Raw genomic sequence first — 72,089 nt, 5'->3', positions numbered from 1 at the left:
TTGTGGCCTCTGAATTACCGGAAGGTTACAGGAAAGTTGACTGGGAGGTTATCTTAATAGTGGTAATGAAGGGGGGCCACCTGGTTGGCTCAGTCGGTTGAGTGTCCCTCCGACTTTGGCTGAGATCATGATCTCACAGTTGGTGAGTTCGAGCCCTGCGTTGGGCTCTGTGCTGACAGCTCGGAGCCTGGAGCCTGCTTCGGATTCTGTGTCTCCTCCTCTCTCTGCCCCTCCCCCACCTGTGCTCTGTCTCTCTCTTTTAAATAAATGTAAAAAAAAAAATAATGGTAATGAAGGGGAGAGCAAGTAACAGGGGGTGTCTTATAAACCCTCTCATTACTAGCAGCTTTTTCTTCTCCTTAGGTCCTTCCTGACATCCTTCTGCCTGGAAAGTTTCTGAGTAACTCAGAGTGGACTTTAAACAAAGCTACCATACCCAGCTCTGTAATGGAGAACTTCTGCCGAACGTCTGGGAACATTCCTAAGACGATTACAAGGATGAGGGCAAGTCCTGGAGAGTTTGTATCATCCAGTTTGAGGGATGATGAAAGGCAGATCAAGGAGGGTTCCTGAGGCCCAGTTCCCTTCCTCAGGGAAGCTCTGAGTTCCCCCGGGAGAACATCTAAAAGTCCTCTGAGCATGTCTAATTCGCTGCTGTGCACAAGATATCACATCGTGGAGGAGACCCTGAAGAGTAGTTTCAATGATGGAAGAAAAGTGGGCACAGGTGACAAGTAGAGGAAATCACACAATGCCTAGGAGGAGAACATGGGGTAAGAATTCAAATCCTGTTTCCATCCTTGGATATTGTCACTCTAGTATCCTAGCATCTGCTAAATTAACTGATCAAATAAGGGCTGTGGTTCCCTCTCGTTATTAGAAATTGTGATATTCTTTGCAGAGATGCAGAGAAATTAATAGAAGGTGGTATTTGTTCCACACTTTCTTTTTTCTTAAAGTTTATTTATTTTGAGAGAGAGGGAGAGAGAGACACAGAGAGAACATGAGTGGGGAGGGGCAGAGACAGAGAGAGGGAGAATCTCAAGCAGGCTCCGCGCAGAACCTGGTGTGGGGCTGGAACTCACGAACTGTGAGATCATGAACGGAGCCAAGATCAAGAGTCGGATGTTCAACCGACTGAGACACCCAGGTGCCCCTGTTCCACACTTTCATAAGTATTTGAATTAAAATTTTTGAAAAACGAGAGAGTTCTTGAACAGACATATGAGACTGCTCAAGGACTAAAGGGATAGATCTGATACTAACAGGAATTTAGTCACACAGAGCAGGTGGAAGTGGAAACAGAGAGCAACAATGGAGCCTCCCGCCAGGTGCTGTGAAGTAAGGAATCCAGTGAAAAGACAACTGGCTACTTAAATTATTTTGGAAACAACTTTCCAGCTGCCAAACACACATTGGGACTTCTTCTTTTCTGCCATTAGGATCCTTAATCATTTGAGATCAATATCTCCAAAGAAACCAAAAAACATTCGTTGACTTTTTGGGCTCGGTGACTCTCTGACCACTAGTGGAATTGTCACCGGAGACTAAGGTGTGACCTTTGGCTATTTGTCAAAGCTTTGACGTCTTCCTGTGCTTCAGGTGTCAAACTGCAAACCTTAATGCTCTGAGGGTGTCGGAATGGTAAGGGATGCAATTTTGGCAATAAAAGTGTTTCCATCTCCTGGAGTTCCACCCCCCCCCCCGCCCCCACCCCGCCGCCGGAATTGTGTATTTCAGGAGAACTCTTTCATGGCTTGAACGTTGGGAGTAAAATCTTCTTGGGGTCTGCAGTGTTTTCCCCAGTGATCTCCGTCCTACGCCTGGATCCTTCTGCTTTTTCATTCCTTCTGCCTCTCCTTTATCTTCGGGCTTGAGATGACATGGAATTATAACTGTAGGAATTCTGAGCCTGTCTGAACTGGGGTTGATGGGGGGAAGGGGGCATGCAAAGTGTCAGGGCTCACAGGGGCAAAGGTAAGTGCTGATGGATAGCCTGTCTACTGCCTGAGCCGGGACTTGGCCCTGTGACCTGGCCCTGTGACAGCCACACTTTAACAAAAACTGTTTGAAGAGGCTGCTGTGCTCAATTCCAGATTGCTTTTTAGGCCCAGCTATGGTTCTTCAAAGTCCGAATGCCAGGGCACATTCTGCCTCTTTAACCTGGCAGAAATGCACCAGGGATGTTTCAGTTTCCTCCCAGCTTCTGTGTTTTGTCTCTGGCACTACAGAAGTCCCTATGGCTCCCCATTCAACCAGAGACCTAGTTTTCCTCCCTCCTTCCCTCCTTTCCTCTCCTCTTCCCTTCCTTCCTATAGTCACCACGTTTCACATTAGAGTTTCAACCTTATTCATCTTACAGCTGAAAGTTTGTGCCCTTTTACCAACCTCTCCCTACTCCCTCCTAGATAAGAGTCTAGTTTCTTGGAGCATCTGTGTGGCTCAGTCGGTTAAGTATCTTAACTCTTGGTTTTGGCTCAGGTCATGATCTCACAGACTGAGCCCCGAGTCGGGCTCTGTGCTGACAGCACAGAGCTTGCTTGGGATTCTCTCTCTCTCTCTCTCTCTCTCTCTCTCAAAATAAATAAATAAACTTGAAAAAAAGAATGTAGTCTCTTGTCCCATTTTTAGTTGTGAAGTGGGTAAGTTTCAAACTGGGTTAATATTCCATACAGCCTCTGATTTTAACCAGGTTGTCAAGCTGAAACCTGGCACTGATTCTGTGACACAGGTACCTGAGAGGCAATGATTAGGGGTAGGAAGCAGCTTCGGTGACAGAAATTCAGGGGCTGAGATGATTAATAATGAACGCCTCTAACGTAAGCAAGGAGCCTATATTTCTTGGAACTAAACTACTGTAGCTCTGCCAGAAGCAGAGGGATGATCCACTTTGTTTCTGCTGGGAATCAATAGCATTTTTTTTAAAGAATTGATTCAGTTTTCAAAACAATGGAAAGATTTCTTTTTGTTTGTTTCCTTTCTCCTTCCTCCCTTTCTCCCCTCTCTCTTCCCTCTTTCTCCTTCTCTCCCTTCTTTCTTTCTTTTTTTTTCTCTCTTGCCAATATTTCCTAATATAAAGAATCCAAAGAAAGTCATTTCTTTCTTGAAAAATAGAGGATGTGCACAAATGAACCATTACACTTTACGAGACCCTGGTGCTCTGTTCATACCACATTGCTGTTTTATGATGCCTATCGAGGATTATGGGCATAGGGATTAAGAAAAATTGCCTTTTATGTGTATTCATTTCATACTTATGCCATGTACTGCCTTGGCTTCCACATTAATAGACAAGAAAGAAAACTTGGAAAGGAGGTGGTGTACCAGGCATTTAAAACTCAATTTAAAACCACACGAGGGGACTCTTAATTCCGTCCTTCCAGGAGAGGCCTTGCTTCATGCACAGTCATGTCCCGTCGCGTGTAGCCTAGTGTCTCCCACAGTGGGGATGCCCACTCACCTCTGACTGTGGAGATGGAAACTGCCTGGCTGCCTCACTCTATTGGGACATCCTGGAAGGAAAGAACCAACCATGTCCTAAAAAAAAGTTAAAGGGCTCCTGGGTGTCTCGGTTGGTTGAGCGTCCGACTTCAGCTCAGATCACGATCATGGTTAGTGAGTTCGAGCCCTGCATCGGGCTCTCTGCTGTCAGTGCAGAGCCCGCTTCAGATCCTCTGTCCAGCCCCCCTCTCTGCCTTCCCCCGCTCACTCTCTCTCTCAGAAATAAATATTTTAAAAAACAGTCCAAACTTTAGGTCCCATACAAATATTATAAAGCACAATAATTAAACTACAATACAGGATCTGTGCTCAACAATTGATGAGAGTGTTTATTTTTGAGGTGTATACACAGCTCCTGGATTGCCTTTGAGAATGTGTATGTAGATAAAGGGGCACAGAGTATTGGGCAGTCTGTTTATTTTGTTACAATTTTAAAAAAAAGAATGACAGGGAACACCTGGGTGGCCTGAAGTGTCTGACTTCAGCTCAGGTCATGATCTCATGGTTGTGAGTTCAAGCCCCACATCGGGCTCCACACTGACAAAGTAGAGCCTGCTTGGGATTCTCTCTCTTTCTCCCTCTCTCTCTCTGCCCCTCCCTCACTCATGCCCACTCTCTCTCTCTTACAATAAATAAATAAACTATAAGAAATACTTTTTTAAAAAAAGAATGACAGGACACCAAGATAGTGTAGCTTGGGCTATAACTTATCCAAACAGATGCTACTAGCTGGGGTAACAGTTTAATTACAATCCCCTGTTTTACAACTCAACTGCCGTTGCTTTGATGTCTCCCTGTGGAATTCTCCAGAAATCTTTCTGCTGTGTGAATAACCAGCGTACGAACACCAGCCTTGCATGAGTCTCTGTGTGCAGACCCCTGAATTAGACATCATATTCGAGGAGTGAGCAGGGCAGGAAGAAGAGCATACAGCAAAAAGACAATCGCAAGACAGGTTCTTTTGACTTCAGGAACTTACCATCTTGCTCAGCGAATAGAAGATGCTTGCAAACCCCCCATCTCTCACCACCTGACCGCATGTTCACTCCTTAGCTCGTCAATGACTCCAAAGAAGCTGGTTTGAGGCTGTTAGAAAGTGTTTTCCTGAAGCAATGGAAGATAAACTAAATATCTCTAAATGGAACTGGGACCTACAGGTTCCTGTCTGCATGGCCGTATTTTATACACGGACACACACTTGTGGTTTCTTTGGTTATGATGGGTCCCCTTTGGCCTTGCCTGAGGTTTGTCACATCCTTTCGCACACATAGTGACTACTAAAGATATCAGGTCTTTCCTAACAGCTCCTGGCAGCCCAGCAGCGTTCAGCAGGTGTGGTTTCAATTTGTATTTAGTCTCTTAGACACTCTTCACAAGCTTATTCTCACCATGAGGTGAGTGATGGTGGAATGGCCGCACCGTAAATCATCTTCCTGAACATGTTCTTAAAGAGCTACTTCTCAGGGACCAAGGTCATAGCCGCCTGTGTAGTACTTTCCACCAGCAAGTTCAAAGCTATTGTAGACAAAGATGTTGAGATTTATCTCAGCACACTTTTCTTTGGAAGAAGGTAGGGTATCCTATTTAAAGGGAGGGAAACTGAGACACATGGGTGATGTTATTTTCTTAAGGTCATGGGGAGCTTGCGACAGATAGGAACGGAAACTTCTAGCAGGCTGCCTTCTTGGTTACAGCTTCCTGCCTTCAGCTTGGGTACAGAAAGGCTGATTTTGATTCAGAGTGGGTTCCTCTGATCGATTCTTTATCTGGCAATAAGAATGACTCTTATGCCAGCCTGCTTTCCTTGGGGTCCAGAAAGAACCTTTGTACTTTGGGGCTTTTGCTGACGAAAATATAGGGATTAGTTCTAGGAATGCTGATTGCCAGGCTAGTGGGGCCTTGTAGTGGCTGTGTGGTACTGGGAAAGCCACTCTACTATCAGACTCAGTTTCCTTATGTGTAGAATGGGAATGCAATATGATGACAGGACAGTTTCTGTGAGGGCCAAGTGGGATAATGCACCAGAGACAGAGACAGAGAGAGAGAGAGAGAGAGAGAGTGTGTGTGTGTTTTAAAGTTTATTTATTTATTTTCAGAGAGAGAGAGAGTGAGCAAGCATGAGCAGGGAAGGGGCAGAGAGAGAGGGAGAGAGAGAGAATTCCAAGCATGCTCTGCATTGCCAGCACGGAGTCCTACGCAGGTTCCGGGCTTGCACTCATGAACTGTGAGATCACGACCTGAGCCGAAATCAAGAGCCGGACGCTCACCCAGCTGAGCCACCCAGGCACCCTCACCAGAAAGTGTTTTAATTAAAAAAAAAAATTGCATGTGTTTATTTTTATAAACGAAAAACCCTATGCAAACTGGAACATATACGTGTTCAATATGAACATTCTTTAAGAATCTGTTTATCTACCACTCACTTCCTTTGGCATTTCTTAAAAACAGGATTCTTTCAGCTGCCTGCCCCATCCCCTGACCCTCACTTTCCTAAATTGTTTTCCTGAAGAACGCTGTTCTCCTTAGTGTCATCTCTAGTGGTTTTGTCTTCATGGTCATTTCTAGAAGAATGTGACTTCTGATACTTTTCAAGTTTTCTTGTTGTAATCATTTATTTGGATTTAAAAGAAATCACAACATATACAGACAGAGTAACAGATCAGGTAATATCCAGAAGTGTGTGAAGTGAAGGTGAATCGATTTCCCTTCCCTCCAACCCCAGATTTAACCTTTAATGTGTATGCTACCTCTTTCTCTGTGCTTATGTGAACACACCTGATGTGAATATGGGTTCATTTCTATATTCTATAATAATTTTATCTTCTATAAAAAGAGGGTCATACAATAACTATTACTTTGAAACTTGCATTTTGCTTTAAAATGTAACATATTCCTTCAGGTTAAAACACACATATTCTTTTTAATGGATACACCATATTTCATATGGCATTTGCCACACGGATATGCCATAATTTCTTCAATTATTGTCTTATTTATCTTGTTTCAATTTTTCATGTTTTTCTCCCCCCACTCTCACAGAATGCTGCAATACTCAAATACAAGTATCTTAAAATATATTGGTGCTTTTATTGCTATGTGTTAGATTTTCAAAAGAGGTGTCATCAGGTCAAAGGGGAAAGTGCATTTTAAAGTGTATTAAATGTTGTCAGATCGTTGTCAAAAAGATTATGGCAATTCATGCTTCCACCTGTAATATATGGAAAAGCCTGACTCCCCACATGCTGGCCTCCATGGATGCCATCAACATTTCTGACAGGTTTTAATTTGCGTTTCCTTGATTATTGATGAATATGAGTATTTTTTCATGCATAAACTGGTGATTTTTGGTTCTATTTCTGTGAAATTCCTATTCATCTCTTCACCTTTTTTCCTACAGCAAATCCTTTTCATATTAATATTAACTCATTTGCCACATGTAGTTCAGATGGTTTCTCCCAGTCTATTGTTTGCTCTCTGCTCTTAGGACATCTCTTGTCACATGGATTTTTTTAAGTCATTCACTCTCTTTTTAGAATCTTTCCCTTGTTTTCTGCGGTGCTGCAGTATCCCTGGTTTTTCCCTTCTTCTCTGAATGATTTTTTCCTTTTATCTCCTTGTTTCCTCTTCTTTTTCTTCATTTTTCCCTATAGATATGAGTTCTGACCACTTAGTCTTTTTTTTTTTCCTTTTTAAAATCTTGGAACATTTATCAATTCTTTTTCATTTCTCACCTTTATGCTGATGATGCCCTGATCTATATCTCTGGCACCAACCTATATATAGCTTTAGGTTTCCAGTTGGCCATCAGACATCTGCACTTGGATCTGTCTTCCTCACCTTACAGACAACTTGGGTAAGAACACTTACTCTAACTCCCCAAACCAGTTTCTTCCACCAACTTTCCTGACTTTCTCAATACATTCATTCTCTGTTACCTGGACTTGAAACTTCGGGATTGCCTTCAACCCTGATGGCAAGGAACTCATCCAAGTTTTTTCCAGTCCAATCCTTTCTTCCCTATGCCTGCTGGCCCCTCCCTGGCCTAACACCTGCCAACTTGTAAGGAAATACTCCCATTTTTACGGATGTGTAGTTCCTCCCACGTGGACACAATGGTGTGGTGTATTAGGAAATGCTCTTGTGCTAGGGGAGACTGGACACACACTTCAGGGTGAAGGTTGTAGACATGGGGGTGATGGACAGGAAATCTCACTGGTAGAATGAAGTCACGTGTGATATTGATCACTTGAGGAACAGGTCTTGCAGGTAAGTCTATGGAAATGGGGCAAGAGTTCCACTAACAAAGATCTTTAAATCAGATGTCTAGATAGTTGCTCCATACCACATGTTTGGAAGATGGTTTAGCCATATGGAACAGGCTGGAAGGAGTGCAGGGATATCAGCCTTTGGGGTGGTGTGGTGTGCAGAGGAGATCATGAAAAACAGGGCTAGTTAGCTGTAAAAGGATTAGAGACTTGTGTTTCATAAGTCAGGCTGGTTTTCTGAATATTCTTCCTGTGTTTCCACTCTACTCTCGTTTATTATTTAGTGAAAACTTTGACAAGCTTTGGCTTGTGTCAGTGCTGCAAGGGAACAGAGCAGACCCTTCCTGGAATTAGCATGGTGGTGGTGGTGGGTGGGCTCAAAGGGGAGGAACTGAGTCAGAGCAGTTCCTCTGGGAAGCAACGTAGTGAAACAATTGAAGGTATGGCTGCACAGCCAGACTCCTGTCCACCACTTACTAGTTGTATGACCTTTGTCAAGTTACCAGACACTTCTGTGTCTCAGTTCCCTCAGCCATAAAATTAAAGTGACAATAATAATGATATACACTCAATATGGTTGCTGGGAAGATTAAATATATTAATATATGTGAAGTGCTTAAAACAGTGCCTGGCATATAATACATATTATATCAACCTTTGCTTTTCACCAGGAAACTCTAGGAACTAAAATTTGGAGGTTCTGTACTTTACTCTCTGAAAGGAAAGGGCATCATTACCTTATATTCGTCACACCCTGAAAAATCACTCACCCCCATTTGCCACCCTGGTCCAGATTTTCTAGTCTGTAAACCATAGACTGCATCTCACTCCCAGAATACTCTTTCTCAGAGCTCGCTTCCACCATGATATTGGACTCATTATGTCTGTGAAACATTGCCTTTTTTCTTATGCTTTGCTTTGTTCAGGTGGGTCTCATAATTATCCTTGTTCCTCCCTCTTTGACTTCATTAAGAATATTCCCTTACCTGGAAGATCCTTCATTCCCAACTCTTTCTCTCATTTCCACCTCCACTCCACAAATACTATCTATTCTTCTAGATCTAAATTAATGCAAATGTTTCCAGGACATATTCTATGACTACCTTAGCTTCCAACTACTTATGGGTCATCTCTGGGGTGCTTATGTGACTCAGTCAGCTGAACATCCAACTCTTGGTTTCAGCTCAGGTCACGATCTCACATTTTTGAGCCGTGCATTGGGCTTTGCACTGGCAGCTGGGAGCTTGCTTGGGATTCTCTCTTTCCTTCTCTCTCTGCTCCTCCCTTACTCATGCTGTCTGTCTCTCTCGAATAAATAAATAAAAACTTAAAAAAAAATATGGGATGTTTTATGGGATGTATATTAGATGTTTCACATGTACCTTTCTTTGACTCAACATATTTAGCTTTGAGCTGTTTGTCCCTCATTCCTCCCATTTGGTTTCCTATTGCTGCCTGCCAGCATGTGAGTTGAGAACACCCAATCATGGCCCAATAGAAATTAAGAACACCCAATAGAAATACATCATCACTGACACTTCTCATTCCTTATTCCAAATATCGATTGGCTACCATGTTATCTTGGTTCTACATCCTAAATCATTCTGTATTTCCTCCCTCTCATTAGTTTTTGTCTTGATTACTGAAATAGACCCCTAACTATTTCCTTGCTTCTAATCTTATTCTATTCTAAACCATTCTCCACACAGCAATTATAATAATTTTTCTAATACACAAATGAAATTGTCTCAGTCTTCTCTTTTGATATTCTAAAGGTTTTCTACTGTGGAAAGATAAAATCCCTTCCCCTTTTGCCATCTGGTCTTCTACTATTCTCCCTTCATTTCTCAACTTTCACTATGAGCTTCAGCCATTGCTGAATCATGCCATTTCCTGACTCTGTGCCCTTGCACACTTAGTTCCTTCTAGCTGGAAGGAACTCTTCCAGAGTCTATCTGGAAGACTCTTCACTCATGAGTCTGCTTGGAAAACACCTTCAAGACTCCCCTTAAGTGTCACTTTTTCGTGATTTTTTTTTCTAGCTCTCATGCTCATCTGAAGCATTATCTATCTCTATCATCTATCTATAAATAATTCAATCTTTATATATTATAAAAATAAATTATATAAATGCACAAATATATGTATACTCAATAAATATAAATGATAAAATATAATATAATATAATCCAATCTTTATGTATATACTTTATATATATTATATATGTATATAATTACACATATACACTATATTGAAAGTAAATTATTTGTTTGTTTACAGGTCTGCCTCCCTTAGCAGACTGAGTTCCTTGCGGGTGGGATTGTGGGTTATTCATATCCCTCTTGTTTAGCATTATGCTTCATATGTTGTAGGTGGTTCATTAATATTTATTGAATAGATTAATAAACAGAATAACCCATCTCTTTACAACTAGAGAGTAAAGTCTGCAAAGGCAAGCAGAGTACCTTTTATATATACTCTTGCATCTCAGTCATGTTTGGAACTTAGTAGGCAATCAACAAATATCTATTAACAACGTCTGATGAGCTCTGCCACGTAGGTCTGTTTTATATTATTATTAACAAATATTTTCATGCATCTATGCGATGCTCTCATAATTAGATTTAAGTTCCTTTAGGGTAAGGACAATTTTCATGCATTGCTAACTGCACAGTGACTTTTGCAATACTGTTTGATGAATGCCCATTCATCGAATAATCAGGTAGCAAAGTCTGGATTATTTCCTTCCAACTTTTGTGGCTGTTTTATTTCCTGGAGCAGTATCTGGCCTCTCCCATCAAAGGTTCCTAGTGAAGATGTTGCCGAGGCCTCTGGGAACAACCTACTTTGGGCCAAGCAAGGGCTCTAAGCTCTTTATACACGTCCTGATGTGCTGTGACAGGAATAACATCTCTAGGTGTCTCAAATAACACACTCTTGAAACCACCTGGTCGTTGACTTTTGCCAGGAAATGGCAGTGCTCCAGGGCTTGTTCATTCTGGCTGGTGGTGAGCTGAGTGGGTTCTGGGCAGCCTGTCAAACTTGGGTGGCCATTTTCTATTCTGCCCCAACCAGCCGAGAACTCCTCTGTGTCTACTTATGTGCCAAGCAAAAATGATAATTGCCTCTCATCTATCTCAATGAGTTATGATGAGGCTAAACAAGACTATTCAATATGAAGGAAGCAGCGGTTGGAAGTGCTTGAACAGCATAAATGCAGAGTAGAAACCGGAAAACTCCTTTCACCCAATATTAATACCTGCTGTGACCTGTAGTTGAGTGATGAAAATTATAAATGATTAGGAAGTGGAGATTTGTTCCGTTAGATAAGGATAATTATAGAATTATGAATATGAAACGCCTCTTTTTTTCCATTTTAATACATTTTAATCTAATTACAGTATTTATTATCTTCGAGGAATGTGTATTTCATTAGTAATGTAAAAAAATAAATAGCAGTTATGTTCAAGTCCTTTATTTTTTAACAGATGGAGCAGGAGGGAGTGTCTCCAGAACACAAAGATTGCCTGAGGCAAGAGTTGCCCTTACGTGTGATCAGACATTGCCCCCTGGTGGTCCAAAGTGATCTGGTATTTCCTCCAGAAATGGAAAATCTGAATGCAACACATTCTAGTCTGAGATACCTGAGCACCTCTCTCCCTCCCTCTCTCTCTCTCTCTCTCTCTCTCTCTCTCTCTCTCCCTCTGCCCCACTCTCCGTGCCCCTCTCACACAGACACACACACCTTCTTTCTTACTGTCCTTCCTTTTCTACCATGTTATTTAAACCACCATAACTGTCACGTGCACTTTTATAATTCTACTGAAGTCTTACTTGCTCAGTTTGATAGTCAAGGAAACATTTGTTGAGTACCTACTATGTGCCAGGATTCGCTACCAACAGAAATCTTTGGACAACTTTATCTTATCTATCCCTTTATTCTCACAGAGCATGAATCTTATCATTTTCATGGTCATTTTCCCAAACATGCGTGTGTGTGTTTGTTTATATTTAATTGTCGATTTCTTCTCACAATCATCTAAGCTCTGTGAAAGCAGGCATCATTTCTGGTTTGCTCACTGTTGTCTATTTAGGACCTAGCCATGCATTTGGCATTGTCAATAATGTTTGAATGAACAGATAAGTTAAATCATTTAACTGGTAATGTGATAATTGTTGATAGAAGCAAACACACAAGCTTATAGAAACAGAGAGGAAAGCCAGCCAATTTAGGGAGAAGGGAGAGGATGGAGGTATGTTCGGGAAATGGAACATTGGATGCCTGAGCTGCACAGGGTGGTAGGCAAGCAAGCAGAGCGAATAGCATGAGCAAGACCACGGGCCTTGGAAGGCGCATGGAGAGTTTGGGCTGCAACGATCAGTAATGTCGGAAGGCGCCATGGCTGAGACTCTCCAGTGGGTGACCGGCAGCCACTACAAGAACACGAGATAGCTACATTTGTCTCTTAAGCAGATCACCATAAGCTGGCCTCTGAGCCGAGGATCAGGTTCTCTTCCATGCTGGGCCTGGTGTGCAAGAAGCACTCCATAAAAGTCAAACGCAAACATGAATCAGTAAGAACAGAAGTGAAATGAGAGCAGTCGTGAGGGTGATTGGAGCAAGTGGAAGATAAGTGAAAAGAATGGCCGTATGTTCGTGTGTAGAAGAGAGAGCAAAGGACTGAGAAAGAAGGTGACATTTTTGCTCAGGCTGCGTGAACTGCATGGTAGATCCCCAGTGACTCTTTGCTGAATGAATCAATGAACCTTAGGACTAGTCGCCAGAGAAAAAAGTGAGCTGGAGTTGTTGCAGTGAAATCCTACAGATCCTGCCATTTCTTCAGTGTTCCTTCGTTGCATTAATCAAGTCCTATTTTTGTTCTGTCTGGTGTTGCACTGCTCACCCTGTAGTGTCTTGATTGTGGGCGCCACGCAAAGACTTACACCACTGATATACTTGGATTTGACCTACATTTCATAAGGTTTCATCTGTAAAATGATTGCGGGCCAAAAAAAAAAAAAACAAAAAAACAAAAAACCTGACCTCTGAGTATCACTCCTAAAATTTGATTCCTACTTCAAAGTGCGTAAGCTTTGTTCCTGATGTGGAGCTGTGAAAATTATCTTCCTGCTTATCATGCAGTAGGAATTTAGCCTAAATTGATAAATATGGCAAAATCCATTTTGCAATAATTTTCCTTACACGTTTTTCTCTTTGCAGAGACCAATTGAGATTCCTGGGTCTCTTAACCGATATATTACTCAAAGTAAAACTCGAAGTGAGTTTCACTGCATGGCAAAAACTTTCTAGAATTTACTGCAGTTTCTGGAGGACATGAAAATTTAAGAATCTAGCACCACACTTTGTAAGTATTCTAGATTTTGTAAAATTTTAAGAAACAATCTATTTTTTTTACTAAGGCTTCCTGTATTCTTAAATTTACTAAATTCTTAAGTGATGCGACTGCATGGGAAGAGCCTGATAAGAGGTTTGAAAAGAAATTTAATTTGAACTTGAAATCCAGACAGTTTCTCTTTATGAATAATACTTTTTGGATAACATTTTTTAAAAATTCCTAATTATTATTACTTTATTACTTGTTTACTTACTTCCTAATTGTTATTACTTTCAATACCGGCCATTATTGGCCAAAATTCAGTCAGAAACCACTCTAGTTATGTCAAAAGGAAAGAGATTTAAGGCAATTCGGTGTCTACCAGAACTTTGCAAGTCCTGCAAGAATGAAAGTCGAAAGGCCTTTAGCTGTGTTTTCCAGAAAATCACAAACTGGCTGTTGCCACCCAGGAGCCAGGAGATGGCAGGAAAGGTCAATGTCCATGGTCACAGTTGTGTTGAAGTGAGGCACTGTCACGGGTATGTGACTGCTACAAAAGATCATGTTTACAGAAGCTCACACATTCACTGTTACTTCCAGAGGGGAACAAATTCCTTGTCCTCCTCTTCCACCTTCCAGATCTGATGTAAGCACATGTCAGGATCTATAGAGTATCAAGAACACTGCTGGCAAAGGAAATGTCTCTAGTCTCCGGGACTAGTTTCTAGTCTCTGGGAATAGTACAGAGGGAACAAGAATGATGCTGAATGACATTTGATGATATTTAGTATATTCTTTGACAATAATTAGAATACTTATAAATATTTTTTTTAATTTTTAAATGTTTTATTTATTTTTGAAAGAGGGAGAGAGATGGAGTATAAGGCAGTGGGGCAGGGGATGGGCAGGGAAAGAAGGAGACACAGAATCCGAAGCAGGCTCCAGTCTCTGAGCTGTCAGCACAGAGCCCAACACTGGCTTTGAACAAACCGTGAGATCACGACCTGAACTAAAGTCAGATGTTTAACCAACTGAGCCTCCCAGGTGCCCCAGAATATCCATAAATCTTACTGGCTTCTTATATCAACAGAGTATATCCTTGAGTAATTTTTTTTTTCAGAAATGAACAAAGATTCTTATGGGTTTTTATATGTCCGAAAATATCTTTACTTTGCCTTCACATTTGATTGATTACTTGATGAATATAGAATCCTATATTATTTCCTCAAGACTTTAAAAGTATCATTCCATTAGCTTTTAGCGTTCAGGGTTGCCAACAGGAGGTCAGAGGCAATTTGATTTTTATTCCTTTGTAGGTACATTGTTTTTACCTCCCTTGATAATATAAATGATAGGATGTTTCAAAATTTCAGCATTTGTATGGGTATAGTCTTTTGTCATTCACTCTGCTTAGCACTTAGTCGGTTCTGACAAGAATAGTGTAGGTACAGTAGAATGAGGTAAAGCCTTTTTGGAGAGGGATCATGAGAGAAGAAAGGGAGAGAAATGATAGTGAGGGGAATTTTGCTGCAAAATGAAGCAGAGAAATATGTTAGTAGCTGTTGGAAAATTTTTTTTTAATGTTTATTTATTTTTGAGAGAGAGCACATGTGTGAGTGGACCGCAGGGCAGAGAGAGGGAGACAGAGAGAGTCCTAAGCAGGCGCTGCACTGTCAGCACAGAGCCTGACATGGGGCTTGAGCCCACAAACTGTGAGATCATGACCCGAGCTGAACTGAACAGTTGGATGCTTAACCGATTGAGCCACCCAGGTGTCCCAGAATAGAAAAAATTTTAAGATTTTTTAAAGATATTAGCATGTTTGTATGCTGACATTGTAGAAAAAAAAATGATGAAATAAGAGGGAGAGGAGAGACTTCCTGAAACAATATATCTGAGCTGGTTAGAGGAGATGTGCTCTAGGGCACAAATGGAAGGCCTGGCTTTGGACAGCTCATCTGTGGTAATGGCCAGGAAAGCAGAACATAAGTGTGGTAGGCAGATAAATGTGTTGTTGGGAGTGGATGGATATTATATTGTGATTACTTCATTTGCTCAGTGAAGTAGGCAGGAGAATCATCAGCTAAGTGTGAACACAGGGGAAGCCATGTTGGAAGTTTGAGGAGGTTTGAGAGAACATAAAGATAAAACCAGAGAAATAAAGTGTGATTGCTGGGGAAAATTAAGGGCCCAACTGAAGTTCATGTTCATGAATTTAAAGAAAGACAAGTCAGAATAGTTGTGTGGTTTCTGCAGCTCTGTTCATCTGGATGGGTACAAGCATGGACCATAGGAGAGTTAATTTACCTGGGGTTATGGGTTCGGCCAACTAAGCACGACACATCAGAGGAGGGGGTTGTAGGGATATATAAGAGAGAGGTGGCAATGATTGCCCTTGGAAAATAGGCTGGTAAGGGGGAAGTGATGACTGAGGAGGGAAAGGCACGTGAAAAGTTATGATCAAGGGACTGGAGTCCCAGTGTGGTTGAGGAGAGGAGTCAAGGTATTAAAGAGCTTCAACTGGAAAGACGGGAGGTGGTGGTCAAAGAGCGAGATGCAAGGAGTAGAGATAATGGAGGGATTGGGATTATTGATAATGATAAGGCCTAGGGAATAACCATGAGGCTGAGTGACTCAGGAAAAGTGGAGGAGCATGATCACTCAAGAAGGGGAGGCCAAGCAACCCAAAGCAGACCGTGGAAACTTCAACTGTGTGAATATTAAAATTGCCAATCATTGGGACAGAAGTAGAGTTGAAGAGAGTTACAGTGATCCAGGAACTAAAAATCGTAGAGAAACGAAGGAGTATGACCTGGAGGTTGGCAGTGAATGCCAACAATGAAGAGAAGAGGTTGAACAGTAGGGTGACATGAGCTTCAAGACTGGGTGTTTTAGAGAGGAAGTAGAATGATCTAGAAGTGGCAAACAAGAGCAAGGTAGATACTTACCATGTTTCCTTGAGACACCTGCAGAGAAGAAGTGTACTCAGGGGAGAGAGGTCTCTATTGGGAAAGACGTTCACAGAGGGAATTTGTGGTTTGAAGGAGACAAAGCACATCCGGTATTCAGGACATAAATGTGAGGGATTTATCTGTTGCCAAACCCTAAGAACTATGCTGATGTTATACCTTCCCATTTCTGAAGAGAGTTTAGATCAGCTAGACTCCCTTTCCTCAGGAACAAATGGGAGCTTCTGGCTTCAGGGACCTGTACTAGGAGCTGCCTGAAATGGCATAACTTGTGAGCAGAATCAGCAGCCCCGGTGGTGTGGTCTGTTGGGACCAGCGTTGGTTTGATGGTGTGTGGCTGAAAGTTTTGGTGTTAAAGTTATGGTCAAAGGGTTGCCCCCAAGTGATTTTTTTTTTCTGATTTTCCTTGTGGTTAGATGTAAGGAAGTTTTTTCATTCATCACAGAAGTTTGTTTTTCTGATCATCTAAAATGGTCCTTTGTATGATATAAAGCTTAATTTCAAGCTCAAATAAAAACCAAGCAGACACTATCAGACTATAATAGGAGGAAAGAGGTGGGAACTAATATTTATTAAAATGTCTCTATACACCAGGCACTGCATAAATATTTTTGTCATTTGGATTCATAAATTCATTTTGTTCATTGACTTACTAACTCACCAGAAATGTGTGTGTGTGTGTGTGTGTGTGTACGTGTGTGTGTGTGTGTGTGTGTGTGTGTGTGTGTAACACTTGCTAAATACTAGGGATTCAACAATAAATTAGAAACTCCGTCTTAGAGGAGCTTATGGTTAAAGGAGCTAAGCAAACAAATTATAATGCAGTGTGATATAGGTTACTAATGACTAATTATTTAATATTTACTATGTACTATGTGCTGTGTGGAGATCTTTTATATTAGCTCATTTACTCTTCTCAGCAATGTTCTCAGACATTGTGTTAATCATCTCATAATAATGTGTTATAAGCCATTTCAAACCTCAGTGGCTCATGACAACAAATACTTCTCTTGTATATATATGTGTGTGTGTGTGTGTGTGTGTGTGTGTGTATTTTAGGCTGTCAGTCAGCTGGCCATGACTCTTTGATTGGACTTAGGTCTGCTCATGTGTCTCCACTGTTGTTATAGCAGTTCCTCTGTGACATGTTTTCATGACAGATTAATAGGAATGTAAGGTAGCAAGCCTCTGCACATTTAGAGAATTTACTCATGTCAAATTTATTATTATTCCATTGGCCAAAGTATGACACATAGTCAAACCAAACATCAGTGGGGTGGGAAAATATACTCTGCCTCCTCTAGTTGGAGGTCCTGCAAGTCACATGGCAAATGGCAAGGACACATGGAGAGAGTGACAAATTGAGAACAGTCATTCAATCAGCCATAGGCATTTAGTATTATACTATCCCGAACTTACATGTGAGGAAATTTAAAGGAGATAAGCAACTTGCCCAAGATCAGAGGGCTAGGAACCTTAAACCCCAGAGACCATGCCCTTGACCACCACAATATTTTTGCGCTGGTGCTTTGGGAACACATAAGAGGTGTCTTGCCAGCCTAGTGGGGTGTGAAGGGTATAAGGAAAGCTCGTAGGGAAGGTAAGATGTGGGGCTGACCCTAGCAGTATTTGGCCAGCCTAAGAGTATCTATTTGGTTTAGCACCAAAGAGACCATAGATAGAGTAGTAGAGTGTAGTTTTCCTGGACAGGTGAGAACAGAAGGCAGATGGTGGTAGGCTAAAGGGTGCATGGGAAGTGAAGGAAGAGAAACAGCTTCTGGAAGCTTGACTGAGATGGATAAGAAAAACTATGACACTAGGATTGGAAAAGGGTAAAAGATAGCATTTTTTTTTCTTCAAAGACCTGAGTGCTTAATGCTAGCCTGAAAGTTAGAGAGGCCCTGTTGGATTTGGATTTGGCCTCTAAAATATCCACCACATCCTTGCCCCTTGGTACAAGATGGATTATTAGGGGGTAAGGAAGAAAGAAGAGTCGGATTTGACTCAAAAACGAGAGAGAGGGGATAATATTCATGATTGTGTACGTCACTGTGTACTAACATGTGGTCTAGCTTAGTATCTGTCGTATAGCTTACAGAACTGAACTGACACATTTATCTAACTGGTATTCAGGGTATGAGGTAACATATTTATCACAAGGAGAAAGGATTTTCCCAAAGTACCCACGGATTTACATGAAATGTTAATACACCTTGCGTCTCCCTTTAATACACAAAAGGCTCTACTGAACCTCAGTCACGGGAATTGGTGTGTTAGGAAATGATAATGCTTAGAGGTAGTTGACAGAAGTACACATGTGAACACTTTGTATGCTTGAGTTTTCTTTTGTTACTTCTTTGCTCTTTTACCCTTTAAAGCGATGTGGGTGACAATAGTTGCCATCATAACAAACCAATGAAAAAAATTAATTTGCCTTTTAGTATCTGAGATAAAGAGTTCATGAGTTTAGATCAGGCCTCCCTCCCGATATCCTGGCTTTAACTGGATTCCTTGGCACTTAGCATTTAGATGAATTGAAGATATGGAAGCCACTCAGAAGCTATTGGAACATTCAATTTTGGACTGAGGATGATAAGAGACCTGTGTGATGGTGAAGAGTTTCAATCCATGAATACTTATTGATGAATGACAAACAACTCCAAAATTCAGAAGCTTAAAACGAAAAGGGTTGATCTCACTCATGCTATGTGTCTCTAACAGATGGGAACTGTGCTGTACTTCATCTTTATTCCAGGTCACAGAGGTGGAGGGGAAACAGGAAGGTGAGTCATGAATGTGCTCTTAAAGCTTCCACTCTCAGGGACACGCATTACTTCTGCTCACATCTCACTGACCAAAGTAAGTCACAAAACCTTACCTGATTCCAGGTGTGAGGAGAGAGCTATCTCAAAAGGAAAGACGCAGAAATATTTAGTGAACAGTGATAATGACAAATAAGTGACAAGGCACCATAACTGTCATTAGTGCTGTTCACTAAACCAGTCTGTGGCCTGTACTGCAGGTGGCCACATTCTCTGTTTGCCCCTCCAGGGTCTCTCTCTACCTTTCCTCTTCTTGCTCAGCCCCGGAGGCTGACTTCTATGCAGGCATCGCCTGGGCTCTTTTGCCCTCTGGTTTATGGTGGCATTTGGCCAATGAGGGGTCTTGGCTAGAGATTGAAAGGTGAGAGTGGAGACACTTACCGTTGAGACACTTATTCCCCAATCCCTCCTTGCCAGATTGCATTTGTTAGAGGCTGAATTCATCTCCAGAAGGTCATAGCCCCCAGATTAGGCAGCCTTTTTCTACAGGTACAGCTGTCTCCTGGGTCTTCAGGTCATAGGAGGAAATTATTTCTCTCTGTTGGTACACCTTCAGTGCTTTACCATCTTTTAAAATTTTTTTTAAGTGTTTATTTATTTTTGAGAGAGAGACAGAGTGTGAATGGGGGAGGGGCAGAGAGAGGGGGAGACATAGAATCGGAAGCAGGCTCCAGGCTCTGAGCTGTCAGCACCAGAGCCCGACGCGGGGCTTGAACCCACGAACCATGAGATCATGACCTAAGCAGAGGTCGGACACTTAACTGACTGAGCCACCCAGGTGCCCCAAGGGCTTTACCATCTTCAGCTGGTTTCTTTTAATCTGTCCATACCATTCTATTCTGTCTGATGGAATCTTCATTAATTTCTCTTCATCTACCCATTTATAATAATGTATCATCCATTTCTTGCCAAGATATGGACCAATTTTAGATCAGTAAAGACTTAGCATCTCTTGGAACCACATGATGGGCAGCAAGTTAGTCGAGAGAGTTCCTCGGATTCCAAGGAAGGCATATTCTCTATACCCTGTAAGATGTGGCCAAGGAGAATGAAGGAACAGGCACATCTACTTAGAAGACAGAGCCTAGAGCCACAGATGGGAGAATTCCTCTCTGGCAATCAGAATAGAGACAGAAGCAAGAAATGTTTCATCATTGTGTATTGATTATGTTGGGGAAAATAACTTGTCACCTTCATTAACTTGTCTCTGGTCAAGAGGACTCATGTCCACATCTGTCAGAGAGAGTACTGTGCATTACCCAGAGACCCTGGATGTTGAGCTTGCTGCTGTGATCAAATGGACCTGGAGATTTTATCTTAGGGACAGTGTGAGCGTACTTTACATGTGGGAAGGAGGGTGACTGAATGTTTTGTGACCAGTAGGGTGGCAGTCACTGGTGCTGTTTATTAAATATTTATGGCTTTCCTTCTTTAGAGCTTATGTTGAGATTGTATTTTTCTGCCCATTTGGAGTTAAATGTGGTCATATCACTTGCTTTTTCCAAAGAAATGTGATGTCTGCTGCTTCTGGGCCAGTGCACAATTGGCCGGCTTCCCACTTTCCCTTTTCCACAGTGGCCAGCAGTATCTCAGATAAAGGCAGTTCCTTGGCCTTTAGCGCAGAGTGAGGAAGGACAGAGTCCACAGTGACCCATGCTGGACATGTATCAGGAGCAGAAAATAAGCCTCTGTGATTTAATAGCCCCACTTAGATTTTGTAGGTTTCATCACAGTCTGGTCTAGCATCTCCTAACTAATTTGTAGTGACCATAATTCTAAACAGAGAGTACAGCATGTGCATAGAGACCAGAAGGTTCTTGTTAGAGTGAATAGTTTGGTGTCCAAGGGGAGCAATGTTCTTGAGAAATGAGGGGGCTAGTGAGGCACTTTACCGCCATGCAGAGGAGTGTAGATTTTAGTCTGCTGCTAAGGGGGACGAGGTGGTAGAGGACTGGAGAGATGTGGTCAGAGTGGAGAGGGGCCTGCAGATTAGAGTGAAGGAGATACGTTGGTTGTTGTAAGAGTCTAATGAAACCCAAAGTAGGGGAGTGATTATGGAAATAGAAAAGAAGCAAGAAATGAGGGACAATTTGGGGGTCAAACTGATGATACTTGATGATTAACCGGAAGTGGGTGGTGGGGGCAGTGAGGGATCCAAGATGACTCTACGGTAATTTGGGGGAAGAGTTTGGGAATCTCAGTTTTGTTTGGGGCTGTGTGTTTGCCTTAGGAATTTTCAGCAAATGGCCTGATTAGAAGTCAAGGCTAATTGTCTCATTCAGGGCTGAGAACGCAAGATGATCGATTATTTGGTTTGTAAAATCACGGGTGCCATATCTCCTCCTTCTTCTCTCCCTCAGTGGGATGGGGGTGGATGTGGCAGAGTATGACTGTCAGTACACTCTTACATATGTTATCTCCTGAGAAATGTTATAAAGGCTGGTGCTTGCCTCCAGAGAAAACAGAATTTGTCACCATCAGTTGTTCCATATATTTTGGGTATAGAAGAAATAGGAGAGGAGGGTAAATCTGTAAACCGATGAGCTTCTGTGAATTTTCTTCAGAGTGCATTTTAAAGTCATATATTCAATTTAAACATAGTCCTGAGGATACCGGACTCTCTGTAAAAAAAATTATAAGTGAAACAAGACTACCAAACTGTGGATAACTTGCAAAATGACATCATCTCTGCAAAGATCTCTTAGTTCAACTCTTAAAGGGTCAGGAGCATCTGAGGCGTTTTAAGCCTTACTGAAATAAGATGTTGTGAGAGAGACAACGCTTTTGGTTCCTTGACCTCATCTGTCTCTTAGACGCTTTCTATTCTTTTATGAACTTGCAAGGTCTAGTTCATTTTTTCCTTCTTCTTGGATTCCTTCGGGTTCCACTTTTTTGAATAATATTGAATGAATGAGTTTCTTTTCACGCCCCACTCCCATGGAATATGCCCTGAATGAAACAATACCACCTCCGTGGCCATCACCAAGAATCCACACATCTGTACCGATTTCATTTTGCAGCGGGGCCTCTCAAGTGAGGTTGCAGGCAAGCAATGCCAGTGCCACTTGAGAACGTGATGGAAATGCACATTCTCAGGCTTCCACAGACCTCAGAAATCAGAAATTCTGGGGTTGCAGCTCAGCAATCTGTTTTTAGCAAGTCCTCCAAATGACTATGAAGCATGCCAATATTGCAAAACATTAGTCTAGGGGAACTTTATAGACATAACACATCCTTGCTGGTGTGGTAAGATTTGAGGGTGGTCTGCTGATGAGCTACCAATAAGGAGAGAAATCACGCTAAGTGGGAACCGTGACCTGGAGCAAAGTCACTTATCTTCTGTCTCTCTGGGCCTTAGTTTCTCCACCTTTGGGGTTTTCAGTTGGATTGGTCAACAGTTCCAATGTAGGGACCCACAAAGTAGTGTGAGATGTTTGTCAACTATTTCTAGTTATTTCAGAAAGCTTCACAGAAATTTTATGCTTCCCCTCAGTATGCTGCAGGGACACACCAAAATATCCCCATTGGCTCACAAGTAGATTGTGAGCTTCTTGTGGTCATTCATTTTCGTGTTTCCGGGGCTCAGTCACAGGGTCTGGTCCCATGGAAACCCTTCAAATAATGTTTTACGAAAACATTACAAACTAAGTTGTATAGAAATCAGTACGAAAATGAAGATTGGTTTATGCTAATCAGAAGCTCCAACTGACTTCCCAAAGGAAGATCGTGGCGTTCAGGCTTGCAAACATGTGTATTGATCGTTGCAGTGTTAGATTCCCACAAAGATAGGGACCAGGTGGCCTCGTCCTCAAACCTGGCTCACTAGTGCTCCTATGGACTACAGCCCAGTTTACTTATTCGTGAATCTGCGTGGTTTCAATTATTTGTGATTTTCTGCTAAAGCTGGATGGGGTTCCTTTGGTCCTGTAAGATCCATCTGGGTCATCGACAGGACCCTGCTGTGTCCATGTGTGCAGTATGCTTACTGGTGGTGCAAAATTCAGCACTATGGCAGGGAGATCTCATTTTAACAGGCTGGTGAAGGTGTTCTGTGGCCACATGGGAGAGCACGAGGTGGTGCCAGGAACCTTCCAAGTGCTTTGAAAGGGGGTCTCGTTCTCAGAATCGTCAGTCTGAACCTGTGGTATCTCCTGCAGTCCTGAATGTTTTCAAGGGGAACAGATTGAAGACCTCTCCTGCTGCGTTGGCCTGTCAGAAGCAGAGAGAAAAGAGATGCTGCCTGCTGCCCCAGAAGGGAAGTGAATCAGCAGGGCACTGGTTTCCTTCAAACTCTAATCATTGTCTCTTTGCTTATGAGATTGTCTAATCCATTGGCCACCCTTTTAAAATCTGAACTCCAGGTCAGATACATGAAGGGGCAAGAGAACAGACTGAACCTTTATTAGTTCACAGAACTCCAATTCTTTATTAATCACAGCTTGCTCACAATGACATACAGGAAAATAGCACTAATGAAGAGTAAATATGCAGGCAGCAACCTTCAGGAGTTGGGATTTGGGGGAGAAACGACTTCAAAACTGCGATAGGTACTTATGGTGGGTGTCTGGTGATTCTTAGTTGGCACAAATGCCCTGCCTAGCCCCCTTAGCTGTATCAGCCCTCACAGATGGAGTAATTTTTTTTTTTTTAATAGGCAGGATTGCCTCACACTGGGGAAGAAAGACCAGCTTGAGTGAAAGTCCGCAGTGTTTTTGATCTCGTTTGTATGTGTGTTTCAATGCAACAACCAGCTCACAGTTTCCAAGTGGAAAAGTATTCAGTAGCATCATGTACTTGTACTATAGGTAAGAGCTTAAAATGAACATCATCAATCATGGCATCCACAAATAAGCCACCTGACACATTAATTAATTCATTCCATCAAAAGAACTTAAACTAGAGAATTAAGCCCACTTCATGAAGAGCGATTTCATGGCTGCTTGAACCATTTGGATTCGAATCTGCGTTCAGCGCTTTTAAAGGGTTTAACTTTCTGCTTCTACCCAGGTTGATCTCAGCTCTGTCTTCTCATCCATCCCTTTCTAAAGCCAAAGCACATTTGTAGCACATAATCCAGGAGAAGCAGAAGTAAATGCTATGATTGGTGTTTTTGTTTTTTTTTTTCTTAGCCTGGTTTTGTAGTTTCTAGGCAGTTAGTAGATTATGAGTGAACAAATGTGGAGGTTCGTGTGGAGTCATAAAACCTGTAACCTAGGTGTGGTCTTAGTCAAGTTCAGAGATTACAAAGCCATCTAGGTCATTAGGCAATGGTGGGTTTCTAGCACCATAGACTGTCTACTGACCTCATTTTTCTGTTGGAATGAAAAGGGCAGGGAATGGAGTTCGACATGAGGGCTTCAAAAAGAACAGACCTAGCAAATTCATTTGAGTGGAAAGACACAACATCAAAAGCCTGTTACAGGACATGTAAGATTATGAAATAACTTGCATAATGCAATACTTGTATTTTTTAACAAAAATGTAAGTATTTACAAAATAAGATCCAAGGTATTTTTTAAACATCAAGCAAAACATTCTGCAAAGAGACCGCATTGATTTTTTTTTTTAATTTTTGATTCTGTTTTTTTGTTTTTGTTTTTTATAATGAGTTCTTTTTAAACCATGTCATACATTTCCCATACTGATATCGCATGATCCATTATAATATAGGCAGGGGGATTTACTAATGGTGGGGCGTGCCATACCCTCCATCGTTTCAGCCAGACAGTTCAACCTGGAGTTCCTTGTTCCTGCGCACCTCCGCGGCATGCCTCTCCTGGAAGACACCAAAGGGAGAAGTAATGTCACAGAGCCTGGTTGTCTGCTCCACAGAGAACCGGAAAGGCTTGCCTACTTCTTTACACAATACATGCCTCGTTGGAAGTCACCCAGTTGTTTGATGTCTATCATTAGGAATTCTCTTCACTTCACGAGAAAGGACAACAAGGGACCCAGTAAGTATAACATAACAGAAGATCTTGTAAGACTTACAGCACCTAAAAAAACCCTTAATACTGTATTTGAGTAAAACTATTAAAAAGGTCATATGATCAAGGGAATCCAGAATATTATGATCGCTATATAAATCCAGAAAATGGCAATAGAACATCCTACTGTTGTTTACACTATTTAGTGGTGTTTTTCCTCTTCCTGAATATTTTAAGGGCTTTACAATTATCAGTGGACGCTTTGAGAGGATTAGACGCAGGAAGAAGACTTTTTTATATGCTTCTTAAATGCTTAACCTATTAGTCAGAGCCTTTCAAAACTTGAGTCCCAGTGACCTTTCCAGTCTTACCTTCCTTCCTCCCATCAATATAAGGGAAGTGTAATAGATCATATTTTAGCATTGTATGTAACTACTCCCTTGGTATGCAAAAATGTATGAAAGATGGTTTTAGGAAACATTCCGTTTCCCTAAGAAGATGTGATTAGAGAGATTTCTGTACTGGAAGCCAAGAAATATGAGGTCTTTCTTTTTCTTCTTTCCTTTTTTTTTTTAAATTTAATTATATGTATACTTTTTACCTTTTAAGGTCTCCTTTACCTCACTAGGTATCAAATACAAACAAGGGATCTGAACTAGATGACCTAGAGTATCAGCTCCATCTGTGAAATTCTGTTGCATGAGTCGATTTAAATGCAAGATGAGGATTGCGGTCAATATCATCAGAAATTCTTTTTACAAATGGCTACGCACTTGCAATACAAAAGAGGGGTCAGGAGTGAGCTGTGAGTGCCAGGAAAGAACGTTTTCATATATCGAGATGATAGTGGTCATTGGAGCGTAAACTTCCAATGGTACTGCTAAGCCTGCTTACTGTGTGGTGTTTGATGATCGTCAACGAATTGCAGCTTCAGCTTAGTATAAAGGTTAGTATAAGGGGTGGAATGAAAAAGACAGGGGTTCAGAGCTAAACTCTGTCGTCTACTTAGCTTTGTGATCTTGACTAAATCTCTCTAAGGACAAATTCCTTAGATATGAAATAAAGACAATAACAGTATCTCCTTTCAGGGTTGTTGTTTGGATTAAATGCAGTAGTACATGCAAAATGGCTGGCCTACACGGAGCAATCAAGAACAGCTAGTTTTACGTCCTCTTTTCCTTTCATTATTCATTCCTCAGACAGGTTCAATAGTAAATAGTTACATAAATTGCATTCATGAACAAGAATGACCCCTCCCCCCAAATAAAAGTCAGAGGAGAAGAAAAGTTTATGACAGATGAAAATTAATAATGGTTGAAATCTGTATCTAAGGAGTTATATAACATCAAAATCACCTCTTCAGAAAAGAACCACAGAATCTTATTCCCTCAAAATATTTTTATTATTTTAAGCTGTATCATATTATGGGATGCTATTGTCACTGAAATAATGATACAATGTTTTTGCACCAACTTTTCTATATTGTTAGAGGTGAGATGATCAATATACTAAAACATCTCTTACTGACTAAGTACCGTCCTTTGTGGTTGGCTAGGTAAAGTAGCTGTCAAGGTTGTCTGTGTTTTTTTGCTTCTCTTACTCCTGAACACCACGGGAAGCTCCTTTGGTATTTGTTACAATATTATGATCTGGGCGGTCTTGGCCTTGGCTAGTGAATCGTGGGGTAGAGCTATAAAGGCAGGAAGATGTGACACAATTTGAATTAAGTGGAGAATTCAACGAGGTTCACTAGAAGTCCTCTTAACTGATCTGGTAGGTTAACCAACACTCTCCATTCCCGCCATCATCCTGGTATCACCTAAATGTTGGGTTGCTTATGAGGCTAGTAGGCTCTTCCCTATTATTTCCACATACTTTTCCTCTCACTGGCTGAGTTACATGCTTACTTGTAGTCAATGATATTTCCACCCTGTTCGGCTAGCTAGTTGAGAATTTAATTACATAATTTAATTAAAGATACAGTAATAGAAGCTAGTGTGGGTGGAGGAAAAGCTTTGGAAATACCTGAGAAAGGGCAGTATGATCAGATATTGGATCAAGTATAAAAGCTAGGGGAAATTTGTAAAAAAGAAAAGTTGTTAAGGTCCTATATTCATATTATTTTGCAGATATCTTTAGCCCTTACCCAATTTTAAAGAAATTGAAACTGTAAATCATAGCTAATATGATATCGGTGGATAATGGGGAAAAGGGGGACATGGTACCCCAATTAACTGATCCATCTCTCAAAATGGTCTTGGCCTACATGAAAAGATTGGTAATTGGCTGTACCTTTAAATGCTTGATGTTAAAGTTAGATGTATTATGAATGTATGCAATATTGTGAAAATGATTATACCTGCTTTAACTGGTTTTTAAAAAATACCCACTACAGATCCTGGTTGGGTCTGATGACAGAGCTGCTGTTACTCAGGGTTCCTGATGGGCCAGGCAGTGAATTTTCTGCTAGATACTGTTGAATGTGTTAGAGGAGAAAGGACATGTTGGGGGAAGAAGAAAGTGTCTCTTTAATCCTTTCGCATGGCAGGAAAAGGTGTTTTTCTATCTCTGTCTCTGTCTCTCTTTCTGTCTCTGTCTCCATCTCAGTCTCTGTCTCAGTGTGTCTCTTTCTATTATATTATTCCATGAACAAGAACATTTTAAACTTCACCAGAGTGTCAATCATTGTCCACAGACTATACTTTTGAGTCCTGGGTATGACTATTTATGTCACTCAATTTGAAGACTGTTGGGTAGTTGTAATTTCGATGTGAGTGACATAAACAGATCAGCCTAGTGTAATTCTCGGTGGCAGATGCATTCCTTCTTTCACACCTTTCTCCACATTTGATTCTTTCCTTTATAATAAGCTGGGGTGTTGAGACGAGGTGCTATGAAAACAGACATTGAAAAAAAAAGCGTAACATTCTTTTCTGAAGGAAAAAAGAACACTTCTATGGAACGAAGATAAAAATACTTTAATATAATTTACGACAATATAACAAAGTGTATTTAAGAAGTCTTTAGCTCAGTGGTTCTCAACTCCTGCTATTAGCATCTACTGGTAAACTTTAGAAATAATACTGATCTCTGGGTGCCACCCCAGACAATTAAATCAAAATCTCTTAGTTTAAAGAGCACTTCAGTGGATTCTAAAGTGCAACTGAGATTGTTTTTGCTTTAGGCTTTCAGTTTTAGCTAAAGACTTTGAGCTAACATGGCTGGATCTCCAAGAAGTTTGTGGGAATTTGTCAGTGAATGACACTGAGGAAACCGCGGACACCATGGCTCTGTGGAACTGTATCACGTCGTCTGGCTAATTGACAGGCTCAGTGAAGTGAGGCCTGTCACAGTGGTGAGAATTTAGTGTGCTAGCCTTGACATGGATTTCATTTTTACTAACATTTTTCAGTGCTTTTGTATTAACTATCTATATTGGTCCATATTATGTGTTGTCTTATTCTCTAATTTTTGGTGCTATGCTATTTGTTGCTAGTTTTATATTATCTGCATAGGGAAAGAGACGGTTGGTAAATGCTCTTTGATATTATTCCAGGTGTCTAAGCACATAGTAGGTGCTCCACGAATATGCACTGAATTATTAACTGATTAATCGGTGTCATTTTCAGTAGTAATCATCTTTTGATGCATCGGATTCCAGAACAGCTTATATATGTTAGCAGTTTCATGCATTTTCAGCATTAGTATTATTATTGATTCTCTTTTTAATTTAATCTTACTGCAGTAATTTCATTCAAACAAAAAGCTAGATATTGGTCATGATAAAAACCCTACTCTGTCTTATTTAGGAAAAAGAAAACATATTTAAAATACGTCAAAAGGAAGTAAATTTGGTACTCCCCAAGGAGAACCTCCACTTTATGGAGATGATAATGAATCTTGGAGGACACCGGCCAAAGGTCCCATTAGATTTGAAAAGCATCTCTGTGGCTGTGAAATTCCAAGGGGAATGTGGTCCTAAAAATGATCTGGGCTGCGTTATCCAGCGTGGGATAGAATACTGTCAGTTGGGATTTAAATCGGAATAGGCTATAAACCCCTAGTTCTCAAACCTGGCCAAATATTGGAATCATCTGGAGGGTTTTAAAAAATATAGACACCTGCGTCTCACTGGGAGAGTTTGCAGCTTGATGTCAGGATGTTAAGCCGTTCACAGGTTGATTATTTCTAGGACAAGTTGCATGTCTGTATGCAAGTGTGTCTGAATGGAGGTGGAGACTAAATCTGGGTGAGAATGGGAAAGAGTGCTAAAAGGTGCTGGGCTGGGGAGTGGGCGAAGAGAAATACACAGAGAAAAAGAAACTACCTATTAAAATCCAACACCTCTGGAAATACTAGTTAAAACATGCAAATTTTATGTACCACTTTATAGTTGAAATCAAGAGGGATATGCTATATATTTGCATGTGTGTAATTTCAAAAACAATAATGCTCCTGGTTGTCAGTGATATAAATCTTGCACTAGATATTACGGTCTAATTGAAAAGCCTGGAATGTGATCAGCATGCCCCATTTCTAGCAACTTCATTAATTTTTTTTTTTTTTTTAGGGCCTAGGATATGAGATGGTTGAGTCATAATTATCCCAGACAACACACGGTGGTCTTCTGCTATCCACGGTATAAGCACCAGTCAGCAGGAATCTCCTTGGTTGTACAGAAATGTGTGAACTGAGGGCAAATGGAGGAAGACTGAATGGTTCAAGGTGGGCACATAAATTTTGCCCAACGGAACTTTGCTCTCCTGCATCTCAGCAAAGCACTTGCTATGGTACCACCATGTGTAACATGCAGAGAGCTGAACTGCCTCCTTGAAATCCTGACCTGATGCACTTGGGTGAAACACAATGACATTGTTCTGAGAGTATGGAAGCACCAGCTTATATGCATAAATTAAAGTTTAACTTTAAGGTTCTGACCAAGGCATTCAGTGGTTCTCTGCTCCTGACCAGGTCATGTAGTACTTTCTCCACATACCTCTGAGAGCCTCAGTGTCCTACTGCTGTGTCAGAGCCCATAGGCCCTTCCCTAGGCAATGCTTTAAAAAATCCCTCAAAAGCACAGATGCCCATGAAAATCTCCATGAAAAAAAAAAATATATATATATATACACACATATTTATGTTTTGTGCCTGATTTCCTTTGGTTCTGGATTGATATTTGTCATCAGAGAATGAGAGTAAAAACAGAGTCATCAGAACTTCAGAACAGAGTTGCCTGATCCCTGGGTCTTCCTAAGAAATACTCAGAAAACAGGAGGCTGATCTTGTCTAAACTCTTAGTGCTCTGATGACAGGGACAGTCCTACTTCCGTCTGTATCTCCAGTGCCAACATGTAATAGTACTCAGTGCTGGTGCAGAGGGCAACGGCTCAGAAAAGGACTGAGGCACTGTTTCTCAAAGATCATATTTCTCAATGCTTAATCCACCTTCTGGAGATGGAAAAAGCTACACTATTCATATCTATACTACACATTTTCAAAGGAAACTTTTCTGGGTGGTGGTGGTGGTGATGGATAGATAGCATAGCGTCAACAACAGGGAAAGAGAGAATACTTTTCAGAGGATCTCCTGCTCTGCTCATCCTGATTGATGGGAATGGGTATATTTCAAGGTTGGTGAGGAGAAAGACACCAGGATATCAGAACGTGAGGAAATAAACATCCCTTACTAGCTTCCTTTCCCTTTGGTTCCATGAATGTTACTATACCCTGGTTTCCCATGTAGATTCTCCTACATAGACAGAATGGGCTTTCCATTTTTCCTAGGTAGTCTGTCATTTCTTGAATATATTTTTCCAAGTTATTGTTTATTTTTATTTATCTATTTATTTTTTTCAAAAAAAATTTTTTTTAACGTTTATTTATTTTTGAGACAGAGAGAGACAGAGCATGAACGGGGGAGGAGCAGAAAGAGAGGGAGACACAGAATCGGAAGCAGGCTCCAGGCTCTGGGCCATCAGCCCAGAGCCCAATGCGGGGCTCGAACTCACAGACCGTGAGATCGTGACCTGAGCTGAAGTCGGACACTCAACCGACTGAGCCACCCAGGCACCCCCCCAAGTTATTATTTATATATTCAATATTACACTCAATGAAGTAGTAAAGTAAATATTGAATGTATTATTTTGTTATATATTATTGTTACTTATTAATATATATTTTTATGGCGTGTTTCATATTTCCAATTTAATATTTTTCTAATGGATTGGTTCTTAAAGTTTGTGCAAGTCTTTTATATATTTGAAAAGCATGAATCAGCTTCCCTGAATCCATTCACTACTAAAACATTTCACCAAATTCTAGCTTTAACATTGGATTCCCATTCCTCTCCCATGTCGCAGTGCCCACAGAGTCAGTGCTACAATGGAAGAACCTGTCCAAGGCGTTAGCTGTCTCTGTACTTGAAACAAGTTTTGACTAAGTCCCTGGTGCCCGGGCATTTGGAACTTCACCCAGCTGTGTTGCGTATGAATGCATGCTTATGCCCAGAACTTTGTCGGGATTACCTTTTCCTGCAGACGTTCAATAATAGCAGCTAGATTAGCCTCACGGTTTTCTTTAATTTGTTCCATTTTCAGGATCAGCTTTTCCTCCGCCATTTTGCTGAAGTTGTTGTTCTCCTCCAAAGCCTTCTGAAGCACTTCTCGCTCATGTTCCCTCTTCTCTGCCAATTGTTTCAGCACCTGGGCCTCCTGAGACTGGGGAAGAAAAACATATCCATTTTATAATCACCCAAAAGCAAACCTGGCAGAATAATGGTCCACTGATTTGAGAGAGCGGGTCCACCGATTTGAGGGTTCCAATGAACACTTGTTCTAGCCTTAAGCACTATTGTCAATTCAGTACTCATCTACATGGCTTTGAGTTTTCTACTGAATGTGGCTAGCTGAATTTTCAGCTGGGGATTTTTTGGACACACCGTCTTAGAAGAAGCATTTAACCCTCATTGAGGAGTTTTTGTTTTGTTTTGTTTTTTAGAATAAAACAAGCTAAGCATTGATGCTAAGCATTTATGCAACCGGGAATGCTATAATTAATCATTGGATAGCAGCGTCCATTGAAGCCTAAGGAAAATATGGGAGGATTGGGACAAGTTCACCTCTTTCCCCTGCTCCATTTTTCATCAGCTGTAGGCTAAGTCCTGAGCTTTTCAACTTTAGCCAATCAAATCTCCAAATGTACTTTCTCGTTTTATTCCACACGCACCTCTCCTCACTTGCCTGTTTTACTTTCATTACCCAAATTTTCTTTGGAGACGTGTGAACGGTGTAAAGGTAATGTCCACTTGGCCACAGAAAACAGAAAGTCCTTGTTCTGGCCCCCTCTTGAACATGCCAAGGTCACCTGGGTAATCTTTGAAACGCTGTGGTTACTTAGTGATTAGAGTAGAAACGCCAGAGGCAGTTGCACCCCACCTGGCATCCCCCCACATTTTGTGCACTGTAGTTTCCCTGCAGCATCAGGAGGCTGTATGACTCTGTACAGTGTATATTAACAATCACTGAAGTGGTTGATAAAAATGCAGAGGCCTGGTATCCACTCCCCAAAGTTCTGATTCTGTGGTTCTTTGGTTAAGACCCAGGTTAAGACCCATAGATAATATATGTATGTATGTAATATATAAAGTTTATTTATTTATTTTGAGAGAGAGAGAGGATGGGGAGAGAGGCAGAGCGAGAAGAAGAGAATCCCAGGCAGGCTCTGAACTGTCAGCATAGAGCCCCATGCGGGGCTTGAACTCATGAACCATGGAATCACGACCTGAGGTGAAATCAAGAGTTGGATGCTTAACTGACTGAGCCACCAGGCACCCCCAGGAATCTATATGTTTGATAAGTATCCCCTGTGATTCTAATGCAGGCTATTCAGGGTACCTTTTGGAAAATGCACTGGCATGGCCTCTGGTGTCAGGCCTGTGTTGGTGACCTGGATGTGCTATTTAACTTCTTCCCACATTCATTGTTTCTTTCACAGTATGCAGCTAAGAGAAGTCTTACTCAATGCTGAACTATCCAGGTTGAAGACTAAATTATTACACGGGCATTGTTCCTGGGTAATTCCTTAGGACTGGCTGGTGCTCTGAGGTGAGTCTTTGCAGGAGTAACTGTAACTCTGAACACCTAAACAATGGCAGCTTAAAAATGTGTTTCATGGCTTGTCAAATATTGATTAATTAATGTTAATGTTAAAAGCATTAATAGGAAAACATTTAGTTGATAGCCATCATGGGGTCTCACAGGCGAGATCTTGGTATGCATACAGTATGAGGCTTGACGGAGAAGAAACTTCTCTTCAGATAGGAAGGGGAAAATCAGACAGCCTTGGGACTCTTTGCTGCTATGTTTATCCTGAAGTTTATCAGGAATAGGTCTCGTGACTCATGGGAGATTAGAAAATTTGGGGAACTAGCCCCACATCTTGTTATAGTCCCCAAATGGTTTCACTGACATCCTTAGGAGACTACATCACATACTTGCTTTGTTATAGCTTACGGTAAAACCCAATATGAAAAACAACGGGAAATGTTAACACGGAATAAATTCAAAATCAAACGGCACCTTTCTGGAAAAAACCTGAAAAAATATTTTCTAGCTGGTTCATCCTTCTGCCTCTAGGTGGGACTATTGGTAAAGCATCCTACATTGATTTGCTTCTTTACTGCTACTAGGACCACTGACTTCAATGTGAGAGACAGACTGACTAAAGGTGTGTGTGAGTGTGTGTAAAAGCTTCTCTCTGATGGACTTCATGGCAAGAAGCCATATGCCTGACGTTCTTTACTATATCAGCTCACAGAGAAAGTTACCAAGGATGGTTATCAATGAGCAACTGAGTAATTTTTAATTTTCAGGGGCTCAAATTTACTGAGGCACTTTTAAAATTGTATTTTAACTTAACAGTTCACATTTGCATTCTTAATTTTCTTTTGTGAGAGACTTAAAGACAGGAGACAGCAGAGGAAGGGAATCGAGAAGGGAAACCCTGGGGACTAAAAGGGCAATATCGCAGCACATACCTTTTCAAATGTCTTGCCTTGGTGGGGCACATTTGGCTTGCGTGAACAAACACTCCCACCGGCCCCGTTACCAGTAATGGAGAGACAGGCCTATTGCTTTACTGGGCGCAGCATTTGGCTCTGTTTGAGGTGCCTCAATTAATGGCGTTAGTACTTTTGCAGCCATTGGGGCTAAATGAGATTACCCAGCACAGGTGTCAAGTGTATTTCTTTAGCACAATTAATGGGGTGAAACAGAAACAGAAGGCAGTACAGAGCGTTCTCACATGAGGCTGCTGATAGGTGACGGAGACCCGCCAAACTGGGCCAGCCCCCTTCGGGGCTGCTCATTTCTGTGGTGCCTTTTCCTATACTGAGGGAATGTTGCATCCACCCTCCTCTCCACTGATACATCTTTGGGACCTATTGATCATCTATGTTTCAAATTTTTAAAGCCACATCGATTACGGAAAGGATCCCACACTGAGAAGATACTTTTGGCACCCTATTTTGGTTTTTCCTCACAGGCATTCAACTCTTAGACAAACTCTTCTGTGGAGCTAATAGTCTCGGGGCCTTTACCTCAGTTCTTAAGGTCTCCACCGCTGAAGACAGCACTACTCCCTTTTCCTTCTTTCACACCCTAGCATCCAGATGTCACTGCCTACAACTTCTCTGACTTTATTCCTGGGGAGAGACTGATTCTCTCATCAATACACCTTTTAATCTCCCGGTCACAGCCTCAAGGAAGAAAACTGGTTACGCTTCAGTGAGCAAATAAGCATTTAGTTCAGAAAACTGCCCTGAAACATAACATGCGTGAGGATCCAGAATAAAAATATGTTTTAGACAAAAGTGGAAGCATTTCCCTTCATTTTGGTAAACGTTCTCACCACATGGTTGAAGAGGTGATTTTATTTTCTTCCTCGCTTGGGCAGATTAGCAGAAAAGAATCTTGACTGGGAGGCTTAAAAGGTAGGATTTGCTGAAAGCTGTTAAAAATAAATTGTTTAAGGGCAAAGGATCTGACCACGGAGGACCATCTCTGAATGGCATGTACCTAACATAGAAGGTCACTGAAATACTGAAATGGAAAATTAGGGCATGATAACGATCAGCTGATACAATGCAAATGTCAAGACAAACTATTTATAGAGCTAAGACATCCAACATGACATTCTGGGAGACCAGGGAACCTTCTCCACCTTGCTATTGTAATAATGGAGGCGCAGAATTGGTGCCCACTTTTTCTAAGCATACACTGAACTCAGCATCACCGAAATGATTACATGAGAGGTACGTGAAGGGAAAAATAATGAGACAGGGACAAGAGTTATTGTACATTTAGGAACACTTTAACATTTTCCAGAGAGGTTCATTACCATGCCTTATATTACTGAGTATAAGAGTTTAATTACTATACAAATGAAATGGAAGATAAATTTGAGTTAAGTGATATATAAAACTCAATTTTATTTTATGTACTCTTATGAGATTTAAGACTATATTTTAGTTAGTACTAGTGTTCCATTTCTTTCTGGAATGAACACATTTCTAACCCTTTATTTTATTGTCCCCTTTCATCATCTGGATATATTACTTGCCACTAACTAGAACCATTTATCAGACACTAGATCTCTGAGTACCTAAATATCTTTAAAGGATGTGTCTCTAATAATTGGCTTTACTGTTAACAGTGAAAAACCATTAGCAACCCAGTTAGAGTCATAAATAATGTCTTGTTAAAATATGATAATTGAGGGTCACCTGGATGGCTCCGTCGTTAAGCATCTGACTGTTGATTTCGACTTAGGGCATGATCTCACAGTTGGTGAGATCGAGCCCTGAGTGGAGCTCAGCATTGGCAGCACAGAGCCTGCTTGGTATTTTCTCTTCCCCCACCCCCCCTTCTCTGCCCCTTCCCTGCTTGTGCTCTCTCTCAAAATAAACAAACATTAAAAAATATGATAATTGAGTATAATTGTGCAAAACAAAAGTGTGCAATATTCACTGTGTGTTGAAGTGAGAAGCATAATAAAACATTTTAAATGGTTAAAACCCAAGCCCTTTAGAATGAGCTCTTCTGCTAAAGCCTGGAATGCGTTTACTGTGGTTAACTCCTAGGAAAAGAACCATGGGGGTGCTCTTCACTGAGGGACAACACATGACACATGTGAGGGTTCTGTGGACCAAGTGTCACATCCTCCAAGGAGCAGATGCCTCCCGAATGTTGAATCACAAATAAGCCAGCACTTGAGTTTATAATCGTTGCTGTACAAACCACCCCCTCTTTTCCTGGATGTGACAGTAATTACCATCTATAATGTGAGATGCCAACAAACAAGAAAGTTAAGTCTATCAGGTTGGGTGACTAATCATGGCCCAGTTTACACCATTTTATTTAAAAAAAAAAAAAGCAATGCAGGGGTGCCTGGGTGGCTCAGTGGGTTAAGTGTCCAACTTCAGCTCATGTCATGATGTAATTAATGGCTTTGTGAGTCTCAGCCCCACATTAGGCTCCATGCTGACAGTGCAGAGCCTGCTTGGGATTCTCTCTCTCCCACCCCGACCCTCCCCTACTTGCATGCTCTCTCTCTCTCAAAAAAAAAAAAAAAAAAAAAAAAGCAATGCATCTTTCTTTCAGAGGTTCAGGGACTTTGCAGTTGATTGTACCAATATCGTCAGTGTGTCAATTATCTCACTGAACTGTGAGTACTGTTTGTGTAGTACTCTTCTTAATTCAATCTGTTTTAGGGTGACATTTTATTAATGTCATTAAAATTCTTAAATTGCCATCTTTTTTTCATAATACTTATTTTTTTCAAGCCACTGTTAGTTGGGCAGACCTATTTATATACCTGTCACCTGTCAAACTGTTTCTCCTTTGTAACTTGATAAACAATATTTTATAACATTTAAAAATGTTCAAGAAATGTATGGTAACATTTCAGTATCTTTTTTAGCAAGAAACCTCTTTTCTCTATATGATTCTGAGTTTGCTGGACTATAGTTTCTGCAGGCAGGAACCAGCTGTGTTTTGCATAATAATAGCTGGTTGTCTCTCACAGTACTTGCCTGTGGCTTCATGTAGGATAGGTCTTTTAATTCTCATTGACCCATGGTCAATAACTCCATGACCCAGGTCCTATCATTAGGCTCATTTTATAGATGGGTAAAATAAAACATAGATGGACAGGTTAGTCACTTGTCCAAGGTCACACAGCTATTATGTGATAGAGCCAGACTTTGATTATGGGTATTGCCTTAAGCATGTTCTTAACCACTGTGCTTTAAAGATGCTCTTAAAAACTATTGCTTGGCTTAGATGACCATATAATTTATTGTCCAAACTGGGCACTTATGACATTGAAATGATAATGATGATATCAAAAAAAGGAATAAACAGGAGTTGTCCTGGGCCAATTGGGAAATGGTTAGCTTAGGTCTGCTGTTACTTGCTAAATGTTTGTTGAATGAATAAATGGCGGGCTGGCTGGCTGGCTGACTAAAGTCTTTATATTGCTTCACCCTTGTGGGCCAGTTGTGGTATGGAAATTTTGATTTCAAAATGTGAGCTACAAGCTGACCTCACGATATAATATAGTCTCATGGAGGTGAAAGCTGAGTCCCAGAGATAATCAAAGAGAGCAGAAAAAGCAGGAAAAAGGGGTATTTCTTGTATAACAAATTTCTTCTACCAGCAAATCAAAGGGGCATTAATTCTGGTTCAAAGAAGCCCGAGGGAGGGTTGTCCAACCCAGTAACCAGATGGTCAGTGCTGCGATAGTGGCAACAGATGGAGTGAGGGACTGGGGACACTGCCAAAACATTTGTCACAAAGTGAGTTTGGGCCCACGTGGAAATGACTCCATGGCAGTCCTCCAGCTGTAAATCCAGAAGGACTCACACAGGCAACACAGCCTGGGTCACGGGTTCTCAGATGTGGTCCCTAAACTCCCAGAAGCAGGCCTTTCAATGGTACCAATGGAGGCGAGAGAAGCTCATAAACTTTTTTATGTTTTAAAAGCCTATCAGAAATCTTATTTTGCTTGTATGGCTATGTCTATTTTTACATTTACTTTGAGTTAGAATTAAGTTAATTTAGTGAGAATATGCTTATTTTTATGATAATAAAAATATTAACTGGCACTTATAGATTCCTTTGATTGTAACCACGACAAAGGAATTTATTAATACTATTTAATGTATTCATACTATTATACTATTATTATACTACTATTAATATTAATAGTATGTTTGATAGGCAGAATCTTTAGAAACTTGTAACTTTGAGAAAGGAAATGGATCCAGGGCAAAATGTTGCTGATCACCGGGCTCGGCTGAACATCTATTATTAGGAACTATTTTAAAACATAGTAAAGTTGAAATTGAATAATTATCTGGTACCAATTTGAAAATGTAAAGGCCTAAAATTCCTCCACGGTTCCCTAAAATTTTTCTGGTCTGATCATCTGTCTCTGTGCTGTCCAACTCAGTAGCTACTGGTTACCTATGGCTCTTTCACGTTTCTTTTTACTTTTAAAAACGCAACTGCTAGAAAAACTGAAAATGCATATGTGCTCACATTGTATTTCTATCGGGCAGCACTATTCTATATAGCTGCAGACATTTATTTTTTATCCATGTTGGCAGGGCTACAAGCTAACCGATTGTACGGTTATGAGCTAAATAGTTACTATAATTGTTATACTAACACTAAACGTTTACAGATAAAATTGTGGACATCTGCAATTTTGCTTATCTAAATTCTATTTCCCCTTCTCTGGATGAGAACATCTCAATTTGCTTTTAGGGGTCTATACGTCCACATTTCTCTGCAGAGATCTTACCTATTCGGGGAGCGCCTGGATGGCTCAGTCAGTTATGCTTCCAACTCTTGATTTAGATTCAGGTCTTGATTTCATGTTTCCCAGTTCATGAGACGGAGCCCTGTGACTGGCTCTGAGTTGACAGCATGGAGCCTTCTTGGGATTCTCTCTCTCTCTCTCTCTCTGCCCCTCTCCCATGCATTCTCTCTCTCTCTCTCTCTCTCTCTCTCTTTCCCTCTCTCTCTCTCTCCCTCTCTCTCTCTCTCTCAAAATAAAAAAATACACATAAAAAAAGAACTATTGAGGGGCGCCTGGGTGGCTCAGTCGGTTAAGCATCTGCTTCGGCTCAGGTCATGATCCCGTGGTTCATGGGTTCAAGCCCCACATTGGGCTCTGGGCTGACAGCTCAGAGCCTGGAGACTGCTTCAGATTCTGTCTCCTTTCTCTCTCTACCCCTCCCCCACTTGTGCTCTGTCTCTCTCAAAAATAAACATTAAAAAAAAAAAAAGAACTATTGGGAAGGAAAAGCCCTCTTTCTGCAGGAGTTGCTAATTTGTGAGGAAAAGAAATGGGGACTGATGGTTGAAAACTAAACTTTCTTGGTATTGAAACCAATTAGATGCAGCAAGAGACAGATGACAGATATAAAAAGAAGGTTTTCTGACCTTATTGCTTGATCTGGATCCGGCTGTTTTTGAAGCTGTAACCATTCCTAGACTTTTTAGTCACATACCCACTTTGTATTCTAGCTAGTTGAATTGAGTTTTGGTTACATGCATGTCCTCACTAAGGTAATCACTGAGATATATGCACTGGCTGGAGGCTCTTTGACGAGAACTAACAGTTCTTCTAATGAGCACTTATTAAGTCAGCACAACCCAACAGAATAAAATCAATTAATGATTTTTGTAAGTTGGCACTTTCTGTTAATTATATTTTCTTCTAATTAAAACCCTACTACAAGGACATAATCTATACAATGATTTTTGCCTTGAAAATTTTAACGAGTAATACCAGACATGTGAAGGAATACTGATTTTAAGGGTTTCAAAAAACATTTTTCCTAGTGTCATAATGTTAGATAATATTTGTAAATGTCTGTTAGCCATGTGGCTGGTTTCTAGTTCCATTCACTTATATAAACGTGTAATTGTTGATAATTTATCATTGCCAGGGTGTAGGAATTTTACTGGAATCAGTCATTAGCTAACTCAGGGAGTTTTGTGAGAACAGCGAGTTAATTTTGATAATCTCTGTGTCGTTCTTTTCCTTTTAATAATATCCTTCAAATCAAATACATTACCTTAGAAACACCAGCAGCCTTCTGAACCATGATCTCAAAGTTTCAGTTGCAGCTCAGTCACTGACTTCCTATTCTAATCAGGTCACGGCATCTCTATGTGGCAACCTAGGATCTGTACCTGGTGCCCATTACCTCTAAGAGGACTTGAGCTGCTTTGATGCAACCCACTGTCACTGCTGGATTTACTTAGAGCTGTTGGCAGCAAAGTCTTGATGGATCGTAAATGCAAGTTAAGTTAGCTTTACTGTGAGAAGAAAGCTCTAAGTAACAACATTTGTTAAAGCAACTTCCGGTACACAGATTTGAGTTAGTAGCTCAGTTTCCTCCTTTTAAAATCCACCTCTATGACAACAGTAATTGACCAACTACAATAAATATACATGTAAAGAAATACTTGTCAGATGCTTGGAGAACCTCACTCTTCAGTGAAAACTGAAAATGTGATTAGGATGTTTTCTGACACAGGAAGATTTTTCAACTACAAAGGTCAGAACAGAACGTAATTTTTAGTTCAGAAAATGTAATCTGAGGACTTCTAATCTTTGGCTCTTTCTTCCTGATCTGAAGATACACATACTGTATCTGTTATCTGTACATACACATACATGTGTTTGGTTTTGTCCCGCTTTGACTGTTAGAGAATTCAGTTTTTAGGAGAAAGACTATCTTTGTTTTCTTTGTAACTATCCAACATAGAGGTGTTGGATGTATTGGCTAACTTTTTATAGGCAATATATTAATAAAGTTATACATTATTATAAATGCGGACTGTCCATTCAAATAAGACTATGCATGGAGCATATTTTTAGTGACTACATGCTTCTAAAAAGAAATGATGATAAAGTCAGTGGAAAATACAATGTAGGAATGAATTTCCTAAAAATAATTCCATTTGGGTTGATTAAGAGCATCTTGATGGGATGAACTCTAATAATCACATGGTACACATGTGTTTAGACATAACTTCTATCTTTATGTGCAGAGTCCTTGGGATTTCTGAGTGCCCCTTCATTTTTAGTACCTTTGGCTTCTTGGTCACCTGATTGTGAAAAATTGGAGATTTGGAAAAAGAAAAGTGCTCTAATACAAAGAAGGGCTAATGGAAAAAAGGGAAAAAGATGCCATCAAGGTTTGGAACTGAGTAGAGGAGGATCCTAATAGATCCCGGAGAGGGTCCTGATCTTAGAAGCACAAACTTTAAGGGCAGGAAGTGAGGCCTTTAGGAGGACAGGGTCAAGCTCGGGGCCCCTATTCCTGGGTGAACAGCATCTGGGAAGAAATATTTCACAAGATCTGGTGGTCTATAATTTCAAGGAAAACCATGTGTTCCAGTGGGGAAAGGACACAGACCCTGAGAAGGAGGAATCACCACTCCTGCACCCCTCCCCACCTCCAAACACTGGAGTAAAGTTACTTAAGGCTGTGCTTTCTCAGTTATGCACCGTGTACTACAGCAGGGAGATTTTATGATAAGGGATCCAGGAGAGGGAGAAAGGCACTTTTAGTGTCTAAGGGCTTTGGCTTTAACTAGCCTAAAAGCAGCAATGTTTACTTGAACTAGCCTGGCTCTGTGTCTGTTGAAGACCTACACGTGTTGGGGATGTTGCAGGTGTAGAGGTGGTTGTCTCCTGGAACCTCTGCCAGCATGTGTGTGCGTGGAGGGGGAGTGTGTGGAGAGGAGATGGAGGGAAGGAGGGAAAAGAGGAGGGAAGGGAAGAAAACGAGTAAAGACAGAATTTAAAAATGTATGGAAAAGTTACCTTTCTTCTTTCCTCTGCAGCCTCCAGTTTTTTCTGGATCTCCTCCAGAGACAGGTCTTTCTTCTTTGGAGAAGCTAAAGTTCGTGGGGCTTCTGAGATAGGAGATGGTGGTTTTAGGATCAGCTCAAAAGCCTGGCCAGAGGCACGTTTGTTGATTTGCTTCACTTCCATATCTGAGAAATGAATTATTTGAGAATGTTAACATACATACAGAGTGTGAAGCATGTGTTTATTTAAGTAATTTGAATTCAGGCAATTGAAAGTAGCGTTCTTATTCTGGCAAATAGCAAAATGCTGCATGGGATTATTTGCTCTACATTGTTCTGAACATATTAGACTTCTTTCATTAGTATAAGGACAGATATATTTTAACAGAATAAATATTTAGTGTTGAGAAATTCAACAACGTCCATAGGGAGTTGAATAATAGTAGGCATACTTAGGAAAAAATAGCCTGAATTGATTTTAAGCTAAACTTTATTTTTCTCTTGAATAAACATGAACTTCACATGAAAATAAAGTGGTACAGATTTAGATTTATTTTTTGAAAATTACCATGGCTGGAGCATTTTTCAGGCTAAATGATGAAGAAAAAGGTTAACAAAGATTTATTGGAAATTTGAAATTCTCTAGGACGCAGTGCACAAACAATGTTGAATTACCTATTTAGCTTCTAAAACTCACCTTATACATAACTTCTGACTTTCTACTTCCCCCGGCTTCAATCCCTAAAGCTGCAGAAATTGTCATTGTCACTGTCTTTCCTGTCTTACTGGTGCACTTCGTGTAACCTCTGGTTTAGCACACTTAACCACACTGTGTTCTGCTTACTGATTATCTGTATATTGTACGTATGTCTCTTCTTCCAGGCTTTAACTTCCTCCAAGGACAGGCCTGTTCTGTACTTATCTTTGGAGCCTCTGTGACAACACGTAGTGAGATATTAGAATCTCAGAATAAACATGGCTGGATTACTGGTCACTGGTGTCCAGCAGAGTAAGAATCTCCCTGGTTTATTTGTTGGCTCAATGAACTTACACAAAGCAGACACTGGGCTTGCGTTCTAATGAAAGTTTTGGTTGGCAACTGAAACCTTTTCACATGAAGGACATCTCCTTATGAAATTGCTAATTGTTATGTTGATGATTGCATTTATGACACGTGTGCTGTGATAGAATAACTTTGGGAGGAAAAAGCCCGAGTCCTAGAACAGGCTGTAAAGGCACAGAAGGGGTTAACTGCTACAGATGCCTTCAGCTTATCTTCAGTGTATGTTTCCACATATGGAAAAGAAAAACGATCAGTCCACAGGTAGTAAAATATACCTCAGCTCCATCTGCTACACACATAACGGTATCAAACCATTTGATTAAATTGACTGAACTAAGTGAGGATGATATTGTTTGGTCATGATAGCTACTATTTTTGAGTGCTTACCAGAGGTCAGGCTTGGCGCCTAAGCATCTGACTTGAATTTGACCACTTAAACCCTACAACAACTGCGGGAGGAAAATACTAGAGACAAGTAAACCTCAGAAAAATCAAAGTAACTTGCCTGAGGTCAGGCAGATAGTGGCAGAGCCAGGAGGAAAACCGCACTAAATAGAATGAATTTGGATAAATCAAACTGAAAATGTTGCGCTACAAATGAAGTTCGTAGTCATGCCAATGCTTTAGGCTTTTCTTTTAAAATTCTCGTTATCTGGGGCCTTAGTCCTAGGTCACATTTATCATGGAAACTTGTCAGCTTGTGGACATGCATGTACAAAATACGCACACTTTATGAAGACAGTGATAAGGGGAAAATGGTGGTGGTTGTTGATTTTTACTCTTGAAGTTTCCTTAGCATAAAGCATTTTCTTGCAAATTATGATCTGGCCTCACTAAAGCTCAGCATATTATATTATTTGCAAAGAAAAGCTTTGAACATGCTGTGGGTGTTGCTATGCTGCTAACAATCTAGTCATGTGTCTTAAGAGACATTAATGTGCTGGTGTTAGCATCAAATTCAAACTGTTTCAGGGGCATCTGGCTGACTGAGTTAGTGCAGCGTGTGACCCTTGATCTCCGGGTTGTGAGTTTGAGCCCCATGTTGGGGGTAGAGTTTACTTAAAAAAAAAAAGCCCCTCAAGCTGTTTCAAGCAATAGGCAATCAATGAGACCTAATAGCTAGACACAACAAGTCAATAGTGAGATCTACAAAATATCGATTTAATTATACCAGGAGCTGTGAGAGAGAAACAAAGGTATCTAAGCTTTTCCAAATGATCTTGTTAGCAGGAGCATTTCTGTTGCAGGGAACTCACCATCGTAGGTGTAGATGTTGATGTTGCGAGGTTCCGGGTAAAAGCAAGAGCAGATCAGTGACAGCATGGACAGTTCCTTCATTTTTTCCTTGTAGGCTACAACGAGAGGCTCAAGATTAGTGTCTTTCATTTCCTGAATTGCCTCTTAATGCTTCTTTTAACCCAAATAATATTACAGCCTCCTGCAGAATGAATATTGCCAGGGACCCCGCTCTGCAAAAATAAAGACTGAAATGGGACTTTCAAGTGTGTATTCCTTATTCCAGAGGGCATAAATTACATGTTATAGCAGGTTAACTATAAAGTGAGAGAAAGGAAGTTAGAGAAAGAAAGGAAAGTAGAAGGAATTGAGATCCAGCAGGACAGGGAGGAGAGACAGAAAAGCCATGGAAGAAGCAAAAACAGACAAAGTTAGCAGAGAGATAGGTCTGTTCTAGCACAAATGTAGGCAGGTCTACTGTATATACAAGTATGACTCAGGAGGTGTCCTTTGCTGCTTCGGCCTCAGTGGCCACGTATTCAGCTGGGGATAGGCAGAGAACCCATCAGGAGGGTTATTAAGCAGATACATCCTCCAAGGACCCGTGTTGCTGCTTTCTCTTCATCCCCAAGTGCACTTTCTTGTAGCAACTTCTTTCCACACACACCATAAACCTAGATCTGAGATCTGATGAGGCTCCCCTTTCCTCTGTATAACCCAGCTTGGGCACCCACCTTGCCAAGCAGGCGCAGGAATTCAGCAAGTGATTCCCTTCCTCCTTCCCTCCCAGGATGAACCACAACCAGATGGGGATAAGGAGGTGGGGACTTCTCACTATTGTTGATTATCAATAAGTTAAGAAAATGAAAGAAAAATGAAGGTATACTGTGCACTAACTTGTGAAAATGTATAAACAAAGGGCGATGGTCTAACATGTTGAGTCTCATAAGGTAACATTCACCTCGTGGGAGGGGCTTCTGATCATTACAGCAACCCAAGGGAGGGCGAGTACCTTGGGGAGATGGGAATTCCCAGAAGGTTAATTTGGGCATTATTGACAAGTACATCTTTTGTTGGCTAAGAGGAAAGAGATTCAACACCCAGATGCTTTAGAACTACAGAATGTTACATTAGAAGGGTCCTAAAAGATCATTTAGCGAACTGTCCGCCCACCCCATCAACAATTTTGCAAATAACACTGGCCCACAGAGGATAAAGTCATATGTGGCCTCCAGATAAAAATGCAGGAAATTGATCAATGTCAAGTTTGCCAAGATGCCTTTTTCGACCTCTCTTTTTGGGAGGAGATTCAATGTGCCAAGAGGGTTGCAAATATTCGCACATCTTTGAACCATATGCAAAGATCAAATATTGTCATGCTGTGTATATGGTTCAACCTACCACATCCAGAGGGTCTCTTTAAGAGAATTTCCCTCCTTATTTAGCTGATTTCCTTTAAAATAAGCAACACAATTTGCCCTTTGCCATAACAGTCCTGACACCCACTCTGAGAGACTTTATCAGATGCCTTTGGAATTTTAGAAGGCAAAAACTATATTTCTTCATCTTTTTTGTCTATCTAGTTAATGAAATTATGCCACTTATGAAGGTCCAAGCAGTCTTTACATGGATGCTCAGTGTACCTCACAGTTTCTTTTGGATAGAAACATTTGATGATTTAATACATTCAATTCCATGAAGAATAAAACCCAAACCAGCAAGTTTTTATAGGCTGTGCCTTTTTGTAAGATAAAGCAATATGGCATCGAGAGTAATTTGCAAAATTAAGCTCATATTAGGAGCATATGTTAAAGATACCAACTTTATTAGGGAGGGCCACCCCAAGAATAAAAATAAAATAAAAGATTTTCCTTCTCATAAAGTAGTAACTGATTAAAGCTATAGGAGAATAGGAATTCCCACTGAAAAAAAATACTCCTCAATTCTGTCTTCAGTTTCTTGTGAACAAAATTCAATAATTTTCAGTAAAGCCACTGCTCTGTTAAGCTTGATAATTTAATAAAGGCAGGGGATATAAAAGTTGTCAGGGGCTAATACTTTAAAGCCCTATGTGTAATGTATGATAACCATGATTGATAAAAAGTTTTCTTCTTTCCTCTGCTACATGGTCTGGGGACAAAACCCCATTGACCTTTGTGGGTGATTACTTAAGAGATTCTTTACGTAAGTTCTTTTATTTTGAGAGAGACAGAGAGAGTGAGCAGGGGAGGGCCAGAGACAGAGGGAAAGAGAATCCCAAACAGGCTCTGTGCTGAGCCTGATGTGAGGCTCAATCTCATGAACCCAGAGATCATGACCTGAGCCAAAATCAAGAGTGGGATGCTTAGCAGACTGAGCCACCCAGGCGCCCCTTTACATTGTATTTATTGCTGGTTTGGATTTATTCTTTACTCTACATGGCATGAACCTACCCAGTAGCAGCCATTGCATAGATTCTCACTCATATAGTTGCTCTGAATCCTAGGGAGCTGCTTAAAACCAGTTGCAGCCACAACCCAAACAACTCTTGACTGTTGCTCTGCAGTAAAGGCAGAAGTTTCCTCTTCACTGGGTGCAGTTTCCCAAACTTTCCCCCAGGTGGCATTGCCCTTCCTAATCCTCTCCTCTCATCTAAATTCTTGCCAAAATTTCAATCCCAATTCAGATCTTCCCTCCCAGCGTTTCCCTCGCTTGGGGGGGGGGGGTGCTACCCACATTGATCTCCTATTGCCTTTAGTTGGCTGTACTTGATTATATACCGTTTTACGTGATTCTATATTGTCTAGGGTCATTCATTACTATTTTTTGATGTGTAATTTTTGTTTATAGAACTATAGGTTCTTAGAGGCCAAATGCTACATTTTACTTATCTATGAAAAATTTCACAGCACAGGTCTGGATGGAACAGAAAGCAATTGTTTAAAAAAAAAAGAAAGTTATTGTTTTTATTTTTTAAAAAATGTTTATTTATTTTTGAGAGACACAGTTATATTTTTTAACTAGAACGTCAGAATATCATGAATTTTAAACAGGTTACTTAAAAGAAATTTAAGCTCAAGCATCAGGTTTGAGTCCACTCTTAGGAATATTTTTTTGTGGGGAAGTTTGAGAGGCACGGAGATGAAAATGAGTGAGTTAGCTGGAAGTCCTGGTTGAAGCCATTAAAAATCTCTTCTTTCACTCTTAGAATTTGGCCATCACAATGATCTTAGCAATAGGGAGCCATTGAACATTTTGAAAGGGAGGGTGACCTGATGAAAGCCTCTTACTAGATTTATCTAGCCATTTTATACAGGAAAGATCTGTTACCAAGGGATACACTTAAGACACAACTGAATGAAGTTCAGCAGGAAATGTGGCGTGGCTTAAGAAAACAGTAGGAAATGGCAACGGAAAAAGAAAGGGAAGATCCAAGAGACTTTAGGAAAGAAGAATGGACAGTAAATAATAACTGTATTTGGAACCAAGGGTAGAGGGAAGACAGCAAGAAATCCTTGTGGTTGGGTGGTCAGGGAAGCTTTCCAAGTGTCACTAAAACTGAGCCCAGTAAAATGAGTTGGCCTAGCAGAATATAGAGTGTGGGTTGAAATATATGTAATTTGGATAACCGTCTTTTACCAACAATGAAAAATCCCAAGCAAATGCGAAGGCTATTAGAAATGTGCTAATAACATTTCACTATTGATATTTCATACTTTAAATTGATAGGTCCGTTCATCAGTGTTTGGAACTCGGCATATATTAATTTTTCACTACATCCCAACACGAAGTAGAATTGTAAGCATGTTTGTAAGGATGTGGGAGGCAACAGGTAATTCCATATAATTTTTCTCATAGTTGGTCGCATTTGCTATTAACTATTAATGTGTGCAAGTTTGCGCATTTGTCTAGTGAATTCATTTAAAATGTAACCCATATGATGTATAACGGTTCTATTGCAATATCCATGTGACCTAATGATTTTTGAACATTGTTTTCTATTCTTCCAAATGGCTACAAGGAACTGTGAATAATGGTAACAGCTGCTGTTTATTGAGCACAAACAATATATCAGGCTCTGGGCTAAGATATTTGTATGAATTTTCTCATTCAATCATCTGAATAATGCTATGAGAAGGTATTATAATTAGACTAGACTTACAGATGAAAGAAAAAGATGCAGAGAAGTGGAGTAACTTGCCCAACATCCAACTGATCATAAAGCGTGGAGTTCAGTTTGAATGTAGGTCTGTCTGACTCTATGTGTCCTGCTTTTAATGCTCTTTACTTCCTCCAACAATTTGTTCAGACGCATTACACACACCTTGGCCATCTACAAATTGTGCTTAACAAGAAAATGATGTATATTACTACTACCCACTTTTAAAATAAAGAATCCAAGATCTTTTTCTCTTCCCATTTTTCTTTGGCATTTATTCTTTTTTTTTTTTTTTTTTTAATTTTTTTTTCCAACGTTTTTTATTTATTTTTGGGACAGAGAGAGACAGAGCATGAATGGGGGAGGGGCAGAGAGAGAGGGAGACACAGAATCGGAAACAGGCTCCAGGCTCCGAGCCATCAGCCCAGAGCCTGACGCGGGGCTCGAACTCACAGACCGCGAGATCGTGACCTGGCTGAAGTCGGACGCTTAACCGACTGCGCCACCCAGGCGCCCCAGGCATTTATTCTTTAATTCCCACGTGTGACTTATTGACTCCATGACTATAAATTCAGAATAGAGATTTACAGAAAGAAAATATAACTTTTTCTCACTTGTGTGTTTTGCTTGGATAGTAAATATTGGTGCAGAGATGGCTAGAAAACTCAGGAACAGTTTCTCAAAAGGATCTCTGAGTGTATATATTCTTATACGACTGAATATATCTTTAACATTCGTATCACAGCTAATGAGGCAAGTGGACCAAGTGGTAGTTACCTAGGTATTTTAAGGAAAAAGCTCCTTTGAATCAGTTATTGAATATTTTTTTTTTATAATTTATTGTCAAGTTAGCTAACATACAGTGTATATAGTGTGCTCTTGGCTTTGGGAGTAGATTCCCATGATTCAGTTATTGAATATTTTAAGAGTGATTTATTTTGGCAGACGACTACCAAGTTTTCTCTATTTTTTTCTTTTTCCTTTGTGTATGTGTGTATGTGAATCTGAAGAGTATTTTTTCCTTTGAGGAACAAAAAGCATCAAGGAGAACAATATGATCAATACTAGAGATTTCATGGTCAGATTAGATCTTGGATTAGATTAGATTAAAGCAGCAGAGAGGTTATGTTTATTTAGTAAAATATGAAATAGACAAACACACATATATAATTATTTCCCTACTCTTTTAAATATATAGTCTTTACATAGATCAGAATCAGTAATCTTCCAGCTCTGTTTCTGGTACCTTTCTTTTCCAGGTCATAAATTAAACTCTTCATCCTCCTTTTAACTTGATTTTGACCATATCGTGTGTGTGTGTGTGTGTGTGTGTGTGTATTGCATTTGGTAGTTCGATTGCTTTGGGATCCTAGAGACTGAGGTCAGATTATTTTTTAAAAGTCAAATCTGTCATCCCATTTAGAAATACTTTTGGGAACTCTACCACTGTGATTTGCTTCTTGAAAGATGAAACAGACTAAAAGGATTTTATTTAAAACACTTGTATAGTACATTAGCTTGAATTTGGACCTTAAAAAAAGGTTGATGAATATGGTTGATGAAAATGTAATTTAAGATTCAACATTTAAATGAAAAAATAAATCTCACATTTTTGAGGATCTATTTTAACATCCCAGAAGATCACTGATATGAGATAATGTTCTAGATATTTCTGCTATGATGATGTAATGCTAATTGGCTTAGTACAGAAATGGATTCAGTCTATATTCATTCTACCCACCTCTCCCCCACCCCCCAAATTATGGCTTCCTAAGATATAATGACCAAGGAGGGTTTGAAAGATTAATGTTTGATCAGCTGATACAGCATACTTTTTCTGCAGGAATAGGTATCAAATCAAATTAGGGGACATTTAAGGTCAAAGCTGTACAACCCATCACTGGGCTGTACAGAAACATAGGAGGTTCTTAAATTTCAATTCAGTTGATTCTTGGCAAAACAATTGTGACAAGGAAAAGAAATTGGATGACATGAATCAGTCCTTGTGATCAAGACTGTAATAAGAGCAGTAAATTGTACCAATCTGAGACCTTACCTTACCCTCATTCCAGTTACAGCTCTGGCTGAGTTTAATAAGAATCCTACTTATCGTGCAGGGTTTGGTCCTTTTTTTTTCTCTCTCTAATGAAAGAAATTCTTATAGTCCTACATGGAGATAAAACTACACTGGTTTATAGGAGTAATGAAAGCACTTTATTCTGTTTATATTTCAAGACTTTCTTACCAAGCTAATTTTGAGTACTAAAGGATATATTTTTTAAGCCCTCAACATGGCCAGGTTATATGAATAAGCTTAAAACGATAGCTCGATTGATTGGCACTTAAATGACAGAAAGCCATCTCAGACACTCAGGAGAGTTGGTCCATCTGGCTAAGTACAGTTCTCACATAGGAATGACTCTTCCCTGCCCTGTAGTCTCCTGAGCCGGATGCAGCTGTCATTTGAGGCTGCCATGACCTGAATTGTGTCTCCATAATTGCTTAATGTGGCACCTAAGTAGTTTAAATCACTCCCCATTACTTCTTAATATTTTTGGTGGAAGACTAGAAAAACGTTTTCATTCATTTCTAATTCAGCAAAGATCACAGTGCCTACGCAGACTAATTATTGCATTTGTGGGCTCAATTTCTAGAATAAAAAATGTTTTGGTTATCAATGATAAGGATGTTGGCTTCCTTCTTCACTTTGTTGTAATGTGTGACCTTTCTCCAGAAAAAGAAGTTCTTGCTTCTATTTCATATGGATTTAGAATGAAGTCCATGACTTGTGTCTTTGCATTGAATAAAGTGGTACAAAACTACAAATACAGTAAATTACTTATTATGTTCTCAGTGAAAGCAAGAACTTTCAGAAATGGAAAAATGCAAATCTGTTATCACAACTGCAAAAAATAAAACCTGTCATATAAGATTCAGATGACTTTACCTCTGTTAATGGGCCAGTTGGCTTTCCCCTTGAATGGACCAGTGGTTTACATAACTGAGGACACAGAAAATGAATTCAAAGGAAATCCTATATATCAGTCACAAGACGGGGTTGTTCATCTTCATATATTGGAATACGTTAATTTATAGAAAACACCGAATGAAAACACAGTAGGATTAAGCAGAGACTCAACAGCAATTTGTGTGACAAGCCCTATAAATTAATCTTGATTTAATTCTTCTCTCAGTCTGAAAACTTGCTAAAAGATGAAAGCGTATTTCTTGAAGAGTTTCTATGTAAACTTGTACTTTCTTGGAATAGTGTGAAGTTTCTCTGCATTTGAAAAGCTCCCTATTGCTGTTTTATTTCTGAGTATGTCTTACAAAATACATAGTACTTAGAATAGTTACCAGCATCAACTGAGAATAAAAGTTATTTTAGCTTGGTGTTATTGCCACATGATATTTCTTAAGGTTTCGCTGGATAGAATCCTTATCTGGATAGTATACAATCTATACTTCATACTAGTATTCCTAAATGTTTTCGTAGGAAATGAATGGCACATAAATAACTAACAGAAAGTAACCATTTCAGGCAAAGTCCACAAAAATCTCATGTAGGAAGAGCAGTCGTTTTGCTTGCTTCCAAAAATGTAATGAGAATTCCAGGGTCTCATTTAATGAAATTTTGTAAAATGCACAGTATGTGCGTCAGGTTTAGAACTACCTGATATTAAAAAAATTATTATAGTGATATTATTCTTGGGTGCCTCTGGGAATTTGTGAGAGTAACAGAGCCTTTGAGATGAAAACGAAGTATCTTAATGTTACAGTTTCCACAGCCTGATGATCTTCAGTACCCGTTTTCAAGGCAGCCAAATAGCATGGAAGAAACCGTTCAGGTTAATCTAGCTGTGTGATGAAAATGGCTTTTTCCTTTTGGAAATTAAATGCTACTTCCTCAAGCTCTGCCATGTAAAGACTCACTTTCTGAAATAGGATTCATCAGATTGTATACTAGAACTTGAATTAGTAATAATTTTCTGCAGGGCACGTAAAGCAACATACAAAGCAAGTACATAGGTGTCTGAAGCCTCTGCAATGAACAGTCAGTTTGTGTCACCACTGCTACAAACAGGATTAAAATGTAAAAGACAACTTAGTCTAATGCAATTGGAGTCACCAGCCACAGAATTTTAGAACTGGAAGGAAGCCTTGAAATCATCGAAATCATCTAATCATTTTTGTTTGTTTTTGAGGGAGGGAGGGAGGGAGAGAGAGAGAGAGAGAGAGAGAGAGAGAGAGAGAGAAAACATAACTGAAGGGCAGAGAAAGAGGGAGAGAGAATTCCAAGCAGGCTCCATGTCAGTACAGAGCCTGATGCAGGGATTGATCTCACAACTGTTAAGCTCATGGCCTGAGCAAATATCAAGAGTTGGATGCTTAACTGACTGAGCCACCACGTGCTCCTAAATCACTTAATGTTATTCTCATTTTATAGGTGAAGAAACCAGATCTAATAACCTTTATTTCTTTGAAGGTCCCCTGTGGGGGTGAGAGATGGTGGGGCGATGTTGGTGGCAGGGACAGAATGGAAAACAGAGGTGGGAAAGGGGTGTCATAAATGGAAGTGATGGTAGACTTTACAAAAAAATAAGTGTCTTTCTTTAAAAAGCATTTATTTTGCATTGTGGCAGTTCCTAGTTCTCCCCTCTAACCCCTGCCCCTCACCCCAGACTTGGGAAATCTTTAATCTCCTCTTTCAGAGCACTTGGGAACAGCCCTTCAAAGATGGCCACACAATTTAGCTTCTCTTGGGAAGCAAATTTCACTTCATGTGAAGACGACAGCCTCAGGTACGGACACAAAGTTCTTGGGATGTATGGTACTTGTTGCAATAGGTGTACTGTTATTACTTCTGGAGTTCCTTCCAGTTACAAAATTGTCAGGAACAATGGATTGTCCTTTTACTCTAAAAAATTATGAAATGGATTGAGACTCTTTCAAGTGAAACTATGATCTTGTGTAGTGACACAAGTCTGAACTAATCACATGTGAGAGCTAGGAAAATAAGCATTGACATGGTGACTGCATCACAGGGCCTTTACGATCTTCTTAGAACTTCAGGTTTTTTAAGACCTTGAGCAAGTCCTTTAAGCAATTTGGACCTTTTCCGCATCTACAATTAATAGCTCCAAGCTCTGGAATTTTTGGATTCTACGAATTTAGCAAATTTTGTCTTTAAATAGAGTAACTTTCTCATTACATACAGATTCATCTTTTTTTTTTTTTGCATTTTCTGCAGTAAGCATTTTCTGTACTGATGTTTTTTAAACAGATTATTTTAAGGTATTACATTTTAAAGAAAAGGAAAACTTACTCTTGATATTTCTACTTTGCAAAATTTTTCAAATTTTGGCATTTCATAATAAACATTTATATTACATAAAATAGTATAACATAGAACATGCTTCATAAAGCAATTCATGTTTTAAGTTTCAAACTGTCAAACCATTAGGGAAAATTTCACTTTTCCACATACTACATGTAAGATTTAGTTTGGCTTTCAATATGTATAACATTAGCCAGAATAAATGGCGCACACAAGGTAAACTTTTTGGATACCAGCTAGAACTCCTTTTGAATTTGTAACACTCATCTTAAGATGTGAAGAAGATTACATGTTGCTATACTGATTGAGTGAGATTGGAATAACTTATGCATTGTATTTATTTATGGCAGAAAATACCACATGATTTGGTGATAAATACTAAAAAACTGAAGGTGAAAAGGGAATCAAGTGTTTGGTCTGTATAGACAAATGTGGATTGGATTTTGGCATAAGTTGCTGATGTTATTTTGAAAATCACAACATGGTCATACATAATATGCAAAGGCATCATGTTGATTTTATTCGATGGTTTATTTTCTATAGACTTATTCTGCCTGAACATTATTCATAAAAGAGTAGACTTGTGGTTGGGAATGTTGCTCACATCTTCAAAACACTTGCCAAGTAATAATACAGCAGGACAGATCTGTGTCCTAGGATGTGGTGCCAATTCAGAACTGTCTCCAACAGTTGTGACTCATGCAATTCCGTAAGGCTGGGTTTGTACCTTCCTAAAAACAGAAGTGAATCAAGCATAATGGTTTCCATCTCTACGGCCTTTGAGTTTCTTCTTTCAAAGACAATCATTCTCCTGTCTTGTTTCACACAGGTTGGCCCTTATTTGCCTATTTGTTTGCTGCTAATTATTTCTTACCAACTATATTTAAATTTTTTTGAGGATGAGGGAAGGTGTCTCATTTAATGTTTTCTGTATTCCACCTCCCCCCCCCCCACCATGTAGGAGTACATACAGCTGTTAGAAGGTGGGCTGTAAACACTTATCATTTAACGTTTTCTGTATTTCCCCCCACATGTAGGAGTACGTATAGCTGTTAAAAGGTGGGCTGTAAACACTTATCATTTAATGTTTTCTGTATTTCCCCCCACATGTAGGAGTACATATAACTGTTAGAAGATGGGCTGTAAACACTTATCCATGGGTTGCTGAGCAGGGTGGGGCTGTTCATCAGCTGCAAAAGATACTTGAATCAGTCAGTGGCCCAGCTGGTTTTCCCATTGAAACCAGGTATAGAGTGGGAGTTAAGAGCCCAGATGTTAGAGCCACATTGAGCTCAACTGTTCTCCCCACTAAATTCATTAGCTTCATTTTCTGCTACAGACTGGTGTTTCTGCATACTTGAAGTTGGTTGCTTCTCTCCCTACAGCCCTAGCTACAGCTATGTGGATAGTTTCAAAATGGCACTAGTGAGAGGTACAACCATAATTGTGTAGTTTCCTGGCAGAATTTAAGAAAGCTCCACCACCTTTATCCTTCACAATAGCAGGTAATCAACTCTCTCTATTCAAGGAGAAAAAGAGGTCAATGTTTCCTCTACATTTATATGCTGTGTTGCTTCCCCCCACCTCCCCCATGGGAAGAATATGAATAGGAGCTGAAGACTTATGCTCTAGCTCAGGATCTTTTCAACCTTAGACAATTTATTAAACCTGAACAGAAGTTTATTTATCCACAAAATGGAGACAGGATATTTTTGTGAGGATTGAATTAGGTATGTGTTAAGAAACTGAAATGCTGTACTGATATGATATTGTTAGTGAAGATGAGTCTTCTGCAAATTAATCTTTATTCTTTGAGTGACCTTTTGAAGTGTTACTGGGCTTGGCTATAGGGAGATGTTGTGGATCCTTATTTGGTACAATTCTGCCAGCTTCTCTTAGTTCATTCTTATGTCATCGAGTCAACGAACACAGAGGTCCTACGATGTCCAGGAGAGACACAGTGGTTAACCAGGTGAACTCTGGGATTGGACTGATTTGTCTTAAATCCTGACCCACCACCTATTGGCTGTGTGTGACTTTTTCTCTCTCCCTTTCTCACCTGTGGAAATGGGAATGATAATACCCTTTGTAAAGTGTTCGGCATAGTCACAGAACCTGACAAAGTATTCAATGCATGTTAGACAACAGTAGTATTATTATTGTCAGCCACAGAGGTGATTACAGGGGAGACAAAGTGAGTGAAACATAATTGTGTACTAAAAAACAGCCCTCAATATAGTTCGACCTAAGACAAAGAAGTGTCTGCAGGAAAACAAAGTAAGAACAGCTCATGATGAGGAAGCCAGAGTGCAGTGAAGTGAGCGCTAGATTTGAAACCTAGATCTGCCCTGAATGTTTGCACTACAGAGCAAGTCACTTAACTTCCTTGGCTTCTGCTTTCCTTCCTTGTCAGGTGGGGATAATGAAACCTGCTTGAGGGTTGCCATAAAAATTGAGGAAAAAGAGCACAGGGAGGACATGTGACGCGTGGGTGGCTCATGCATGGTAAGGGAACAATAAATGACAAGGTAGATGATAGCAGAAGGTGCTATTTGGTGATAAATGGCCATATACTAGGAGACAGGAAATCTGTTCAAAGAGTTCGCCGGAAGGAAAGATCAAGAAAAGCTGGACTGGAGGTTGACTTGAGAAACCTACTGTTACTTGTTTCAAGGAGTACAAATCCTTTCCCAGAAGCAATTCTGAGAAATCCTACTTGACTTCTTAGCTGACTACCCTATATATTACATATTCCCCACTCACTTCTAAAATTTATCAGAAGTGATAAAACATGCAGTTTTCTGGATAGAAAAACTTCAGGGTTATTCGTTATTTGTTGTTTATTTTTCATGAGCGACATCTTCCCTTTGTATTTAGATGGGTGAGCTTTCATTTGGCCAGGCAGGCAGGGCACAAAGTCCAGTGTTCTCCTCAAGTTACACTTTTCTGCATTTCTTCTCTAGGATATGTTGTAACATATACTGCAATTTGTGACCAATACAGACTGCAACTGGGAATACCATTTTAAGGTTTCATTTTAAGAAAAATTTCAAAATTTGAAATCTAATTCTTTCAAAGCTCCCTAATTCAGTATTTCTTCCACTTGGAAAAAAATTTCATCCTAAATATTGAGTTTCGTTTTCTTTTATTTGTTCTACTACAAAACTTTTTTCTTTTTTTCCAAGCCAAGTTTTTGGTTGATAGGAGAGGTGCAGTTCTTTTCTCTTCACCTTGTGTTTTGGCTAGGTATTTCAGAACCTAGCTAGAATTTTTTTTTTTTTTTTAATGAGGAAATGCCTACATTTTCTTTAAAACTGAACTTTCCTACCCTGTGCAATGAACTTGTACATTGTATTATGAGCTTGTAAGGACTTATGTTATTTTAATGCTTTCAGGTAAAGCTCCTCCTTTGTCATTATTCTATGTTTTTGAGAAAGTATGGAGAAATGGAGATTGCTATAATCAACAGAATCTAGTTTGAAAAAGACCTATGTAGCACTTATAAATGTAAGCACATGTTTCTATCATGTTCTCAGTTATGTCATAAATACAGTTGCAAGTTTATATACCACACATTTACATTAAGTTTTAGAGGCAAAATATTTAAAATGATCTTTTAGATTGGTAGTCAATTATTAACTAAGCCTTTGTAAAGTCAGAAACCCAACGAATGTTAATTTGATTTCTTAGTTTCTTTATTCTAGTCATTACATTCTGCTAACATCCTCTGCATTTATAATGACTGGTACCTGAAACACTACTGACTGAAAAGGTGTTACTGTCATGAATGATTGAAGAATAATATGAAACTCTACGTATTCATAGCCTTGTACCACCACAGTCATCTAAGGAATACTATGTTCATATTGTTTGGCTCTAGTGTCTTTGTTGTACTTATCTACTAATGGAAGAAGAGGGAGACTAAATTGATCCAGAGAGAAAAGATCCTGGAGTTATCTCTGAAAGAAAAGGTCTAATTGGAAGAAGGGTGTTGGAAATGGCAGTAGTAGGTCAGGAGAGTGCCAGGTAGGGAGAAGACTAGAGAATCAGGTGTGAAGGATTTTGCAACAGCTCAGTGATGGGGAGTGATGGGGTTCAGATGAAATTGATGGTTTAATAAGAACGTAAGGACAAGAGACTCTGTGTGTCTGGTGTGTGTGTGTGTGTGTGTGTGTGTGTGTGTGTGTGTTATGTTATATAATCCCCCGCTTTCCTGCCCTTTAAGAGACCTCAGTGTAGACTTTTACATCTTAATGTTTCTGGAATCAGTTTTTATTTCTATGGAATGTGACATCTTATGTAGATGAACCTTACTGGGCAGGCAAGAAGGGTCAATTTTTTTGATATTTTGTATGTATTTGAAGTAGGATGAGATATGAAATAGGATAGTGAAACATAAAATGAGAAATAAATTCAAGAGAAGTGTACTTTTAATTCTGGCATATTCCCCAGAACGGATTTGCTTTGGCGATATACTATACTGGCAGCTGCATCATAAATATATCAGCTCTCTCTCTGTCACAAAGAATTACTGAGTAGTGATCATTTCTTAAATTCCGAGTAATTTCTAGTAGATTTGTTACTACATGTGGAAATTTACAAAGTCCAAGAATTTAGATGTTTACTTTAAATGATTGTTTTTATTTAATATTTCCATCATCTGTTCAGGGAGTCTTGGATGGAGATTAATTTTTTTTATTAAAAGTGCTTGATATTCAATTGATGAGTTAATCCTCACCACGACCGTGTGATTTAAGTGGTATTATTTTCCCCATTCATAACTGAGAAAACTGTGGTATAGAAATGATAATTTGCACAAGGAGTATCTGATAATGACGAGTGGGGCAGGGTTCAAAACTATGTCCATCTAATACGCAACCCACTTCTAATCTGCCAGAATGCACTCTTACACATAACAGCAACATTCTTGACCTAAGCTTTTTTGGGGGCGGGGGTGGGGTGAAGGGGGAATTTATATTACTGTTTTAAATTTTCATAGCATTTTGCACTCTTTTAAGTTCCACGACAAGTTGCTTTTTCCTATTACACAGAGCTTTTCCTTTTTGTTTTTAACTTTTGGAGGCAGCTTTAAACCAAGCTTTCAGCACACCTGAACATTTGGGCTTGGGTTGCTTTGTCTAAGGTGGGCCTGCTTGTATAGTTGCTCAAGAGGGAGGACTTAGACTCAGAGGGTAGAGAAGGTCAAGGTGGTGCTGGCAAGGGGCAATCATGGAACCAGCAGAAAAATCTGTACTAAGTGTTACCTTTTCCTTGTCAACCCTCTCACATTTTCTATTTCTCTTTGCAGGGGCACCCCTGCTTTGCCCAGCAGCCCTCTTAGCTTGAGGGTACCATCTTGGGTCACTACTTACCACCGTTCCCTTGGGTTGGGGACTGTAATAAATTAAACTTTGGGTGACTTAGTTGTTGCTTCTCAGCCAATGCTCACTTAAGAATTCTAAAGAAGAATCTTGGATGAAACCTAAGCACAAGCCCCTCAAAATATCCGATACTGCTGTCCAAGCAAATCACTCAACATTTTATTTCAATTTATTATTTAGAAAGTATTTTTCAAAAAACAAAAGGCTCAGTTTCGTCAATCCCCGTTTCCTCGTTACTCATTCTAAATGTGCATTGGTATCTTGACGAGTAAAATATCCACTCATTCTATTTAATGACAAAAAAAATGCAATGGGTTATATTTACAGTGTACTTGACAGGTATTAATCACTTTCACGTTTGCTTCCTTGGTTCTGAAAAGGACCCTCTGAAACAGACAAGGCAGTATGTTGCCACTTTACAGATGCTGCAGTAGAGGCAGAGAGAGAAAAAGTGACCTGACCAAAGTTGGTTAGCTGAGAGAGTAAAGACTAGAGCTCAGGGCATCAGGATCCTGCTCCTGGCCTCTTCCTGCAATGCAGCACCAGCAGCATGTGGAGACGGGTGGAGCTGTTGGGGCTTAAGTCCTCTATTCTTTTGAGTCCACTGTGCTGAGCTGGTCAGAGCAGGGAACTCACGCCAGAGGGCCATGCTTCTTCCCCCACTGCTCCAGGTACCTCACTGGTCACTGACATTAGGTTTAATCCAAGTGTGGTTCTGGACCAGAAGCATCAGCACCACCCAGAAGCTTGTTAGAAATGCAAATTAAGGAGACCCACCTCAGACCCACAGAATCAGAACTTCTGGGGGTGGGATCTGAAGTTCCCAAGTGCTGCTGATGCTCAGTAAAATTTGAGGAGCATTTTAACTAAGGGGTTTCCTGGCTGGTCTGGTTGACAGAGGAGATTAGTTAAATATTTTAATTTTGTCCTTTGGGTAGATCACAGTACTTCCTAACTGATGTTCTTTGTGTATAATTATGTACTGTCTTGTAATAATTGTAGGGTAGTATAACAAAATTATTAAAGTGGTGGAGACTTCCAGGGGCAGCTGGGTGGCTCAGTAGGTTGAGCGTTGGGACTCTTGATTTCAGCTCAGGTCTTGAGCTCATGGCTCAAGAGTTCGAGCCCCACATTGGGCTCTGAGCTGACAGTGGAGCCTGCTTGGGATTCTTTCTCTCTCTCTCTCTGTTGCCTCCCCTGCTTATACTCGCACTCTCTCTCTCTCTCTCAAAGTAAATAAACTTAAAAGTGGTGGAGGCTTCCAGTGATGGTTTAAGTTACTACTATTGGTATTCAACTTTTTTGTAAGTACAGAATCTTGTCTTCTTCAAAAGACTAAATTCCCCAAGCATGAGAATCATGTTCATTTCTATTCTCACAATACTTGGCATAGGCTTCAGAGGAGAATTGGTGCTTGAATCTATTTTACTTTAGTAAATCTTGCCATTAACTATTAACGACATTGGACTAAAGACAAATATGTTTAGTGTGTGACTTCCCTCACATATGCATCTTTGATTACAGGACATATTTGATTATAGGGCTTACAGGACTAAGTGCTAAACTTTATTAGTTTTATTTTTTATCAAAAAATCATTATAATAATATATTATATATAATATGTAATATATATCACACATATTAAATTATATGATATATATTACACATATTATATGTTACATATTACACCATTATAATCATATATATACACATTTTACATATATATAATAATATATATACATTTATATTTTATATATAAAATGTATATGTATATGGCCTGAAGCTTACACATATGAACTAGACCTGGTAAATTCTTTTGAGCTTAAATTTATTCATTTTAAACAGAGCAACATGTATACTATTCCCATTTCATAGGGACTATATGAAGATTAAAAAGGATACAGCAAGTAAATATTTTCTAAGAACTACAAGGTCCAACATAGATCATGCTATCTAACTTTTCTTTTGAACACTTTACATTTTCAATCTTCTGTGTTTGTCTGCTCTTTTGTTGTTGTTGTTGTTTTAATATGAAAGGAAAAAGTGAATCTGAAGTAGAATGAGGATTTTCAAGTGACAGGAGTCTTGGATCATGTAATCTGTGCATCAAAAGACTAGAATTGACTCATAATTTTTCATGTGTTTGAATGAGGATAATGAGAAGGATGCTAACTGGCACTTCTCAGATAAAGCTGCCAAGGTTTAAATAACACAGTAGATATTGGTATTGGGAATAAAAAAGAACTTTGCAGTCATAAAGACAACAGGTCTGGAAGCAGAGTTCCCAAGAAGGCTTCAGAAACTCTAGGGTCAGCTCAACTGCCTGACTAGCTTAGCGCCCCTCCCTGTAAGAGTCTGGAAGTGACTCTAGCAAGTAGAGTCACTAGCAAGTAACGTTTTGATAAAATTTTCGGGTCTCAGTGTTGCCACAGTCAATATCTTGTAAGTTGAGCTTTGTCATGTGCATTAGGCTTCTATCTACTAGGAAGCCTGAGCTAGAAGATTATCATTAGGTTTACTGTGAGTGGTTTTGCTGAATGGAAATCAAACTGTGGCTGCAGTTTATAGGAAAAAAAAAAAAATCCCTAAAGAGGGAGTAGAGTGCTAATAAAAATTTAAAGTTTAAAATGCTCTCTTGTGCGAGTATTTGTGGAACTAGGTTTAGATAAATTTCATCCATGTCTTTTTATCCTGATATAAAGACTTACCACTGAAAAACTGAAAGACTAACAGATTCATATTCTGATGATCTATTGTTTTTTTTATTCTGATGATCTATTGTTTGTAATTACATAATTACTTGTGCTGTGGATGATGTACGAACTCTGACATCGAAAGTACAATTATTCTAAAAGAATAACTGTTAAATAAGCACTTTTACAGGCATTGCTTTATGATTTTGGTGAAAAAAATCAGTCCCAGACAATATTATTTTAAGGTACTACACAGAAATTATCTACTTCTGGTCAAACTTTTTGAATTTTGTAATTTTTCCAAATATTAAATATTTTAATCTGGAGGCCAACAAAATTGCAAGTGTGAAAAATCTTTAAAAAATTTTTTTAAAAAAAATGTTTATTTTTGAGACAGAGAGAGACAGAGTATGAGTGGGGGAGGGGTAGAGCGATTGGGAGACACAGAATCCAAAGCAGGCTCCAGGCTCTGAGCTGTCAGCGCAGAGCCTGACGCGGGGCTAGAGCCCATGAGCTGTGATGTGAGATCATGACCTGAGCTGAAGTCAGATGCCCAACTGACTGAGCTACCCAGGGGCCCAGCAAGTGAGAAAAATCTTAAAATTTTTGTTATGGTTTTATAGTCTAAGGTATGGCTGCTTCTCTTAAGTACAATTCCTAGAGAAGCTATATTTCCAGATGACTAGCAAAATGATTGCTGAAATGCATTAATTAACCTTTATATTCACATAAAAGTGTTTTGTGAGAACAAATGTACACAAAATGTTATCTTTAATCATGGTTAATAAAAATGGGTTATATAAACACAGGTTTTACTACTGCAAATGTCTCCTTGACAAATGACAGGACCTGATTCCTTTATTAAAAGATAATTAGCAATGTTTCACAAGGGATTCAGAGCCTTCCTCCTGCTTGCTTGCTTTTGACGTAATAAGATGAAGAGTCTTGAAGAACATCTAATGATTATACTAACTGTGGATGCCTGGGTTGTATATCTCCTTTAGTTCTAGATTTATTTCATAAAACAAAATATTGAAGTTAAATATCTGGTGTTTATGGAAGGAGGTAAGGGCCCATTTTAAAATGCGATAGCCATGATGATATTGATTACATTAAGTCAAGATTTTTGTTTGTTTGTTTCCCCCCCAGACCTGGTCATCCTGGTGTGTCCACACCCAAAGTCCCTGCTGATTTCTTAGCTGAGCCTTCAGACAGCCATGTGTTCCATACATTATACCCCCTCAGAGCTTTTTTTCCCTCAAAGCCTAAATCATGGCAATTATTCTTAATGAATCCCGGGTCAGGTCTTAAAGGTAATCATCAGGTTGAGTGTATTTCCTCTTCAAAGTGTGTCTGTGCTAGCAAAGGATAATCTCAGGATTGTTAGACAAAATGGAGGTTTCACAGGTTTGACCTCCATGGTGGGAACACTTCTGCCACGGAGCATATAAGAGTGGCTAGTACTGGTTAAAAGGACAGATTCTGGGACCAGATGGCCCGGGCTCAAATTCTGTATCTAACTGTGTGACCTTGGGTGAAAATCACTTTATCTTTCTGTGCCTCAGTTTCCTCATCTGTAAAAGTACCTACTTTTTAGGATTATTGGATGATTAACATCACTAATATGTGCAAAGTGCTTAGTTCCTAGCCTGTTATATATGCTACATAAGGGTCAAATCAATAAATAAAAGTCATTTCTCATAGACACTCTATAAGGTTTAGGTCTACGCCAGAAAAATGAATCTTGAAAGAAAACAATGGCAGAGAAAAACCTGTCAATGAACAACAGCAACAACAACAACAACAACAACAACAACAAAGAAAGGGATAACCTTGAGGCTTAATCCAACTTTGTGTTGACTAACAGTATATCCTACCAACTTTGTGGCCAGTTCTATTTGGGACTATGCTTTTAGTGCCCTATTTGGGAAATGTTGTATTTCTAATTGGAGATATTTTATGTAGTATAATTTTTCAGGTTGCATTTCCAGAAATGTGGTAATGTTTGCATGGTCAGCCACCCACTGCATGGGAGGACTGACATATGGTATTTTTGATAGTATTCTTCAAAGACCATTTTTTTTCCTCTGGGTTGACTTTCTTGAATAGTATCAAATAATGGAAGCCCTTTATTGGCTTAAGTAAGGAGAAAACACATGTGTAATCTGTTTCTAATTATGCACCCACACTCACTAAATTATTAATAATTTTCTCATGTGCTATCCAGAAAGAAATTCACTTGGGTAAGTAATAAGTATGGGATATGTTGAAAAGCAATTTTAGTACTGTTCCATTTTCTGTTTTAATTTCTACAATATGTGGAGTATTTGTAGCAAATTAGCTATATGGCAAACGGGTTACAGACTTTTAGATTATCCCATAACTAAAAGGTTGTGTGTTGAACTTCTTGTTCTGCACATTGTTTTGCCAATAATAGTAAGCTAGCAATATTGATTTATCATCTTCCCAACTGTGCCACAAGCCATATTCATTTTGTGTTAGATACACACACAGAGTGAAATTCTCATTTTCCACCTTTCTCTTGAAGGTCTTCTGCTGTGTGCTACAATATGAATATATTTTTAAAAATCCAATTAAGAGAAGGTGATGACAGAGAACACATAACTCCCAGAGGTATACAATCCCTAAAAGAATGAGTTTGGAAACGAAATATTTTGTAAGGATTGCCATGCATTTGAAAATATTAAGACCTAATATCAAAGCTTATTGTGGGAGGAACATGTATATCACAGTTCTCTACTTCTAAATCTGATATGTTTGGTGGTTAGAATCAGCATCATCTGGTAGTTTGTTAGGAATGCAGAATGTCTGGCCTCAGTGAGACCTTCTGGATCAGAATTTGCATTTTAATGCAAATCACAGGTAATTCATATGCAGATTAAAATTAGCAGAACACAGTAATATGAAACTATTAAATATTTTACAGATGGATTATAGTTTCATGAAACATAAGAGAAAAAAAAAATCCCTGCCAATGCAAACATGAAAAAAAATCCACTTTTGATGATCCTAAAAATTAGTTTATGCTTGTTTTTGGTACCTCTCCTCAGATATCACTTTGTGTCTACCTTTCAACTGCTAGCCTGCAGGCTCCCTGAAGGTGGACATTGACATTCAGGTGTGTCCACAACATCTGGAGCACATTTTAAACAAATGAATAAGTAAATAATGTTTTTGTTTAATTTATTCCTTTATTCAAACATTAAAACATTCTCTTCCTAAATAATTTTGCTATTACGACTATTTTCTACCATTCATCCACTACAAACTCCCAAAAGTAACATAAGTGATGTAACAGCAAGGTAATGAAACTAGAAAGTAAAATCGTAACAGAATAACTAACCAGGGTCTACACCTACTTCCAAGTAAGTCTCCTTGAAAAGGTGAACAAACTCTTTTCATCCACTAGGGTAAAGTATGCCATTAATTTATTGAACAAGCAACTGAATGTTCCAGATTAAAAAAAAAAAAAAAGATTTTATTAAATAGCATTTGAAACTGGGTTAAAAAAAATCAGGGGTGCCTGGGTGGCTCAGTTGGTAAGGCATCCGACTTCTGCTCAGGTCATGATCTCACCATTTGTGAGTTCACGTCCTGTGTCGGGCTCCATGCTGACAGCTCAGAGCCAGGAGTCTCCCTTAGGTATTGTGTCTCCCTCTCTCTCTGCCCCTCCCCTGCTTGTCCGCTGTCTCTGTCTCTCTCAAAAATAAACACTAAAAATATTAAAAAAAAAAAAAATCAATCATCTATTTCTTAAGAGAACTTGATTGCCCTCTAGTGGGGTGAAAGGTAATGTGGACTCCAAGGTTTTCCAATTGAGAGAAGGAGGAAAGAGAACTAGCCTCAGTTCTCTGATTCGGTCTTTTCTTCTTGTTTGACAGATGTCTTGCATTTTCATATAAGGTCACAGACCCTGAGACAACAGAATAGTGTGTATTTTCCCAAGAACCAATAGGAAATTGATGTGAGCTGGAATTAGGTATCAGCAGCTTGGGAGCAGCCACACCCAAAGCAAGTAGCTTTGGGCCAGCTTCATCCAGGCTTATGAGCAAGGAGCTATTGCAGGGGAATAGGGCGTATAAGTCAGTTCTGTTCAGTTGGAGTAAAAAACAGTGGTGATCGATAAATCAGGAATTTTCCTAAAGATGGTCTGGATTCATTAATGAGAAAAATGCTCAGTCAAATATGTAATCGATTCATCTCCCATTTCATTTTTAACTATACAGATTTAACTTAAAATTCTGGATGATAGCAACTACTAGATATTCACAGAATTAAATAACTATTTCGATCCTAAATTACAGGGAGGAAAACTATCTTATTGTGTGAATCAGCTTTCTGGCACTCTGAAATGGCTGAAGGGCACTCTTGAATCTGGATAAAATGTAACCTCTTGCAGCCTTTTCATCACAGAGAACCAGTTATTTGATAGAAGACATACTGGGCCACATGATTGAATGCTTATTCCAGAATGTATCCATTAATAATTAAAAAAATCCCCAAAGTAAGCAAACGTGTTTTTAGTGCAACAGATAAAATCCTGCTAAAAATGTTAATGATTAAGAGCAGAGGCAATTGTTCTAACAATAAAAATACTCCCCTCCCCCTTAGGATGGAATCGTTTACTACAAATTACTTCACAAAACCATTGCGAATTGTGACTGAACAAAGTTCCAGATTTTAATGTTAAAACCCATTCAATCTTAATTATTCATTATTTCAAAATGTACTTTCAGAGAATTTTAACATGTGTAGACAAATATCACCAGCTATATTAATTTGTACCATCATTCTAGCCATGTGTGTTAGGAATACGCTGGGTCACATAATGCTTATTGCAGGCTCAGCTTACTCAGCAGGTATTAATCACATATATCATTAATTGATAAGCTACTGCTGTTTCTTTTTTAGTTTTATCTTGAAATCCTGACCAAATCCTCATTTTTCCACTTCTGGTTATTTATATATCCATTTAGAAGGCGCCCACTTCATCGGTGAAGATAATGGGGAATTCTATATGCACCTAGTACAATCATGCTGAATAATTGTTTAATGAATCAGGAAAAAGCACCCGCCCTGGTGATTAATTGATTATGCTTTGCAACTGAAACGATGTCAAAATCCGTTATTTTAATATTGCGGAGGTTGTACTTCTTTTCATGTTTTGCAAATACAGCTTATTCATGGCAGAAAGGACCCTTGCATTGTCATATTATGGGTGGGATTTTTATTAATGGGATAGTGGCTACCATTTCAAGATCCAGGTTTCTGTGCAGAATTGAGACTGTATCAAGACTCAGCAATCGGAAGATCAGTTTCAAAAAAAAAAAAAAAAGAAAAAAAAACAGTTAAAATTTTTTGCATAACCTGTATTTATATATTGATAGATATAACCTTATGGAATATACAGTGAAAATCATAACCTCTTAATTATAAATGTATAATTTTACCCATTGCAGTAACAATTATGTGCGGAGAATTTTCCAGCAATCTTTGGCACACAAATCCTACTCTTAGTAAGCACCTGCACGTAATAGCCGACCCACATGAACATACGTGATCCGGACAGGGATTGAAAATACATTCGCTTTATAATGTAAAATGAACAACAGGACAAAAAATTCTTTTTTTAAGGGGTGGGGGAGAAGGCAGGGAGGAGTAGAAGGAAGAAAAGTGAGTGCAACAAAGGTTAATAATCCTTAATCAAATTCAATCACTTGAACCTTTTGAACACATAAGGCCGTTGAGTCATGAAATAATATTATAATGATAATGATTTAAAGTAATATTGATAATGATGAGTTTGTAGCCGCCCTCCTGCAGCAGAAACCTCTTGGTGGGGGTGCAGAGCGCAGAGCGAGATCGCCCCTGTCCCTCATTCTGAGAACCTTTCTGGACTTGGGGGTGAACCGCGAACTGTGCGAAGCGGGGGTAGCTCAGGACACTGCGCAGAAACCGGTCTCCCGGGCTGCACCCGCGGGGGCGAGCGCCCAGCTCGGGGGAGGGGAGTACAGGGCGCGGCGCTGGGCTCTGCAGGGCTGGCAGCGCTCCACGCGCCGGCTCGCCCAGTGCGCCCCCATCCGGCCAGCGGCTGACTGGTCTAGGTCGCAGCTGGGAGGGGTGGGGCCGAGCCGCGCCCCGCTGGATTAGTGAGGGTCCTCCTAGAGAGAGTCTCCAAAGGGTCTTCGTCCCGGGAAATAATAGAGAACCGCGCGTGGGCCGAGGGTTTCAGCTAGGGGAAAGTGCCTGAGCTCCGAGGGCTAGGGGAGAGCGAGAAGAGAAAAACCCTTCCCGCACCCCTGGGCAGGGGTCACCTCTGCGGTCTTGCGGCCGGCTGGGGTGGGGCCGCGCCTTTGTGTGGCCGGGCGGGGCTCGAGCCAAGCTTTTCTGCAGGCTCTGGGCTGGGAGGGGCTCGGCGCCAGGACCCAGAGCAAAGCCGGGTGTCTGCGCATCTCGAGGGGTGTCTGGGCTGTTCTGGACTGCGGGGCTGCAAAAAGGGGCTCTAGGACTGCAGACCGTTCAACAGCCTTTCCCCAGCTCCGTTTCCTTGCCGAGCCTCGGAGCCCGAGGTCTTCCCAGCACCACGGAAAGGGTGGGGCAGGGCGGAGCTGTGCAGAGAGAGCCCTGTCCATCGCTTTTTCCCTTCTCCGCAACCAGCACCGGGTCCCGGGGGAGGGGTGCTTCCAGCAGCCACCAGACCTCGGGTGCCTCCCTGCCTGTCCACCCCCGGGGCCACCGAGCGCCAGAACCGTGGGACACTAGAGGCGCACGACCGGTGGGGGATCTCTGTGTCTGGACTGTTTCTCTGATACAGGTTGAGCCTATGAAAATTGCCATTTTTCGGCCCTGTTTGACCTACAAGACGGGTATTTCGCGTGGCTCAATTTAAGAAGTTGGCCTTTCTTGGATCTGTATTATGATTATATCTACACACACCTAGGTTCCCGAAGCTTTTACCCAAAATGATCAATGAGTTCAAAGAAGCCTTCATCGGCGTCAATGTCTAGCCACCCTATGTGGTTTTGAAAAGAAAAATGTTAACCCACTTTTTCCCTCCTCTCTCTGTAAAACGGAACAATGAGGCCAGGGTCGGGAAGGCTGGGGCAATGGTCGGGTCTGTTTCGGAAATCGAGGCTGGGAGTCAGGAGCGCGAAGCGCGGGGCGTGGCCCTGCTGTCCCTCCTGGGCTGGGCTCCTGGGCGTCGCGCTGCGTTCCCCACCCGGCCCTCTTTCGGCTGATGCTGCTGCACCCCGCAGCGGGGAGGAGTGAGGGCGCCGGCGCGGCTTCGCACAGGGTGGGGCCGTCCGCATTGTGCGCCCAGCGCTGCAGGTGCCTCCCCCTGGGACCGCTCGTCCTCACACAAAGAAACCCCACCCCAGTGCCTTCGAAACCGCTGTCCCTCCACCCCTCCCCACCGCGCGCTTCCCCGCCCCTGCAGCTGCCCACCCGCGCCCTCCAAGCCCTCCCCGACTTCCTCTCTCCTTCCCCTCCCTTTCCCTAAAACAAAGGAGCGTAGCACCCCCACCCCCGCCCTAACCTCCCCGCACCGCGCCCCAGGACTAGCGGTTTCTCCGACGAGACAATACCATAAAATTTGCCCCGTTCTCCACCCGTTCCCCCCCCACCCCCAGTCTCCACCCATCTTTCAAACAGCCTAGAAGGGACCGATTTGACTTCGCATTCTGTTTTTTCTTTCCCTCACCTTGCCCTCCTCTTCCCCATTTTCTTTTTTTAACTAGAGAAGAAATAAAGGATGTTACAAAGCACTTTCCAAAATGTCCCTTAACCCCATTTAAGGCAAACAGTAAAGGTAGCTCCCCCCACCCCCCACGATTGAGCCCTAATTTTAAACATGGAAACAGAATAAATTCTCTACCCATGGGAGGGCAACTTACCTGCTTCTACCTTTCAAAAGAAAATTTTAGTTTTAGATTTCCATAGACACCCTCTTTGCCCTTCCCAAACCCCCAGAACTGCCTTCGTCCTTCCCGGTTCCTGTTTTACCCTTAACGTCTTTTTCTCTATAAAATATCTCTGAATGCCTTCAAAACTCTAAGAGAGAAGGTGAGAGGTGGGCTCCAGGTCGAGCCGAGGGAGAACGAGGCGCGATGCCTTACCCATTGCTGTTTTAGCCATTGTAGGGATGTGCAGATGCTGAGCGGTGGAGAAGGCGAAGGGTCCAGCTACAGCAGCGGAGAGAGCGAGAGAGAAGACTGAATAAGGCACTGAGTCTGCAGAGTGGGACCGTGCGAGAGAAAGAGCAAGAGGCAGGAGCCCATGAATAATTATCACTCAGAAGCTCAAGCAGATTGGCTCCCAAGGTCCCCTGACATGACTCCCGCAGAGTCAGAATCTCCAAGCATTAAATATTGATCGACCAATGGTGCTGGAGTACAAAGTACCAGAATGCAGTTTGAAATGGAAATCAGTCCTTCCCTAGCAGCTCCCCCCCGTTTTGGGGGCCTGATAGTACAGTCCAAGTAGAGTGGAGCCTTAGCCCAGAAGCCTCCTAGGAGCTAAGAACTGGGCTGTGCCTACCTGGGAGCCAAGAGGATTGACTTTGCTCACACTTGTTTTATCTCACAAATAGACATGAAAAAGGGGAAGGGATTTAAAGCTCTGAAAAGTCTTCGCAGCATGCCGACTAGTGAAAACATCTGTTTAAACGTTGTGGTTTTACTTGTTCATGTTTTCTCTTTCACCTTTGACCCTGTTTTGGTAGTTTCTAGTCCCCCAGAGTGACCCCATGTCTGGCTATGGTAGCAACTTGAAACAGAACTGCATTATTGACTTTTGTCTCTCAGCACAGTGGGACTCAGATGTCTCGGACTCTTGAAGGTCTCTGCGCAGAGTGAGGCCTGGTGTTTTCTACTCTTGGCACAGAAGGAAGGGGCTGTCTGGGTTACTTAGGAATAGGGACAAATAGTTATGGTCCACCTGGGTACCTCAAGGAGGAAGGGGAGAGTCAGCTTCCAGTGTCTGTGACCTCTCCATCTGGTTACATGGCAGAACCAGGTTGACTGATTGGCTTGGGTATTGGAGGACCATAGATGGGTAATGCCATTCTACCTTGGAGATGTAGAATTGCATCTCTGGATTGAAACCCCAGTGACTCTTTCAGGTTTCAAAGAAGAAACCTTCATGCTGAAAGCTTAGTGGCAATGAAAGGTGTGATCTGGGGGATGATTTTTCAGAGATCTGCAGACCCAATTGACACAGGTCAAAGAAAGATGTGTTAAAGTTTCAGGCTGAGCGATGTGGTATGTGAGGATCTGTGAGATCAGGTGCAAAAAGTGACCTTTGACTAGAGAGAAGGCATTCATCAATTCATTCTTATTGACTTAATAAGTGTCATTCATTAATTCGTTCTTTCTCAGAAGACTCACATAAATATTCATTGAGCGTTTATCACATGCCAAGCTTTGAGGACACAACAGTGAAAAAGATTTTAGACCTTGTTCTCATAGAGATTTTAATTTAACACTTATGTGATTTCTCTGAGCCTTCCTCTAGTCTAGATCCATTCAGGAAACTGTGGTTTTTGACATTTGAAAAAAGGGAAAGAATCGCCAATTCCATTGCAGTTGATAGCTAAAAGAATAGCACATTGTTGAAATCATGAATACATACAGAATCCTGGCAAATTTTTAATTTTACAGAAATGATTGGGATTATTCTAATGAATGAAATAATTTCTTAGCAGCTTTCTATTAAGTCATATATCAAAAATTCTAGGCTCATGAATAATATGCAGTTTTAAACATAAAACTATTTGAAAATAACAGGCACTCTCCTTGGTGCTGAAATAAATTTCTTCACCTCCTATTAACTTGTAAGACATTTAAACCCCATGGACATCTGCTGAGTGATAGAAAACTATTGGAACTAGAGCAATTCTGACCTGCTGAATCATAGGAAAAATAAAAGATAAAGTGGAGATCAATAAAATTACTTCTTGAACAGGAAGATTAGAAATTATTTTTCCTGTCATTGTACAGGTCTGTGACTATGACACAGCAAGAGAGCAGTATGGAAGTTGGCAGGGTCTGGAAATATATAGCCATTTTCTCCCTTTCTATGGTCATTTCCCACTTTAAATGTGAGAGCTAATTCCTTCTCAGTGGAGTAGTTACCAGTAATGAGATGAGAGATCTTCAGCAGGTCTGTGTGACTCAAATCTTTATGGTACTCCTCTTCTCCCCACCACACCTTTTCCCCTCAGGTTATGTATCATGTTTACATATTCTCTAGCTTCCTTGGAGAACAGGATCCCTAAGTCATGACATTAATGTCTGTAACAACTACCACTGGCAGTTGAGTGAGATCTTTTTCTGCACTTTGATCAAACAAAACAAAACAGAACAAAACTCGCGCACATTCTATTGTCTAATCTCTCATCCTTTGGGGAACATGACTTACTGATGGATAGAAATGTGAGAAGGAGGTCAGTATACATAGGGGCAAGTGTCAGATGTGTGACTCTTTTCTATTTCTGACTCTTTGG

General features: G+C 40.3%; 1 protein-coding gene across 1 annotated transcript; it reads right to left on the bottom strand.

Annotated features, from left to right (window-relative positions):
- Positions 1-23,387: 23,387 nt before the first annotated feature.
- On the bottom strand, positions 23,388-69,762 carry STMN2 (stathmin 2). The gene is made up of 5 exons (XM_015537697.2): positions 69,703-69,762; positions 44,035-44,130; positions 41,729-41,901; positions 31,348-31,539; positions 23,388-24,669 (listed from the first exon to the last, which is right to left on the bottom strand). The coding sequence occupies exons 1-5, from the start codon at positions 69,719-69,721 to the stop codon at positions 24,610-24,612; spliced, it is 540 nt and encodes a 179-aa protein (XP_015393183.1). The 5' UTR covers positions 69,722-69,762; the 3' UTR covers positions 23,388-24,609.
- Between the last annotated feature and the right edge of the window lie 2,327 nt (positions 69,763-72,089).

This window comes from Panthera tigris, chromosome F2 (genome assembly GCF_018350195.1).
Source record: "Panthera tigris isolate Pti1 chromosome F2, P.tigris_Pti1_mat1.1, whole genome shotgun sequence".
NCBI lineage: Eukaryota > Metazoa > Chordata > Mammalia > Carnivora > Felidae > Panthera > Panthera tigris.
This window is presented reverse-complemented; position numbering and strand designations above follow the sequence as displayed.

Excerpts from the sequence above, each read along its gene's own strand:
- STMN2 (XM_015537697.2), bottom strand. Across the intron at positions 41,902-44,034 it reads CAACATCTACACCTACGATG|ATATGGAAGTGAAGCAAATC; the intron begins GTGAGTTCCCTG and ends TTCATTTCTCAG. Across the intron at positions 31,540-41,728 it reads CTGCAGAGGAAAGAAGAAAG|TCTCAGGAGGCCCAGGTGCT; the intron begins GTAACTTTTCCA and ends TTTCTTCCCCAG.